The 72,089-nt window shown below is 32.3% G+C and overlaps 9 protein-coding genes across 9 annotated transcripts; 5 read left to right on the top strand and 4 right to left on the bottom strand.

Annotated features, from left to right (window-relative positions):
- Positions 1-14,779: 14,779 nt before the first annotated feature.
- LOC122591878 (leucine-rich repeat extensin-like protein 3) lies at positions 14,780-15,840 on the top strand. The gene is made up of 2 exons (XM_043764107.1): positions 14,780-14,977; positions 15,019-15,840. The coding sequence occupies exons 1-2, from the start codon at positions 14,780-14,782 to the stop codon at positions 15,838-15,840; spliced, it is 1,020 nt and encodes a 339-aa protein (XP_043620042.1).
- A 3,322-nt stretch (positions 15,841-19,162) lies between these two features.
- On the top strand, positions 19,163-19,845 carry LOC122591877 (anther-specific protein SF18-like). The gene is made up of 2 exons (XM_043764106.1): positions 19,163-19,253; positions 19,547-19,845. Exons 1-2 carry the CDS (start codon positions 19,190-19,192, stop codon positions 19,843-19,845), a joined length of 363 nt encoding a protein of 120 aa, XP_043620041.1. The 5' UTR covers positions 19,163-19,189.
- A 1,797-nt stretch (positions 19,846-21,642) lies between these two features.
- On the top strand, positions 21,643-23,902 carry LOC122593005 (protein RER1A-like). Its single transcript, XM_043765339.1, has 4 exons — positions 21,643-21,781; positions 22,580-22,946; positions 23,353-23,533; positions 23,632-23,902. Exons 2-4 carry the CDS (start codon positions 22,600-22,602, stop codon positions 23,692-23,694), a joined length of 591 nt encoding a protein of 196 aa, XP_043621274.1. The 5' UTR covers positions 21,643-21,781; positions 22,580-22,599; the 3' UTR covers positions 23,695-23,902.
- Positions 23,903-27,325: 3,423 nt separating this feature from the next.
- LOC122592840 (transcription factor HBI1-like) lies at positions 27,326-29,975 on the bottom strand. Its single transcript, XM_043765158.1, has 7 exons — positions 29,516-29,975; positions 29,243-29,419; positions 28,857-28,991; positions 28,671-28,742; positions 28,406-28,579; positions 28,203-28,308; positions 27,326-27,525 (listed from the first exon to the last, which is right to left on the bottom strand). The coding sequence occupies exons 1-7, from the start codon at positions 29,867-29,869 to the stop codon at positions 27,488-27,490; spliced, it is 1,056 nt and encodes a 351-aa protein (XP_043621093.1). The 5' UTR covers positions 29,870-29,975; the 3' UTR covers positions 27,326-27,487.
- Positions 29,976-35,173: 5,198 nt separating this feature from the next.
- Positions 35,174-36,370, top strand: LOC122593744. The gene is made up of 3 exons (XM_043766189.1): positions 35,174-35,268; positions 35,839-36,022; positions 36,106-36,370. Exons 2-3 carry the CDS (start codon positions 35,849-35,851, stop codon positions 36,199-36,201), a joined length of 270 nt encoding a protein of 89 aa, XP_043622124.1. The 5' UTR covers positions 35,174-35,268; positions 35,839-35,848; the 3' UTR covers positions 36,202-36,370.
- A 2,056-nt stretch (positions 36,371-38,426) lies between these two features.
- On the top strand, positions 38,427-43,925 carry LOC122593386 (50S ribosomal protein L9-like). The gene is made up of 6 exons (XM_043765785.1): positions 38,427-38,534; positions 38,734-38,955; positions 39,052-39,186; positions 39,291-39,398; positions 39,891-39,962; positions 43,477-43,925. The coding sequence occupies exons 2-6, from the start codon at positions 38,812-38,814 to the stop codon at positions 43,639-43,641; spliced, it is 624 nt and encodes a 207-aa protein (XP_043621720.1). The 5' UTR covers positions 38,427-38,534; positions 38,734-38,811; the 3' UTR covers positions 43,642-43,925.
- A 2,112-nt stretch (positions 43,926-46,037) lies between these two features.
- On the bottom strand, positions 46,038-46,960 carry LOC122593342 (protein RADIALIS-like 1). The gene is made up of 2 exons (XM_043765736.1): positions 46,604-46,960; positions 46,038-46,292 (listed from the first exon to the last, which is right to left on the bottom strand). The coding sequence occupies exon 1, from the start codon at positions 46,860-46,862 to the stop codon at positions 46,611-46,613; it is 252 nt and encodes an 83-aa protein (XP_043621671.1). The 5' UTR covers positions 46,863-46,960; the 3' UTR covers positions 46,038-46,292; positions 46,604-46,610.
- A 13,167-nt stretch (positions 46,961-60,127) lies between these two features.
- Positions 60,128-61,596, bottom strand: LOC122591023 (glycine-rich RNA-binding protein-like). The gene is made up of 2 exons (XM_043763211.1): positions 61,368-61,596; positions 60,128-60,667 (listed from the first exon to the last, which is right to left on the bottom strand). The coding sequence occupies exons 1-2, from the start codon at positions 61,479-61,481 to the stop codon at positions 60,308-60,310; spliced, it is 474 nt and encodes a 157-aa protein (XP_043619146.1). The 5' UTR covers positions 61,482-61,596; the 3' UTR covers positions 60,128-60,307.
- A 7,768-nt stretch (positions 61,597-69,364) lies between these two features.
- LOC122591024 (glycine-rich RNA-binding protein-like) lies at positions 69,365-70,329 on the bottom strand. The gene is made up of 2 exons (XM_043763212.1): positions 70,132-70,329; positions 69,365-69,916 (listed from the first exon to the last, which is right to left on the bottom strand). Exons 1-2 carry the CDS (start codon positions 70,243-70,245, stop codon positions 69,590-69,592), a joined length of 441 nt encoding a protein of 146 aa, XP_043619147.1. The 5' UTR covers positions 70,246-70,329; the 3' UTR covers positions 69,365-69,589.
- Positions 70,330-72,089: the final 1,760 nt, after the last annotated feature.

Here is a 72,089-nt window from a genome sequence, read left to right as displayed (position 1 = left end):
CCTCCTGAATTTCTTCTTCCGGAACATATCTCCTCATCCCAAATGTATTGCTTTGCTTGTGCTAAGAATTGTTGCTTCTTTCTCTTAGGCCAATGTTCCGGTATCTTACCTGCAGACAAGAAATTCACAAAATTTGCATACCAAGGAACAATAGAAACAGTTAGTAAATGTTCATCCGGAAATGTCTCATTGATTTCCTTGGTTGGTTCACCATCCGTCACTTGAATTCTTGACAAGTGGTCCGCCACTACATTCTCACTTCCTTTCTTGTCTCGAATTTCCAAATCAAACTCTTGTAGCAGCAACACCCATCGAATTAGCCTTGGTTTTGCATCGTTCTTTTTCATCAAATGCTTCACCGCGCTATGATCTGTGTAAACTATAACCTTGCTACCACAAATGTAAGAACGAAACTTGTCAAGTGCATAAACAACAGCAAGCAATTCTTTTTCGGTAGTTGTATAATTCAGTTGGGCATCCGATAAAGTTTTGCTTGCATAATAAATCACAACGGGTTTCTTGTCCACCCGTTGTCCCAAAACAGCCGCGATTGCAAAGTCACTTACATCACACATAATTTCAAATGGCATGGACCAATTAGGTGATTGCAAAATGGGGGCTTCAACCAATTTCTCTTTTAAGGTTTCGAAAGCTTTTAAACACTCTTCATAAAAAACAAAAGGTACATCTTTTAGTAACAAATTACACAATGGTTTTGTAATGACACTAAAACCCTTGATGAACCTTCTATAAAACCCGGCATGTCCAAGAAAAGAACGGACACCCTTAACATTGGTTGGAGGGGGTAAAGTAGAAATCACTTTGATTTTGGCCCGGTCAACTTCCATGCCTTTATTCGAAATTACATGACCCAAAATCGTCCCCTCTTGAACCATGAAGTGGCTCTTTTCCCAACTTAAAACCAAATTTGTCTCAACACATCGTTTTAAAACTTTGGTTAGTTCATTAAGACAATTGTCAAAGGTTTGGCCAAAAATTGAAAATTCATCCATGAATATTTCTAGAGAATCACCAACCATATAAGAAAAGATACTCATCATGCACCTTTGAAAGGTGGCAGGAGCATTACATAACCCGAATGGCATTCGCCTAAAGTCAAAAGTCCCATAGGGGCATGTAAATGTGGTCTTGTGTTGGTCATCGGGGTGAATAGCAATCTGATTATAACCCGAATACCCATCTAGAAAGCAATAAAACTTCTGACCTGCAAGTTTCTTGATGATTTGATCAATGAATGGCAATGGGAAATGATCTTTTGAAGTAGCGGTGTTCAACTTTCGATAATCAATGCACACCCTCCATCTGGTGATAGGTCGGGTTGCAATTTGCTCACCACTATCTCCTTTAACCACTTGAATTCCAGCTTTCTTAGGTACCGTTTGTGTTGGACTTACCCATTTACTATCTGAAATTGGGTAAATAATTCCAGCATCCAACCACTTAAGCACCTCATTCTTCACAACTTCACGCATATGAGGATTCAACCTTCTTTGAGCATCACGTGAAGGCTTTGCTTCAGAATCGGTGATTATCTTATGCATCACAATTAATGGACTAATGCCTTTCAAATCGGCAATTGTCCACCCAATAGCCGCCTTATACTCCTTGAGCACTTTTAGCAAAGCCCTTTTGTATCGTTGACTGTTGCTCCCATAATCAACTGGTGAGCGGCTTCTTTTCGAACCGTGGCATATGCAGATTCAACGGTTGGGAGCGGGTCGACCCGAAGGATTTCTCGGATAATCGGCTCAAACTTCCGATCTAAACCATTCAAGAATTGAAACACTTTTTGATCGGATCTTATCTTGGCATATTCTTTGATATCATCAGGACACTTCATCGGGTTTGGGTCGATTCGATCTATTTCGCCCCATACCCCTTGCAATGCGATCCAGAATTCTTCAAGGGTTTTGTTGGCTTGTTTGATTTCATTGGCTTTCACATGAAGATTAAATGCTTGGAGTTTGTCTTTGCCACTACTGTAGGTAATCGCTAATGCGTCCCACAGTTGTTTGGCAGTGGAAAATTCGGTGAGATTTCCGGCTAAGGTTGGTTCAATATTTTGAATGAGCCATGAGAACACTATCAGGTCTTCCTGTTCTCATAACTCACTTTTTTCAGATGTTGATTTTTCTGATTGTGTATCGGTTAAATGTGTTAGTAAATTTTTTGATCTGCCGCCTATAGCAACCCGAATCATTCGGGTCCATAAAGCATAATTTGTGCTATTTAACTTTAGATTAATCTGAAGATTATCGGATAATTTGGGATTTTGAGATTGTTGGTTGGTGTTATTTTGTAGAAGGTTAACTATTTGTAATGCTAGATCAGAATTCGAGTCGCCGGCACTATCTGCCATGATGGCTGTGTTTTCGACTCTAGGTGATACAATGATGATTTTATTCGGTAGATGATGACGCCCCAAATCGAGGCTCTGATACCATGACACGAATTGTTACTGATAATTCTTGTGATTTTCGATATATCAAAATGAATTACAATGAGTTCCTTTTATACTAGAATTGCATACACTAAATATAAAAATTATGTAATGCAGATCTTGAATTGTTGAGCAAGTCGATCCTTGAATTGTTGATAAAGCCAAATCTTCTATTTTGGAAAATGATGATGATTTGTTCTGATCCCGAATCATTTCTTCTTTCTAACAGTATGTGGTTTTGATAAGAAGTTCTTTTGTTATGAAAAAGCTATCACATGAGCATTTCATTAGTTGTCTCAAGACATTGCTACAAATTTATAGCATATATGTTGATAATTTCATCGATTGGCCTAATTCACATATTGGTTAATTTGGTATTTATTGTCTACCTTGTTCGTGAAGAATTCATCCATGATCTATGAATCAATTTTTCTGGCAACCGTGTATATATATGTATATTCTATTTGTATAAGATTTGTGACAATGTTGTCTTTATTTTATTTTTTTCTTTTTAAGAAACTCATGATGAACAACTATCGACTGATATCCAGAATGACGTATATACAATAGGTCGTTATTACTTACAAGATACAATGTACCGTAACAAAAACACATTCATTTGAAAAAGTTTATATTTATCAAGTTTACAAACTAATAACTAAAACAGAATCATTTGAAACAAGTGATATTGAATAATTAGAAATGTCGATGAGATTTATTTAAAATCATATTTCAGGCATATGATGCCCTCTCTAAAAGCAAATCTTAAATTTGGTAATTATAGCCTTAATCAAAAGCTGAAAATGAGGTATTCCTCTGTAGTACTTATGATTCAGAATGATAATTTAAATTTTGTATCCTTGTTAATTAAATTCCTTTCCACCAAATTTCTTTAGAATCTCGGTTATCATTGGATGTACGTTTATCAAAGTATTTTGTTGTCTATGGATGTTGGGTCCTATGTGAGAGCGGCAAAAAGTAAGCTGTTTCATGCAACCTGGAGATACCACATTGGGGGGCAAGGGGTTAATGTCCACAGAAATTTAGATTTTGTTATATATTTTTTTATTTCTCATGAATTTTTAAAATATATCTATATGTTTTTAAAATTTTGCCCCCTTTTAGATTTATTTTTTATAAACTTTTTAATTTGTCCAACTGAAAAAAAAATCTGGTACCGATTCTGCTCCCTAACACCATTACAAAAGAAAATATCACAAGACAAATACAAAACTTTCACAAAGTAAATATAACAAGAGGAAAACAAAAGTTTCATATCTTGTCTGTTTGCATACTTACATAGGCACAACAAAAGAAAAACGAAACGACTATGAAAACATGAGCTGATATCGGGCCATGGACTGGGCTCAGCTTAATAAAAACTAATTTCAGACCCAACATGAACTAAATTCGGGCCAAACATTGTATTGATTCTAGAATGAAGTAGGCTTAGTCAGGTCGGTCTGACCCAGGCTTCATTGGTCTGGGCCAAGGATGAGTTTTGGGTTAGCCTGGTTTGATCATCTCTAGTGGAACACTGAACATATCAATATAACAACATTTTGGTGTTCGTGTAATCACGAAAAATATATGTCCGTGTCCAACCAGAAGGATAATGAATTTGTTGATATCCAAAATAAAATATTAATCTAGTGGTAGTAACAAATTGTGTGTATGGGTAAAGCTAAATTATAGCAAGGGATTTAAGAGTCCTGAAAAATTTAGATATCGGTCATCTAGGCAATAAATCATTTTACGTTGTTTAAGAAGGTTTGGTCCTTAGTTGTACCTAGTGATGTAGGTCACTAATTTAGAATCGTACATATGAATACATGATGCGGCGTGATTGTAAACAATTTTTTTAAAGGGAAAAAAAACCTTTGGTATAAATTAAATTTTAAAAAAAACCCCATAAACTTCACTTAATAAATGCGACAAAAGGTGACGGTGATTGGCACGCCAGATAAGCGGCGTTCTGCGTTTAACGTTTGACTTTGTCGACCGTCGGGTTTGGACTGTCTAAAAGAACAACACACATAACATTGTGTTTAAGTATATAATATGGGGAAAATGAATATGATGTTATAATATACTTAATTTGGGTGAAAACCCCCTCATATACTAATTTTTAACTTTTTGGGAAAATTTCATATATGTCATTATTAATGTCAAAAATATCATATATGTTCAATTAAATTTTGAAATATCACAAATGTCATTATTAAATATGAAGTATATCAAAAATGTCCAAATGACTAAACTTTAGAAAAATAAACAATATACAAGAAAACACCGGATTACCCACAAAATTTACACACAAACAATAGTTAATGAGTATTTTCCCATAAATTATACATGTTTAGAGATTTAAAATGATAAAAACATTTACCCATAAATTTTCCACGTATTTACCCATAGATTTACCCACTAATGTATATTTTGTGTGTAATTCGAGGCAAAAATATTCCAACAAACTTATTTTTTACATATTACCCAGGAGTTTGGATTTCGTGTGTACCAATATGGGTAATATGGTGGGTAAATTTATGTTACCAACGATATACCCACAACATTTATGCTGTGGGTAAAGATTTTGTCTGCTATTTGTGAGTAATCGAATACGTACGGTTTTAACCAAACTAATTTTTTTTATTATTTGTTTTAATGATGATTTTATATGTGTAATTTGTGAGTAAATATGCACCCACAATTTACCCACGCCTGGTTTCGATGTGTATATTATTGAATTTATATTTTTGTGGGTAATTAATGGGTAACTATATAACCACGATTTTTACCATGTTATTATTATTATTTTTATTTGGTATTGATGGGTTTTCGTGAGTAATTTGTGGGTGAATAGGTACCCATGAATTTACACAACATTATATGGGTCTATATTTACCCACAACTTAATAGGAAAATTTGTACTCTTTTGAAAAGTATGAGACAACATTTACCCACAACTTTAAAACAATCGCCCACTAAATATGTCGTGTGTAAAATTACCCACATATTGCTTTATTCGTGGGTAGAAATTAGCCTCGGAGGTATTATCCACGTATACATGCTCGTGGTTAATTTGGTGGGTATTAGTCATTTACCCACGAGTTCTAATGATTTACACACGAATTTTGCCCATGGGTAACTCGGTGTTTTCTTGTAGTGATAAACTGACAAAAAATGATATCTAGCTTCAAATGAATCATTGTTCAGTATCCACATGGGGAATAATAGGTTCTTCATGGATAATGGTTTAGATGTGAGCAAATCTGAAGAATTTCACTAGCTAGCAAGATGATGACCTCGATCCAATGATTAAAATCAAATGCGTTTGCAAACTTTGAGTTCATTATAAGTTTATAACAATGACATTTTTAACAAGTTAATTTTAGTTAGGCACATAAAGAAGGGTATAATTGTAAAATTAAAATGTTATATATAATTTTTAAAAGAGTTTAGTATTTAATTTTATTAAAATTTAGTTATTTGGACATTTTTGATATATTTCATGTTTAATAATGGCATTTGTGATATTTCAAAATTTAATTAGACATATATGATATTTTTGACATTAATAATGACATATATGAAATTTTTTCTAATTTGTTTTTTTGTATAATAAATAAATGATAGACCCCATGTGTTTTATGTATTAAAAATTTAATATATGTTAAGTTTTTCATTCAAATTAGATATGTGACAACACCATATTTACTTTCTCATATAATATTTGAAGGTTAGAATGATTAAGTAGAACATATTAGATATGTAAATTATATTGGTATCCAATTATTATAAAAGCAAAGTGAAAATTGATATGTTAACCAAAACAACACGAACCAACTACTATATTTACCACACAATCTTGTATGCTAAAATATATAACATGTCATTGTATCAAACTTATATCTGAAATTTTAACTAATCATTTGCAGCTCACTTACCTAATTTTTCTCAGCAATAGTTACCACACAAATTTAATTGATCAAAGTCATTACCAAATCTGTCATATCACACTAGTTCTAGTGTTTTTATATATTTAACAACGACTTTATTCATTCTTAAACGAGTCAAAATAATCCTAAATTCATCAATATTAAACTCTGGTTTTGATTTAAAAAAATCTACTACACAGCTAAAGCTCAAATGGCTCAAACTTTATTTTTGGATACTCTTGTAATTACATGTCTCATAGATAATTAAGACATCTAACAACCACCAAATTCCATTTTGACATGTATTATAAACTTCTTATAATACCTTGTCTACTCAGAAATATTTTCCTAAGGGTTTGAAATCAAGACATATAATGAGAAGCTGAGAACATCCAAACTTCTCACCTCAAAAGACAATTATATGCATTGACGGAATTGTGACCATTTTGCTTGGAGGACCAAGTTCAAATAATATGTAGAATATAACTCTTTTGTATTTACACAAACATTCATATTTAATATAAAACGTATAAATAAAGGAAGACCTCAGACATTTAAGACTAAACGATATGAGGCGGAATAGGGGGCGTTTTGGTCCGGAACGTCTATCGAACGCCCGCTACATTGCCCCCAGGCGTTCCAAACTTTTTTTTTCCTCCTAGGCTGGGCAAATTCGTTGACTTAATTATACTCAATTTCTCATGTCAACTCTTTCTCTTTCCCCCCTATTATCCCACTTTTCCATTTTTTCAAACAAGGAAAATAAAATAAGTGTCGGAAAATGCCCCATAATAGTAAGTTGCCTCACCCCCTCATTTTTACAAAACACCTAATTTGCTTATGTAGCGTCATGTGGCGGAAAACCCCCTTCATAGGAAGGCCTCATAACATTTACTCTACCACCCACCAAATTCTGTTTTGACACGTGTTATAAACCTTTCTATAATACCTTCCCGTGTACACTAAAAAATATTTTCCTAAGAGTTTGAAACAAGACATATAATAATGAGATTAGCCGAATTGAATGTCTTAACCCAAGAGACAATCATTGTATTTGCGGAATGTGACCAATTAATTCATTAAGAGAATCAGGTGCAACCCATATGTAAAACATGACTTTTTTTAATCTATATAAACATTCAGATAAATTCGATATAAAACGTAAAAATAAACAAAAACTTTTGGGGCCAGACCCCACTTGATCCATTGATTCCGCCCATAGAAAATGCTTCTACTCATTAAACCTAAAGTAAATGCTAAAAGAATCTTTTAAGGTTCTATTTGATAATGCATTAAAAAATTATACATTTCAATATCAAAGATCTATCTTTGAATTTTATGATAAGAGTATGACTATTTAATGTGTCTTAATGGAAGCCTTTTTAGACTTCGTTTTGCAAAACCATTTTTTAACACATGCATGTTAGCAGTTTCTGCTGATACATTTCTTTCAAATTGACCAAAAGGATACGAAGCATATATATAAGACAAAATGGGGAAAAATTTTGTGGTTAATTTCCTTTGAGATTTTGTTGGTATGAGACACATGAATTCTTATCATTCCTTGTTTCTCCTATATATACTATCTCTGTCTCGGTTTTTTTCTTCTACCAACTCGTAGCATATATTCCTTAGGCTTTCGTAACTAGAAAATGGCCAAAGAATTGGTCATTTGTGTTGCAGTTCTTATGCTCCTCGCTGTTACTATTGCTAGCTCAGGTGCATATATACTCAACTTATTTACGCCCGTTTCAATTTTTTTTAATTAGGTATCCGACCCGTATCCAGCGCTGACTAGATCCCAGGGCAACCACCTGCTTTGTGAGTAGCCTGTTTTAACGGTTTGAAGTACATTGTTACGAGGCGTTTAATTATAAGACTCTAATTACTTTTAAATGTTTAATTTCTCTAGATACATACGAGTAGTACTCTAAGTTACAATACAAACCATGATTACTTAGAAACATTGTTACGTTAAAATCCATGAATTGTTCTACTTTATATGTTATGTATGATAAACTATGTCTCTAATAATTAAGCATGTAAAGAATGCATTTCTTAAGGAAAATGGGAGAATGTAATATTGTCAGTTACTTGTAAAAAACGATTCTAATTGCCAAAAAGTGGTTTATAGCCATTTTCTTTTACATTTTTCGTATAGTTGATAGTAGTTATTTTTCATTAAGTCCATTTTAATGATGTTTACAGAAATCAAAACCAGCAATTTATGCGAAACACAAAGCAAAACATGGACCGGAGACTGCAATAACTCATATATGTGCGACAGACGGTGCAGAAGATGGGAGGGTGAAAAACATGGAGTGTGCCACCTATATGAAGCCAAGAACATCTGCTTTTGCTACTCCGAGTGTAGTAAGCAGCCGTCTCCTCCTAAAACTTTGGCTGCTCCTAAAAAGTTATGCGAAACACAAAGCAAAACTTGGTTTGGAGACTGCAAAGACTCGAATAAGTGTGACAAGCAATGCAGACAATGGGAGAATGAAGATCATGGAGCATGTCACCTACATGAAGCAAAGCACTTATGCTTTTGCTACTCAGATTGTACTTCTAAAGGCAAGAAGCAATCTCCTCCTCAAAAGCCGCCTCCTCCTAAAAAGTCGTCTCCTCCTAAAAAGCCATCTCCTCCTCAAAAGCCGCATCCTCCTCAAAATCCGTCACTTCCTCCTAGAGTTGGGAAACCTCCTCCATCTGGTAGCGGACAACCTACTCCTCCAAAAGGTACCCAACCACCTCCACCAGATGGAGGAGGAGGACAACCTACTCCTCCAGGAGTTGGTGAGCCGTCTCCTCCAGGAGGTGGTGAACCATCTCCACCTGACGGGGGTCAGCCGACTCCACCAGATGGAGATCAGCCGGCTCCACCAGATGGAGGGATTCCAACTCCCCCTCCAGGATGCCAGACAGTGGATGTAGATAGGCTAATAGCTGAAGCTCTCAATAGCTACAAGGCTCAACTCATAGAGAAAGCGCCACACCTTGAGCATTTGATCAAATCGGTTTATCATCCTTAAATTGCATCCCTTACCTGATAGTGATTTAATTGAAATGTTACACACATTTCTCGAACTTATATGGTGTAGTGTGTGTCGCATCAATGATTAAGGATTCTCATGGATGCACAAGAGTTTCGTCAATGTTTCTTTTGTTAAGGAATCTAAGTGATTTAGCAAAACATTTAAGTGAATTACAACTAATCCTCTAATGTTAGGTTTATCATGATGACATATATATATATATATACACTAGAAATTTTACCCCGCGCGATGCGCGGCTAGTTAAAAAGGTTATTTTATGCAATAATAAATAGTTATTCTATAAGCTTATTATGTTGAAATTGATTATGTTGTAGTTAATGGTTAATTCCTGGATTACTCTGGTCATCTTTTGTCTTTTCGGACATGTCGATATCACATTCACTAAACCTACTATAGTGATTACACACCAACATTTAACCTAAGATATTTTGATATCATCAACAAATCAAACGTAAATCAATAATGTAGCATGATATCTATATATTCATCAAACGAAATAATATATACAAAGTAAAAAAAACTAAACATGACAAAAATTTAGTCATATAAAATACATATAAATACAATACGAATAAGTAAAAAACTAATAAGATAAATAAGAGAAAATCATTATAGTTTTTGTTTTCAGTTATGCTGAAAAGATGAAGAAAAAACCTTATGTAGTGACGGGAAAAAATAATCCTAAACACAATTAGGAAATAAAGTATTTTATCTCCAACAATCAAGAAATTCATTCGTAAAACTCAAAATAACTACTATTATCATTACAAAATAGACATTTTTTGTGGCTAGAATAACCAATTTTGGTTAAGGTTTCGGCCAAGAGAACGAAGGATAAACAACAAAATTGTTTGGTTGTGTATAACCTAATAATATTTTTAAATAAATTTTAAAATTTGATATAGTCTTCAAAGTTGTATATATTTTAATAAATAATATCATTTATGTCAAATATCATTGCCAAATTAATAGATATTAATATCATTTATATCAGCTATCATTGCCAAATTAATAGATGTATTGGACGTCTTCTTATATCTTAATATGGGTTTTGAGTTTTTTTTTTTTTAATTTTGTGTATATAGTTTTGATTTAATAATTTATGTTATATTTAATAAAATAAATTACATTGGTTTGAGAATAAATAGAGGTTATAAGATAAATATTGTAAAAAAAAAGTATGGAGATGCCACGTAGGATACAATCCTATGTGGCAATGTTTAAAGCTAGCTTTAGGTTGAAAGAGGGTTTTAAAAGACTAGGATTTTTACTGTTTTAATATATATATATATATATATATATTGGTATACGGCAGAAGAATAACTTTATAAATTAAAAACCAGTTGAAAAATACTTCATGATTATGATAAATTAACAACGAAGAAAACTGTGAAACATAATATATTTATAGATAGATTATTAAGAATAACTTTATAAATTGAAACTAATTGAAAAATACTTCATGATTATGATAAATTAATAACAAAGAAAACTGTGAAACATAATATATGTATAGATAGATTATTATAAAGGGCTATGTAATTTGAGGTGTACGTGTTGAACGTAATATATATAGTTTGATTATGAATTGTATATAGTAAATAGAAAATGAAAAAAAAAAGAAAGAAAAGGTAATAAAATATCATGGATTATGAGTCATGAATTATGAAGTGTTTATAGTTAAAATAAAAAAGTTAAAAAATGTCATGCAATGTTAGTCGTGATTTTTTATATATGTTTGATTTATATAAATATAAAATTATATATATATATATGTTTTTTCTATATGCCATATATAAAATATATGTTAATTATATTATATTATTTAATGAAAATCTATTAGCGTAAAAAAAATATGGAGGTACCACGTAAGATAAATCTTATGTGACATATTTAGAGATAATTTTAATTTGAGGTGGATGACTTTAAAAAGTCAGGATAACTATTGTTTTATTATGTATATAGATATAGATAGATAGATATAGATATTGCTTATATCAAAACAACATAATTAAATAACCAACATGAAAAAATTTTGCCGTTTTCTTGCACTTTTGAGATAAAACTAATACTAAGAATTTACGAAGAACTTGCATAGTCTCTCAACCCACATATCTTTCTTGTTTATTTGTAAAACAGTTGTTGTATAAAACGTACCAAACAGTAAATGCGATAGAAAAATTGCTATGAGAAATCAACACTTATATTATTTGAAAACAAAAATCAAGCACACATTTTCCCCCCTCCTCCTCCTTCTTCTTCTTCCCTTTTTCCAACCCATCGACTACTAGCACCACCACCATCCGACAGTAGTAAGTCCATGGAGGCTAAAGGCGGAGCCTGTCAATCTATGGTGGAGGCATGACGGCTAAGGGCGGAGCTCATCAAGTAAATTACCTCATCGGGATCACCCGTATGACTTATCACCCCATATGAAAGTATGACCTATCCCCCCCCCCCCCCTCTCAGCTACCCTAACGGCGGAGCCCACTTCGAATTATAGTTTCCAGTGCTAGTGGTAGTGGTGACCGTGGGCGAAAAAATAGTTGTTGTTAAAGCCCAGGTTATATCTTTCTGGACATGTTTTACAAAAATATGGGAGGAACCCCTCACAATCAAGCCCAAAAGGTTAAGTTATTGGACAAGTAAAAGCCCAATTTTAAAACTATATTTTGATTAATGCTTCACCCTTTGCTTCCATTTGACCACGCAAAACTAAAGATTGTCAAACTATTGGAATAAATGTGCGAAGGATTTCCATTTGTTTGGACTATGTCAATTTGAAACTATTTTTTAATTTTTATCCAGTGATGATTTAGGATTTTAGCTTGAAGAAGTATAGCTTGATATGAAATTGTTAGAACGTAGTTTATATAATTGGGTTATGGGGTTTAAAAATGTGATTATAATACATGGCATAATCAAATGTAAGATAGAGAAAAAAATCTCATGAAACATACAATCAATATATTAGGTCTATTTTTAAGGGTAGGCTATTGACGGTAAGACTTAAATAAGAGCACACCAAGTTAATAATATGACTTAGCTTTTTGGAAATTGGAACTGGAATTCAAGAAACTAAGAATGGTGGCTACAAGATTATTCACAAGTATTATTACATAGACACAATTAATGTTTATATTGATTGGACTATAGTTTAGTGAAATTCTAATCTTTTTTCAACTTATACTACTCGTATATAAATTTTATTTTTATCTGGAAAATGCAGAAACACTTGAGAAATTAACTATTGCGGCATATAAAATTTGCTAAAAAGCCATCAATGAGGGACTTCTTGGAGTTTGTTTCGTATATTCTTGAATTTATTTAGTTTTGTATGTCATGGAAAGGTTGTTTAGTTTATTATGTCTTCCATTATATGCCATAGAATTATATACATGTGCCAAACTGGATAGAAAGAATAATTACAGAGAAAGACATAAGGTAGTACAATAACTAATCGTATTTACCATTCATACAACTAACTCTAAAATATTTCTTATCATTTTCCTTGCACGAAACCTATTTATATCTATATTCTTTTATTAAAAAAAAATAACACTCTCTTTCCTACATATTGAAAGTTACACATGACAAAATAAATTATACGTATACCCTCCTTATTCTATACTCCTTGAACACACACAACTCGTCTCTTGTTAGTATATGTATAGCATTGCGATTTAAACATACTCCATTCAATTTGGAAAAAAATAGGTGTACATCGGATGATTTTGTGATTTCGCTGCAATGCGCGGGTACCATGTTAGTATATACATGTTGATGGGGTTGTGATCATTTGAAAACTAAAATTTTCATGAAAAATAGAAAACTGACCAAAACACATTGTGATTTTAATTTATATTTTTTTAGAAAACACATTGTGTTAAGTTCATATCACAGTGTGTTTGAACAATTTTCTGATTTCACGCATTATCAAAAACACACTGTGATTTAAAACTTAATACAATGTCCTTTTAGATTACACAATAAAAACATATTATGTTTTAGAAAACACAATTAAAACACATTATGTTAAATTTAAATCATAGTATGCTTTGGGCAATTATCTAGTTTTCACCAAATAGTTTAAAGAATGTATAACAAAATGTGTGAACTTAATTTTAATATTTTATTGGTTGTTTCTACTTCTAAGTTTTCGTTGGTCTTTGACATATTTTTTTTGTTAATTGTATTAACTAATTATATAATAGTGCTATTCAACAAAGAAAAACTAATTACATTATAATAAGATAAAATTAATGTTTATTAGAATATTAACTTAGGATAAAATTAAACATTATGGTTTACTAAATACAAGTTTTTACTTAATCTGTAGTATAAATTTGTATAGAATGAATTAGATGAGTTCCTCCTCTATAAATAGAGAGGGTGATATTGCTTAATTAGTTTGTGGCTTATGCGTAGCCGTGGAGAAAAATGTTACGGGTGTATTAACAGTAGGATCGATCTTTACGAATTCCATATTGTAGCTAAGTTGAAAAACAAATAGCTATACAGTATATATATCATGTCGAGGTTTTTGTAGATCGAGTGTATTATTTTTCGTGCGAGTTAGTTATTGGAACAAATAGTGAATGATCGTGAAGAAAAGGATGATCTAAAAAGGTGTGGTTCCTATAAGTACCATTTCTAACTCAGAAAACTATAAGCTTGTGGTAAAGTAAAAATGGCAAAAGATTCGGTTGTTTGCGTTGCATTTCTTATGATCCTTTGCGTTACCATTGCTAATTCAGGTGCATTTTTAAACTTGTTTAATTAATTAAACTATTTTAATCTAAGATTTAGAAGAATTTGATTAATAATTAATTCTAAACATGCATTTCTACAGAAATGCATTAGTCGATGTAGACTATACTTTTTATTATATATATGAATGATAAACTATATCAGAAAAAAGACCTTGTAAAGCATTATTTTCCCCTCAAAATATGACTACATCAATACTTATATTTAGTCACAAATTTAAATGCAAAGATTGGTTTTATGCAAAAGGTGGATGCTCCTATGTTTACTAGATTGAATGAACTATTTAATTAGTTGTTTTCTTTTCTAGTAAAAAGTGTTTAGTCTTCAAGCTTGTCATCATATACCACTTAATTGCATTAAAGGTAAGCTATGAATATATTTAAAAATACAGAAAAAATTGATTATTAAGCTATGTGGGACTATGGCCAGGAAATGTATAACTAAAATTCGATCTATGTATAGTTAAGAGATAATAACAATCTGTAGAAACTGATTGATTAAATTAAAATTCTTCTTATCATTTGTTTATATTTTTTTTTACTAACTCGATTTTAATGATATATATTCATGCACAAAAGTCACAACCTTGGGGCCAACTTTATGTGAAACACAAAGCAAATCTTGGATTGAAGAAGAAGACTGCACAGACTCAATTAAGTGCAACAAGCACTGCATACAATGGGAAGGTGAAAGCCATGGAGCTTGTCACCTACATGGAGAGAAGAACATATGCTTTTGCTACTCATCCAACTGTAATTCTGAAAACAAGAAGTCGTTTCCTCCTCATAAACAGTCTAATTATACTCAAAGTTCGTCTCCTCCAAAAAAATCTTCTCCTCCCAAAAAGCCGACTCCCCCTAGAAAGTCACCTCCTCCTAAAAAGCCACATCCTCCTCCTCCTAAAAAGCCGCCTCCTCCTAAAAAACCGACCCCTCCTAAAAAACCATCTCCTCCTAAGAAACCATCACCTCCTAAGACACCGACACCGACACCTCCTCTGAAACCTACCCCTCCTAAAAAGTCACCTCCGCCTCCTAAAAAACCTACCCCTCCAAAAAAGTCGCCTCCCCCTCATAAGCCGCCTCCTCCTCCAAAGTTTCCGGGGCTTCCTGGAATTGGAAAACCGTCACCACCTGATAGTGAAACGCCTACTCCTCCAGAAGGTAGCGAACCCTCTCCACCAGATGAAGGACAACCTGCTCCTCCATTGTTTCCTGGAATTGGGAAACCGCCAGCTCCACCAGCTGATAGCGAACAACCTACTCCTCCAGAAGGCACTCCACCAGATGCAGGAGAACCTACTCCTCCACTGTTTCCAGGTCTTCCTGGAACTGGAAAACCATCTCCACCTGAAGGCAGCCAACCCTGTCCATCATATTTCAGCAGACAACCTACTCCTCCATTTTGGCCAAGTCTTATTGGAATTATAAAACCATCACCACCACCTCCGCCTAATTGTGAACAACCACCTCCACCTGATGGAGAGGGGGAACCAACTCCTCCAGAAGGCAGTGATCCCACTCCACCGGCTGAAGGAGAACCTAGTCCTCCAGCTGACGGGGATGAGTCGGCCCCTTCAGATGGTGAAACTCCAACTTCATCCCTAGGAGGTTAATTAGACTAAATTAAGCTCTCAGCCGTAATTAGAAGGTCGGCCCAAATCATAAAAAATGACACATCTTAACCATTTAATTGAACGCATCTGTCATATAAGAAACCTAGCTAATTACAGTATGTATGTGATTATATTTAATTAATTAATTGACAATTAATGTTTCATACATAACGTATTCTACAAGTCTAAATGGTCTAGTACTCGATCTAGTGTATCTTGCATGTATATTAGTTAATTAATCGTATTATTATTATTATTATGATTCTCATGATGCACAAATTAAGTTTCAATAATTGATAATTTCAAATTACATTGTCGCATATAATTAGTGACTAAGCTAATTAAACGGATGACTTGCACTTTGGTAGCAGCTAGGATATATCTCTCTAGCTTGAGTATTATTTCAGATTTTCGATATATATATATATATGTGTGTGTGTGTGTGAGAATTGTTTCAAACGTACGTATAGTTGAATATATAAGAGATAGAGTGATGAGTGATCTTGAAACAAGAATACAAAATTTTCAAACAAATAAAGTCAATTTAGCGGTGGATGAAGTAGCATGCTGCCACGACGTACGTAGGATCGGTAGTCAACAATTGTTTCTATATATAGAAACAGTCGAGTCCAACTTTACTACCTCCGATCCAGAGCTCTATCTATGATCATATGACGAGATTTAATATATTTTATAATCCACGATAAATAGTGATATGAGTTGTTTTGTTTCATGACTCGTTGTGCTTACAAATTTAGAGTAATTAATACTTCGTATATGTTTTGACAAAAACTCATTATGATAGCTAGTGTCGGATCTATATATGTAAAGAGTAAAGACACATGCATTTAATTTGAATGACTAATTATTAATTCTCATTTTTGAGAATTCTATTAATATATGAAAGACTGTACGCATTATTTTGTGGGAGATGAGATTTTATAAGAATTAAATTTTATGTATCTTTGTCATCGCCGTCATATTGAGTGAGAGCCCTTTAGCGGTTGACACGCATGGTACCAGATTTCGTTAATTAAATACCATAATTTTACATCTCGATATATTTTTGTGACTTTAGAAAATTAAATTAAAAAAAAAAAAAAAAAAGTGGTAAAGTTGGACTCGACTGTTTATTTCTAATTCTGAACAAATAAAATTTGACCAGTGATGTTCCTAGCGGTGCACTGCTACATATCCTTAATCAGCTGCTAAATTTGACTTTCTTTTTTTAAAATCTTTTATATTCCTCTTTCGTGAATCAATATCTTACAACAAATTATCCTTTTCCCGGGTAGAAAAAATTGCTAAGAAAACATATTTTGGCCTAGCAATTGCAAATGATTAAGCATAGTGGTTTACCCAAATATTGATACAATTAAACGTTACTATTTCTACTTCTGCTATCTATCTATATTTACAGCTTTAATAAAACTGAAATTTGGATTTTCATATTTTGAAAAACAACATACAAAAATTTATGTGAGAAATAATTAATTGTCCATTTTAATTTATTGATTTAGCAAAATACTATAGCTAGTGACCGCGTAATGCGCGCGTGGTTGTCGATGGTACGTTATTTAAAAGAATTTTAAGTTATGGTGTAAATAAGAAAAAAAGATTCTGCTCAGTATTGTCTTTTGTGAGTTTTGAGTCCCAACATTTCGATGATATATAAGGGAGGTTAAGATGTAGGTAGACCTTACCTATACCAAAGTAGAGAGGTTTGCTTTTATATTTTACCTAAATGGTATAAAAGGTCCTCCAACCTTTGTTTGAGATGAGGATCGAACCCATAACTTCTGTCTCTAATGGCAGGGTGTATCCAAACATGCTGCTAACCATTTACCGACCATTGATTAAGAATTATCCAACTACAAGTATATTTAAGTTGTTTTTTTTTAATTGACAAATTTTAAAGATGAAACTTATTAACAAAAATAATTAAAATTTGTTAAAAGAATGTAGTATACTAAGGTTATTACAATTCTTAAAAACATTCAAAATTTAAAACTTAAGATTTAAGTTTTAAATAATAGCATGGTGCCCGCACAATACGGCGGAGGTGGCGGCAATGTGGTGGTGATAGTCGGCGGCGATTGGTGGTTGTGACGACTAATAGTATAGGTTATTGATGTAAAAGTAATTGGTATAATGATTAGTGTAGTTATTTTAAGAGTTAAAGAAGTTGTGGTGTAAATTATTCTATTAAAGGTATTTTAGTTATATTAGTAGAGATAATTTAATTAGTAGTAAATAATTAATAGGGTGATTTAGAAAATAAGAAAGGGTATTTCTGTTACATCCTATAGAGTAACTTTTAACATTATCAAAAATAAAAGGACTATTTTCTTTATTATATACTAAAGCATTGTACCCGCGCGATGCAGCGGTGGTCGTGACGACGACGGTGTGGTGGTGGAGGCGAGTGTTGGTGGTGGATGCGAGTGTTGGTGGTGGTCATATAAAAGTAATTGATTTAAAAGGTTAATGGAGAAATTTTAGAAAAATAAAGGATTGATAGTGTAATTTAATTATTAATGTTAAGAGAATAGTGTATGTGAAAATATTTTAAAGGGTTGTAGCCTTGTAGGTGTAAATATTACATAGGAGGGCATTTTAGACATTTCCCCCCATGTAACTTTCAACATGGGGGTATTTTCTTTAATATAGAGTATAGATAGATAATGTAGATATGGTAAGTTTTTTAACTTTTAATTGTTTATGTTTATCAACTAATCTTACTTAATATCCTTCTCTTTCATTTTCTGTATATATACTGTTATTGAATTAGTTAAATCAAGTCGATCCATTCATCATATATAGTACTCTCTCGTACAATCAACCATTTTTTTCACTAATCAGATTTCCGTGAACGCAACGAGTATTTTGATATGTTCTATATATAGAACTTGTCTTAATATATATACGATATACAGATTAATTATATGTATTTAATGTTATGTAAAATAGGTAATATTTAAACAATAATGTTGTGTCTTTAAGCAGTTTAACTGAGGTTTTTCCTCCTACAAGGAATTAAAGGTAAGGAGGCTCTTTAGCGTGGACTCAGTTAAAACAACGTAAACTACATTGCGAATAATTGATTCATACCTTAAAAAAGGAAAAGATAAAAGAATAAAATAAAATAACATACCTTGACTTTGTAGGTCTATTAAATTTTGAACAGTATATTTGCTGCTACTTCGTGTTACACCAATAATTTTATTCTTGTAACACATTATCTTGAAGCTCCTTGGTCTCCTATAAATACTCTCCATTGTCTCAACCTTTTCTTCACCAAAATTTCATAGTGTTAAGTTCTTGAGTATCCTCATATATACTTCAAAAAATGATGAAAAGATCAACTGCTTTTTCCGCCTTCTTTCTTATCCTTTTCGTGCTTATTGTCTCAGGTGATCGATTCATGAGAGCATAATCCACCACTTGTTATTAATCATTGGATTTTTTTTTTATCGTAGGCTTTCATTAACATGCATGAATAAATTGTATCTTTCATATTAAAAGCTTAACTTGTGAAATTTATGATAAAATGTACAACTAGTTATGCACGTTAATGACAACAAAATTTAGCATATATATTTGCATTTTATCATTATTTAGATTCCGATACATGAACTACCATATATATATATATATATAAATTGTCTTATGACGAATTAATTTGTAGCTGTTAATTTATTCGCAGAAATTGCAAGTGTACAAGGAGCACTATGTGAGAAAGCGAGCTTGACATGGTCAGGAAATTGTGGCAACACGGGACATTGTGATAACCAGTGCAAGTCTTGGGAGGGTGCGGTTCATGGAGCGTGTCATGTGCGTAATGGAGGGAAACATATGTGCTTTTGCTACTTCAATTGTCCATTAGCCGAAAAGCTTGCCCAAGACAAACGTAAAGCCGAACTGCTCGCCAAGGATAAACTCGAAGCTGAAAATCTTGGCCATAGTGATGCAAAGAAAGTAGTACCTAATGTTGAGAAACCATGAAGAGACATGTTTCCTTGAATGGAAAGTTTCAACTAGTTAGGATATGAATAAGAATAGAAAGTGTTTGCTATATTAGTCGCATTATGAAGTTCTTTGAAGAAGTATGATGTTGCCAATCAAGCATTTTCTTGGTAGTTATATCATGTGTAATAAGGTGCTACTACGTACGTTTATGCTTCCGTGCATAAGAATTTTTATTTTTAATCATATATAATACGTACAAGGTCTTCAATTCCTTTTGTAATTTCATGTGATGTGGAGATGAATTATATATATCCTAATTAACAAGCTAGCTAGTTGAATTTTCTTTTTTCTTAAAAATCATAACATCGCCCACGTACTTATTAATATTGGTTAGTTTGACTAATTAATGCATAGTGATTAATGAGATTTTAATTATTTTAGGGGAAAGGGAGTCATATGGCTCAAAACACTCTCAAATTCTACCAATTATATCTCTCCACCTTATTTTTTCATGGCATTCATCACTTTCTCAACTCTCCAATAAACAAGATTAAAGGCTAGTCAAAGTGGTCCTCTCTCAGTCACAAGCTCCCCCTTTTTCTCTCAACCCAAACCCAACGTAAAAATTAGTCAATTTGGTTGATTAAAAATCTTTAACCTTAACATCGGTTTTTTAGGTCTGTTTCAAAACTAAGTTTTGATTAAATCAAATATTAACCACTCTAACCAAACGTGTTATTAGTTTATTACTCCTACGGTAAATGTGTGTCAAATCGGATGAAATGAATAAGATGTAGAATCTTGCAAAGCATTTCAAATGAGAAGTGATATATCTACAACTAGTTTTAGTCATTCACAACAATAAAAATATTGTATAATTGTACTGTGCAGTAAACTAGATACAATTGTTATATATAACTAAAAAATGATGTAGATATATCACACTCAATTTCAAATAGCGGCTACAATATATTTCTAGTTGAAGTGTTGAACTAGTCATGTACAAATATTTTACATTAATTGTGACGTTGTCCCATCTACCAAAATTATCATGCGGTTGAACCACTTCATAATGGTCACAAATCATCATTCTTCTATCATCTATCATTTTGTACATTCTAATTAACATCTAGTACTCCAGCTAGCTAGATTATATAAAATCAAAGAATATTATTACTCAAAACCATCTTTTCAAATAAAATTGAGAATGAATGGTAAAACATTCAAATTACAAAATGGAAAATCATAATTACGCACACAAAAATATTTAGATCAAGTATTTAGATGGTTCACAAGCATTCCAGAATACTTAACCATGAACCAGTATATAGAGTTTTTCTTTCTTTAGATTTGATCGAGATCGAGATATCTCTTCTGGTTTCCCCACGACAACGCTTTGAGAATCTTTTGAGAATTTTTTTCAAGAATAATTAAAGCCCTAAGCCAGAAATCCTTTTAAAAACAGTCTCACATCTCTACCTTTAGATAGAAATAAGGTTGTCTACATCATATATATTCCTCAAACTTTGTTTTTGTTAGGATTGCGTACCGTTGTGGTTGTGTTGTTGTACATGCATTCTAGAATACCTTGACAATGGTATACTTAACTGTGAACCATTATCCAGTAGACTTATTCGACGTTTAATCCTCATGCTTTGTACGATTGACGGTCTCTTTTTATCTTAGTTATAATTTGCAAGCAACTTCTCTGATTCATGTGCGGGTAAGGTTAGTCTACAATATTCCTCATCACCGTTTTGGACCCCAGTCCCGCATAAATTACATTGGATGTTATTTATTTTTGAAAACTAAATAAATAAATAGAGACAAACAAGCAAAACTAGGAGGGGGTGTAGGTGTAAATTAGTATCTGAGGATTCGGGGTAACAGTCAAATAGAAAGCAAGCAGAAACACAAAGGAGACAATATCAATGCTCCTCCTCACCATCTGAAAAACCCACAAAAATCTTAAGTAAGTTATTTCTCTTTAATTAATTTCACACAAAAAATAATTAAAATGTTTCTTTTACTTTTTCTTAATTGATTAATTTTTATGGTATAATACCCTGATAGTTTTTTGCTATATCCCTTCAGATCTACTTCTTAAAATGCATTTATGTGGTTTTTATATGTAGAATCTTTGTTCCTTAATTTTTGTCTGACTAATATAACCACACTAGAACATGATGTGTTTGTTAGTAACCTGATATAAAGCCCTAAAATATAGGTGAAAAATTATTCACAAAAAAATAATGACTTGTTTTGTGAGACTAACTTTTGAGCTACATTGGTCATGTAAACAAGTGTTTACGGCTAACCCGGGTGTTTGGATGTGCATTTTAATAGTACTTGACTATGTAGTGTTAGGGTCGTCTATGAGGGTATGCAAGATATGCAACTTAAAAGGGCCTCAAGTTATCGTAGGGCGGTATTTAAGGTGACCCGTTAACCAAGAGGTTGTGGGTTTTAGTCCCATGGTCGACAAAATGTAAAGGCGTGTCACGTGTGCGTATTTTTCTTTTAAGAAAAAAACACCAGGGTCTCAAAATTTGGTCTAAATAGGCTTCAGTAGCTGTAATATATCGTAAAATTTGGACTACATAGTTGTAACTTGTGATATATTAAAGTTTTCAATTGTTTGTTGTTTGATTGCAATATAACTACATGAAGAAACGAAGCTGTTTTTTCGGGCTTCTAAATTTTTGTTTGGATCTTAAAAGCATTATTTCATTTCCATAAGAGTATTTGGGTTTGTGTTTGCGAATTGTAGGGCTGTTAGGGTAAATTTCCATGGAGGGTATCGTAGGTGGTAATGCTGCTTCTGCAGCTACTTTGGATCAATGGAGGCAGTATTCACGGCTTTACCAGTTTTACCTTGATAAAGCTACCCCGCATGCAACTTATAGGTGGATTGGGACAGGAACGTTAGTGTTTCTCTTCATATTGCGTGTTTTTTACCTTCAAGGATTCTATATTATTGCCTATGGCCTTGGGATCTACGTGCTTAATTTATTGATCGGGTTCTTGTCGCCATTGGTTGACCCTGAAGCTGACCCGACTGATGGTCCTATGTTACCTACTAAAGGGTCGGATGAGTTCAAACCCTTCATTCGCCGTCTTCCTGAATTTAAGTTCTGGTAATTCTTTTTGACTTCCCTATAATTGTTTTATTTGTTAATATCAAATTAAGATGAGCATTTGTAACATACACAACCTGTGGTAGCCAGAAGATTATGATTTAGATCGCAATCATGTACTGTCTCTCTCAATCCTTGAAGTTCCGAGAATATGATGTAAAGGATGAGTAGTGCTAAATGAGATATTTGATTATCGAGTTAAATGAGATATTTAATTGTTTTTGACAACCGGTTTATGTTTTTAGTGCCAAGTTGTATATGCAGTAGTCCTTCATCTAGCTTGCAACTCCTTGAGAAATAATATAGTGTACAAGTATAGGATTTTATCAAGTATTTTTACAATACTTATGGTTGTATTACTTATCAAGATCCTAATCTCTTTCTGATTTGATGATTGAATAAAAAGGTATGCAATCACAAAGGCTTTCCTTATATCGATTCTGCTTACCTTCTTCTCAATATTCGATATCCCTGTGTTCTGGCCGATACTACTTTTTTACTGGTTGATGTTGTTCACCATGACAATGAAGCGCCAAATCATGCATATGATCAAATACAAATACATCCCATTTAGCATTGGAAAACAGGTCAGTATTGCACTTTTTTAAACTTGATTTCAGTTATTCAGTTTTTCTACTGTAACCAAGTTATTCTGGGAATTAACTTATAATCGTTCTGTTAACAGAAATACGGTGGTAAGAATTCATCTAGAGCAGGCGGCAGTGTTGGAGGATCTCGAGCAGACTGAAGGCTGCTTATGGAAAGTGGAATTGTTAGCTTTAAATTGTTGATACATTATGGATGTAAAACTCATGGAGTGATGATGTATTACTTGTCTCAAATTTCTTCTCTGGTAAGAAATTTCAACCCCATCTCACTAAGCTGTATGACGAGTTCTTTTACCACTAATATTAACTTCAGATACGATGGTTAATGGCAGCGTCCCATTTTAGTTACATACTTTTGTTAATCTCTTATATAGATCATATTGAAAAGGGATGTGCCTGTGTATTGTCATGGCCAATGATATACTCCGTATACTTCTGATCCCACCATTATTGCGACAATAATGATATAAGTATTTGAACAAAGTGATTTAGTAGAGCTTAAGCATTAAAAAGGTATTGTGGGTAACTTTTGACACGTTTGGCATTTGTACTCGCATTGAAATTGCCACCTCTAGGAAATATAGTTTTCACCTACAAAGTCACTGGGTAGCTCCTCCAGGCTCCAGCACCTCAAAGCATTACTTCACATAACCCTGTGAAGATCAATGTCAAACGCTTAAACTAATTATAAAGTGGGACGGGTAGGTTTATTTACACTTGTTAATGTCTTGGCTTTACGTGCACCTTCGCAACAATCTTTACTGTTCTTAATGTCCGATTGATGTATAAAATATGATTTTGAAAAACTATTTTATTATAACTGTAATATTACTATGATTCTAAGGCATTGTAAACGTTGGATGAAAGATTAACCAATTATTGACTCGTTTAGCAACCTATCTGGCCTTTACAGATTTTAGCGAATGTTCTACATTTGATCCTACCCAAATTATCCCATTTCATGATTTTATTTAATGGGCCGAAATCATCCCTTTTAGATAGACTCCAACATGCAGTTTTACTTTTACCTTAATGATTGTTAAGTAGTATACAAGTTTGCATCTCCCTGCACTCAAAAGTAACAGGAGTTGCATACGAAGCTGTTGAAAATCTTGGTCAACGTAACAACACTGGTGTCGAGGTTAATGACTTGTATAATAAACCTGCATAACTTGAAACATGCCAATTTGGCAGTAAAAAGAACTACATCAAGATCTGCCTGCAAAATCCCAATAGGTCCACCTGCCGATACAAGTCCTCATAGATATCTACATTAGGCATCATCTCATCATATTTTTGAACAATTATTATCTTCAGTTTTACAACTTTTGAGAGATGTGCATCAAGACATCAAGTTATTGTCTATATTTGCTCTTTTTGAGTTTTTGCTTCTTCCCTTTGAACATTCTCTACTACTACTCAAAATTACAAAAAAGATTCGTCGATTGTAATAATAAAGATCAACATATGGTATCTGAGTATGAGAAGAATATAAAGAGTTGTTGGCAATTGGGTGGGTCGAGCAGGTTGGGTAACAGTCAACGGGTGATAACGTGCTCCATATATAATAAGCACACTCAACACTTCCTTGCTTTCCAAATTCATCCATCTTTTGGCCGATACCGAGTCAGCATTGCATTTAGAAAATATGCAGGGACAGAATTATGGAGTTAACAAAATATACAATGCTGGTGTCTTACATAAGAGGTAGACATGCTGTTATCTCCATACAGTATTTCTATTTTTGCATATTTTGCAATAATTTATGCTTCCTTTATTTACTTATTTACAATGGAAGTTTAAGGAACAATAATTGCATTGGTCCAACCCAACCCAGCAGTTTTTCACCTGTAAGATTTACCCGATTTAAGTTAGCATTAGTCTTTTACCATTTTGTCACGCACCTTTGGTGGGCTATGATAATATGTCAAAGCACAGACTGATATTTACTAGATAATCAAGATGTTAATATTAGCCATTAGAAATGATCACGTATTTGCATTTCTTTTTTGTAACAACCGGTCCCTCTATGGGAAGACACGAGGAGGGTCACCATGGCGTTCCGTCATGATGTCGGGTACAATACAATTAAGTAACTTTTTGGTTGGGGCCATTGCACTGCTGATACAGTTCAGGCCACCCATGAAGAAACCAGACCCATCCAAAACAAATGAAGACTTGAATTGAACCTGATACAAATGGGTAACTTTCTTTCTTTTTGTTGGATTTTTTGTATTTTACTAAGAATAAGAATATAAAACTATTCATTTGTTTTCATTCCTTTGCGTCAATATTAGTATTACTTTCGTGGCATTTGTCATACCGCTATTTACCTTACTAGTGGTGTCAAAAAAGCCTAGTGGTGTCAAATAAGACCTGAACCCTCAAACACTTGATGGAAAAAAGAAAGTAAGCAGACTAATGTGTGAGCAGAGTGAGGGAACTTTCACATTGTATGTTTTCAATGAGAACTTGAAAGAAAGATGAAAAATCCAACTAATTATATAGTATATTAGATTCCAAGAATTATTGAAGTTGACTGAAACTTAAAGTATCTAAATGCAGACTGGTAACATAGTTTAAGAAGAGGATCTTGATGTTTTTATATAATGTTATATCATAATATCATAACTTTTATCTAAAGTACAATAATCTAAATCTGTTACTATTGAAGTGGGGTTGGGGTCAAAAGGCATTATGGTCAATCACTATCCAGAAAACAAAGGGAATCAATGAAATCTTGTTGTGGATGAGGCGATATCTTTGCGTCTTTTTCAACATATGGCTTGAAAGTGATTGATAGAAGCCTCTTTTTAATATAAGTGTACTTAGCATCGTATAGATCTCAAGTTTATGAAAATGTAAAATGTGTTAATGGCAGTTATAGGGTGAGAAAGAAAAAGATACAAAAACAAGGTGTGATGTTATTATGGCCTATGAGTATGTCGGGCAAAACCAGCTGGTGTCTGTTAGCCGTAAGGTGTAACAAATTAAAACTAGTATGAAAACTAAAAGAGGCTATTTATACTAGTTATGACAATTTACACATAGCCACATTACATCACTGATTTTAATCTTAACAAAGCCGCTCTTAGGTGCCCCGGCCCCTAGATCAAATTGACATCGATAAATACTATTTAGCACACCATTTCGTTCATACAAAGCAATTTTCGTTGCAATTAATCGGCAAAAATGTTGATCTATATCGCGGATTGATAATGGTGGATGAATAAGCTATTCACGCTAGAATGAACGCGATACAATTAAGTTTTAAGATCGTTTGAAGTTATTTGTTTCTTATTTAAGTACTTATTTTAGACACATGGAACAAACAACATCTAATCATTCACTGCTGACTTCAAATAGCCTTATAATTCTTTATGGCTAGACAGCCCCTGTAGCCCCTGTAGCCATACACATACAATACTTAATGAGGAGGGAAAATAGGCCCCAAGTTAAATATATATATGTCTATTTTGATCCCATACGAGTTGTTACTTTCAGGGTTGTCGTTGGGTCCTTGCAAATTTCAATATGTCACGATCAAAATTTACATTACATTTTATGTTATTGCAAGTTGGGCATGTGTATAAATGAACAATACGTAGTTCATTTGTGATTATTCTTGATCAATGACTCGATCGTCTAAGTATAATATAGATTAGTATATACGGTAAGCGGTCCTTATTGTAATCATAGTTTTCATATTATTAATGTGCATGGGTAAAACATTTTAAAATGAGTAGTAGCAAACTTAATAGTAGAGAGATGTTAACTTGAATAACAATTTGTGAATATTGTTGCTAGCTAGAATGCTTACATATGTGACATATATTTATGTATGTACATGGAAAAATGATTAATATTATGAATTGCTAAAGAATTTGAAACTAATCATTTTGCAAAATGACTTCCTTAAATGGATCTTTAAGTTTACATTTCCATCTTCAAGTTGCTTCCTTCATATGAGCCTGAAAAGAGAACAAAAAAATCTTGAATACAAAACATCACATTTATGGAAACTTGCATCATCCATTAATTGATAACCCTACAACTTTTGATCATATATTTGGTGGAGAACACCACTCACATTGATTGTAAATAAGATACCTAACAGCCAACTTTCTTGGTCCAAAAATGTGAGCTTTGACCCATTTACTACTCATTTCTTAGGGCCACTTTACTTAATGCATGAATGGGTAAATGGATCCGGAAATCACAAGTCATATTGATTCAGTCATTCGGATATACTTGGCTTAATTAACACGGTATATATATTTGTAAGTTCTAACTAAATTTCAAACAAGTATTAGAGTAAAAATAAATAAAATAATATGTTTTTATTCACTGAAAATCACCGTGCATTATAAAAATCATCATACATCAATATATATACTTGTGCTTCATGAAACTTCGTGTATCAATTTTATCATGATCTAAAAGTCAAAATTTTATACTATTTAATTTACTTTAATACTTGTTTTACAATAATGAATATTATATTATAAACTGTTTGTGAACTATATATTACTCTTTTCACCCAAAGATGTTTACCTAAAAAGGTAGCTTTGTATATATCTAATTATAATTACCTCTTGTAAAGAAACATGACTCCTGACCACTAATGCATAGTTTACTTATAGATCACCTGTAAATTTATGGGGTTGATATGGTAGTTTTGATGCTCCTTGTTGAAAATCCATTTTGTAGAAATTCTGTAAATCACCATCCCATGTAACACTTGGTTGCATTTGCTACAAAACGAATAAGATCAAATCTACATAAAAAACTCGCACGTTTCGATAATTCAAGAAAGTATATAGTCCAAAGATCAAATGAAAGGAGAATTACATTAACACATGATGAAACCACTAATGTTTCTGGGATTGAAACGGCTTGACCACCCATGTTTCTTCTTAGCATCATCTCAATCGGGTTATTTCCCATTTCTAGTAACGAGTTTAGTTGAAAATACATAGAATTAGCCATCTCTGATGAACAACCTACTGCTGAAACTTCAAACATCTGAAAACACACTAACATAAGTTATTGACACATTCCGAGTATCATATAATTAATGACATTGTTCTAATGAATCTTGTTAATAAATAATTACCTCTTTTGTGAATAAGCTATCGTTGTCAATATCTAATCTTGGATGAAGACTAGCAAGCTTCATGGACAAAAACTGTTGCAATATAATCCATCACACAAAAAAGGCTTAATTAGTTTCTAATATTAGAAATATATTTTGGATTAAATGAAAGTTAATTAATGATATGAATATTTGAGAATTACTTACTTCTACTTGTTTTTGAAGACATTGAACATAATTGATGATCTCATCAAGCATTCCTGCTTTTCCAGTGATCTTGTTGCAGCCAGGTACCAAATCTTGCAAATATTTCATTCTCTCACTAATTTTCTCCCTTCTTACCTATTTATACATCATAAAAAATTTTAGTTAGGCTCAATATTGTAGTATGTTAGGGTTTTGAATTTTCAAAGTGATTATTGTGATTTTCAATAGTTGATGAACTTTGGTTTGGAATAATCAAATTTTCATAATCAAATATATTTAATTATTCCATTTAGCATTTTCTTTTTCAAAACGCAACTCCAAACACCCTCTAAACATAATCACATTAAAAAAAATGTTATTAAACTAATAATTAATGTATTACTTACTCTTTCAGCTAAACTATGACTATCAGTAGCTTGGCCTCGACGAGCTCGAACATGAATAAAATCTTGCTTTTTAGCCTCTATAACTTTTGATTTTTCTTTTGATGAAATTTCTTTAGAATTTTCTTCAATGCTTCCTTTTATTTTCTTACATTTAACTTCATTTTCTTTTGGAACCACCTGAAAAAATGATCACACACCTTAATAAAAGTTAAATTATTTTGTTAAATACTATTTATAAATCTTTTCAACAAAAAGCAAGAACAAATATTCAACCTTAAGGTTCAAAACCTCATCATGGGTTTTATTTCTTTTCTTAGGTGACAATGAGAGTGAGCTTGAGTTTCTTAACAAGATTTTCTGATCAGCCATTAATGGTGGAAATTGATCACCACACCCTTCACTAAAATCTGGCCACCCGTTTTCCATACCCGGGTCGGGTTTAATATTTCCATGCAAACCCGAAAAATGGGATGGTTGCATAGAAGAGAACATGTTGGATATTTGATGATCATTTCCATCATGAAAAATTTGTTGTTGGAGGTGTTGCCACTTCATTCTTTCTTGTTGTCTCTCGAATACACTCATGTCACCGCCACCAGTGATGGTGGTTGTGCCGGGGGTGTTCATGGTGGTATTGTGGTAGTATGTGAAATGTGTATGTATGTGTGTGTGTAAAAGGTGATTTTGAAAGAATATTAATTGGAGGATAAGGAGGGGAGGAGGGAGGTTGGATATATATATATATATATATATATAGAAGGGATATAATTAATCTATTTGTATGTAGTCGAATAATAAGAATTTGAGCTCGTTTCTTTAATGTGATTACTTAATCACTTGGATTATAAGCTCAAAAACTATTATATATATAAATGTAAACGAACCGAAAAATCAAAAAGTTAGTTAAATTATGCACGTTTTGATCACCACTCTTATTAACATCTTCTTCATCGCCTCTCACTGTCACATCAGTTTTTTTCCTCCGAAATGCACTTAAAAACACACCCGCCCTCAATAAAGCGCACATCTTCATCGCCTCTTCCTTGTACACACACATAATAAAAATATATATACACTACACATATGTCTCGTATTCTCGTTCAACCTCTTCCTGAAATGGAAGAGCCACTAAGAAGAGCTCGAGGAAGAGCTTAATTGCTACTTACTACCGGCCTTATTACAACTGAAAAAGAACGTATTTGTATGAGCTATTTTGTTTCGGTGGAAATACATACATAATGCACCATTAATTCTTTCTTCATACACCATCGATCTATTCACATAGTACGTACGTTATCAAAATGTCAAAAAAACTTATGAGATTATTTTTAAAAAAATTTCACACATACATAGTTAATTTAAATTAATGCTATATTATACTTATAATAATCTTCCTACATTTTATTAAAATTTTATGTCATCCAGCTTAGATACACACACACGTACATAACATGAGTCATGACATGTATCTCGATATATACTCATTTTTTCCGCGTCATTTCATTCTTACGTACGTACGTCTTGTCATTTATAAAAAGACATATAAATATATACTCTGGGAGGATACGTAGACATGAATTATAGGTATAAATTCATAAATATCATTTCTTATCATTTTTTAATATCAAATACGGAGTATTTTTTTTAGAAGAATGTGTTAATAAGTTAATTGTTATCATTTGAGATATCACAATTGCATCTAATTGGACACTTATTATTTCTTTCATCTGATCTCTTATAATAGAACTGTTAGAAAAAGAAATAAATTTATCTAGACAGATCGAATGATGGAGAAATTAAGTAGTGGGAAACAATCACCGGATGGATAGACAGAGACTGCCGGAGACTGACACAGGTGGCCGGAATAAATAAAAGGAGTGGTAGGGCATTCTAACCAATGGGAGAGCTATGGGCTATGGGGCCTGTCTGACATGACTGCCACGTGGTGTGTTCCCACTAGTTGTAAAATACTATATATATTTTATTTTTAGCAAGATAAATAATTTATGACTTTATTTTGCACCTATCAACAACCCAAAGATAGCAAGTAATTTAACCAAGAAGGAATGTGCCGTTCTTGTCAATGACATTATTTTTATAAAGTTTATAGCTAGGTTGAAAATGCTGAGGTATCAATATCATGGTAATTAATTATATGACTTCTTGAAAAAAAAAAAAGTTTTGTTTTATTATATATAATATAATGTATGTATATATGTTCGGAAATGTCTTGTCGATAACTAGACCAACCTTTGGTACATTTGCAATAATCGGTCCTTGTCATCCATATAGGTGGCTGGTCATCAACAATGTTGTTCTGGCATTTCAAGGTACATGTCTTTAAGGTTTACTATTCAAGAAACATCATGCATGTGAGGGTAATCCAATAGTTAAAGTGGTTTTGGTTAATTAATTTGTTCGATCAAGTTCTTTTCATAGGAATATTTTTATATATAGTTGTCAAAGTTTTTTCAATCAAGGTTTATTTGATCATCAAAATTCTATACGTAATAAGGTATCACGTACAATTATATTCACAATGAGAAGTAGAAATATATATGCATCTGTGGTATATATGCTTCATCAAAGTTGGCACATAATTCGAGCTATAGATATAAATTTTATCTTGCTATCCGGCCCGTTTAGGATTGTGATTTGATCTTATGTTAATCTAGTGGAAATTTGAAGGAGGGTTTGGGTTTGGGGGGCTTGAGACAATCAACAGACAACGGATAATATTTTTCAATCATGTAGGACACCCTTACATTGTGATGTATCTAGTTTTTCACCCAACTCTTTCCAAGCATAGCACAAACTACTCCACAAACATATATATTTTCAAATTCATACGCATTCAAGCTTTATCCATATATTGTATAGACGAAGACTTTTGTTTTGACGATTTGACATATGTATGATATCTTTTATAACGGCACATATAAATTTTGTTATAATGTATAGGGAAAAATGGAAGATGATCGATATTGTTACAATGTTACACATATAAATTTGGTAAAATACTCTCTTGTATCATAGTTTTTTGATATATTTTAAATAAAATCACATAGTAAAATTTCATTGCGATTATACAAGATTAGTCAAGTTTTTTTGGATTTTTACAAAATAGCCAACACACTACTACAAAACTGGACAATATCGACGGAAATTTCCGTCGGAATAAGTTTTTTGGATTTTGTACAAAATCGCAGTGAGATCTTCAAAATCACAATGAGAACATCAAAATCGTAATAAGATTAACAGAATCACAATGAAATTATGAAAAATCGCAACGAGATTCTGATAATCGCAATGCGTTTCTTCTGCAGGATCTCTACTAGATAACACAAAAGTTAAAATACCTTATAATAAAACTCAAAATTTATTTAGATGTACCATCCGAAAGTGGTAAAAACATACGAGTATATGGAAAGAGCAATAAAAATAAATGTAACTATTCTGGTTTATTCTAACAATCAATCTTTAAGAAATTATGGCTACTTTATATTGAAATATATCAGCACAATAATTTATAGAATTATGTTAATCATGATTTATAAGTGTACAGCTAATTAGTTTATGCACGATATAACTTTTTGTGTGTATTAACTTTAACCTTCAACAATCAACAGTATATATAGCTAACAAAATTCTAATTCCTTTAAATATCAAAACTTTAGTGAGAAATACTTTGAATATGGTGCGCGTACGTGATAATTATTACTTAGGAGATTTGACATTTAGAAACCGGTTATGGCTGATGGGTCGCACCACCATTTGTACTTTTGAGATAGGCCCTGACTAAGGCCCAGTTCTTTCCAGCTGGGTACAGGCCCTCTTATATCGTTCTCAATATTTAGTAGACCCACATGACAGACATTTTAGCTTAGTCAAATCAATTTCCTTCTCTAACCTAAATATACTCCATATTTTTGTTGTAAAACTATGTATGTAGTTGGTACATAATAGCTAATAGCTAAATATATAATAATATAATTGGTATATATGTTATGTGTCTTTTTAGTAGGATGTTACTTTATGTAGGGTTATATATATTTGCTTATATAATACCTGGGGTATGGTAGTGTTTGGTTATATATTTAGGAGATTATGGGTAATAATGTGTTAATCCACGAAATGATGTTTTTTACTTTGTTTATATGTAAGAGGTTATGAAAATATTTAATATGAAACATAGTATTGATTATTGAAGTTATCGAACTCTCTATGGTCTACAAAGTCTTTTTTACATAAAAGTTTTGAAAATGTTGATTAAATAACATCATAGACAAAAGTATTTGAGAAAATAAATAATTTTAAAAAGATTGAGACAGAAGCTCTGTTTGAACTTCCATTTGAGATTAAAAAAAAAAAACACTTCAATCCTTAAAAGCTTATAAAAGCTTCAAAAAGTCTTCTAAAATAGAAGTTGATATAAAAAGAGTTTGAAATAAAAACCTAGTTTCCAGTCTATTTTCAAGTTTCAACTTTAAACCTCTAAATAAATTTCAGTTTAAAACTTTTATGTCAAACATATCCATAATGAAATTCGAATTAATTAAAATTAATTAAAGCTTCTTAGTTGCTTGTGAAGAAAATAATAAACATATTAGATTGCATTCTAGAGTTTATTATGTGAAAAAATACTAAAGATAATGAATTTTGAAGAAAACTAAAAAGTACAAGGGAAAAAAAAAGTCAATACATCTTCACCTAGAGTAATAGTAAAATGAAAACGCAGGAACATGAAATTAATAATTTTGTTTCTACTCTAATAATTTTAATAAATTATAACCCGGTATATACACGCACTAATATTTAACGATGTTAGATTTGATCTTTTGTACATAATAATATCTTAGACATGAAATCTTTAATTTAAAACCTTATTATTACTTTCAAATAAATATGATATATTTAAGTGTTAAATAAAAGTTGGTCATATCCATAAAATATTCAATCTTAATTAAATATAATTTATATAAATTATATGTAATAGTTTTATATTTTTAAGATATAAAAGTTCATTGTTAGTATGTAGGAAGTAAAGCTTTTTTAAATAAAAAGTCTAGCGTTAAATAAATTAATTCAAAATTACAGGGTATGTTTGTCAAAAGTAGCTGTAACTGATAGCTGTAGCTTTTAATTGAAGCTGTAGCTTTTAATTGAAGCTATAAGCTGTAGCTTTTCATCAAAGTTGTTAACAAAAGTTTTTACTTTTTAAATGTGTTTGATATCATAGCTGTAACTGTAATTTAAAAGTACGAAATGACTAAAAAGAAAAAAAAAATTGAACAAATAAAGAAGTAACCACCTATAATTATAAAATATGACCACAAGATGTAAGTGAAAATAAGTTGATTTGTAAAAGAAATGAACAAAAATATAAACAAGGAGTCATATGCACTTACCGTAATTAAGAGAAGGACGTCGAATATAGGAAAAATAATTATATTCTAATTATGGATATTTGTGTAATTTTGGATTGTAAAAGCTCCTAAAATTTTTGAACGTTTCTTTGATTAGCGTTTGATTTGAAGCTTTTTGTTACAAAATAAAAGCTAAAACTAATCTGATCCAAACAAAACTTTTAATATCAGGGGAGCTTTTCGTTTAAATATAAAAGCTAAAGCTTCTCAAAAGTTCTTGCCAAACATGCCCATAAATGAGAGTTTTCAAAAATATAATTTAGTGGTGTATTATCAAAATTTGTAAAAGAAAATAGAAGAATTGGAAGGAGAAAAAAAAAAAAAATCTTGCATAAACTTACTCTTTTGATTGCTATAATAACATGGCCCAAACGTATTGGTCGATAACCCATTAACCCATAACGATACAACCCAAATTCTAATGGGCCGTAACAACATCTGGAGCTATCCAGAATACTTTATAACTTTGAAAAAACAGAGGAGTAAAATAATTCTCAATAGCTTGGAGAAAAAGACAACCAAAATAGGATAAAGAAAGAAACAAAAAACAATATCAAAAAACTTACTCGTATTGTTATCTGGGAGCTCTGTGTTAATTCTGTAAGTTTCAAATCTTTCAGTTCTCACAATAATAGTTTTCTATTTTTAATATATTAATACTAATGTATTAGGATTTTAATTAATATTAACTTAATTAATTGTTAATATATTGATCATCTAGGTTTTGTTCATCTTTTTTTTGTTGTTTTTGTTTATATATGATTGTTTGAAAACTGTAGTTGTTAATTTCATATAATTAAATGCTTGTTAGCTCTTTTAGTTTTATAATATTTGGTTACTAATATGAATTATTTGTAGTAGAAGGATTTTTAAGAGGTAGATATAGAATATGGTTTAATTTCTATCTATTTGACCCATATGACCCGTTTGAAACAAGTAGACTCGTTCATAAGTAAATGGGTCGAAATTATAATCTCGAATTCTGATAATAAATTATATATATTAACCTTGCCCTATTAAACTTTATGGTTGGTATATAATAACCTATGATGAAATTGACTTTCTTGTATATTTAGTGGCGTAGTTTGTTGCCCGTTTGCCTTCTGTTTCTATGTGAGAAAAATTTAATTAATTTCTTATGAAAAAATAAAAATTGTTGCTTATATGCAGTTTTACAAAGATGGCAACGGAAAATATCAAGCTATCTACTGCTAAACCTGCAGCGACCGATTCGTGTAGAAAGAAGAAGTCCGATGATGCAACTTTCCTAGAGGATGTTAAGGATCACATTAACGAGTTCGTTAATGCTTCCATGGAAGAACACAAGAACTGCTTCAAAAAGTCCATTTCAAAGGTTTGTTTCCATCAGTCAAACATACTCCATTCGGGTTTTTGGTTTTGACTGTTTATGAAATACAATTGTTGTGTTTTCTGCAGATGTTTGGAATGTCTAAGATTGTGGCGGAAAGAGAAGCTGCTGAAAAGAAGGAAGTTGAGAGCACATTACCCCTTCGTACAGTTGTTACCGATTAGAATGTTAACCGTAATGGCCTAATTACTCGATGTTTGTTATATTTCTGTTGGTTTACGTAATGCATGATGTGCAGAGTTAATGATAAGGGAAAATTCTAGTATAAAACGTAATTTGCAGTTGTCGTGTGTATGACTGCATTTTTAATTAGCCTATCAGCATATTTTTCAAGTTCTCTTTATCTTTCTGCTCTCAATGGCCCAATAACTTGATGCTTGTTATTTGTTGCTGTTGATTATGTGATAGCTTATGTGCAGAATTTACGTTAAGGGAATTCTAGTATAAAACCGAATGTTCAGTTGTAGTGTGTATGACTGCATTTCGAATTAGTCTATCAAGACATTATGCAATATTTTTTTAGTTGTCTCTATTTTTCTGCTCACTATAGCCCAATAACTTGATACTTGATATATTGCTGTTGTTTCACATAATACGTTATGTGCAGAGTTTACGATAATGGAATTCCATTTGTCGTGTACGTTTATGACTGCATTTTGAATTAGTCTATCAAGATGTTTTGCAAGCTTGTACACGAGATACAATGGCATGCTGTTTTTTGTTGTTTTTTGTAACTGGTGCTTCATACTAGAATCAGGTCAAAAATGGTTATAACTATGGTTACTGAATCTATTCTCTGCTCGAATGTTGCAAGGATTGACTTTTGAAATCAACATGTAAAGTTGACCGATAATAACATTTATAAACGTTTATACATAAATCAAGTATGCTGAATGTTGGAGCAGTGACACACTGACACAGGACATATTTCTCTTCTCTATATAGATCTTTTTTCATAATAATATCGTGCTCTAAGTCTTTGATAGTTAACCAGTGCTCGTCCGTTTCACCTTCGCTGCATATGAAATCAACACGAAATGAGGGGGCTTACGTTGGGTTCAAATCAGTTAACAAACATGCTGGGTTCAGCAATCAGTTTACCTTCCAACCCCATTTCTATTTGGTCAATTTATCCAAAAAAATGAAATCTGTTGGTGATTTATGTGTTATTTTTGAAGTATAATATGATCTCTTATACTTATGCATAAGTAATTAGTATGTGCATAGTTAACCTTTTGATTCCAGTCTTTAGACAGGCATATATAGATAGGTTGACACGGCAAAGATATTTATCATATGGACAAGGCTATAGTTTGATATATTTTACACAAATAACTACTTAAGTTTAGGATGTATTTAGCAATTAGCAACACTCCAAATATGAACATCTTCTAGGCCATAGGTGCACATCATGCTGAAATCGTCCACATAATCAGTTTTCCAAAGCATAAACATTAATCGTTAGATTTTGGCTTCATTGGCAATGGTTAATCGGTTTTTTTTTAATACATTTCAAGTGGATTATATGTTAATCATTAGTCCAAATAGATAATTGACATACTGTTAAAGAACTCGAAAAACAAAAAATTAAAGTAGAAATTGCGAGGATCTGAGTTGTAGCTGTTGGAAAGCTTACATTGCTATGCACAGTTTTAACCAATATAAAATGGTAAGATGGTAAATTTACTACAGAACATGTTTGGTAGTTACAAATCACAATATACACGTTTTTATAACAGACAATAAGTCGGTATGAATCAAAATTTTGTGATAACTTTATCACCTCTTGTATTGAATGCATATTTTTTTCGCTATAAAACTTTTTTATTAACAAATCTGTAATTTTAGGTCGAATCGCTAAACTAGCTCAGCTCTTTTATCATATCAATTCTTCTGTCATATAACAAGACGAGGTTGTACGCGAGACGATTGACATTTCACTTTGCCCCACATCCATATCTTTTTCTTTTCTTTTTTATAGATCTCGAAATCAATTCAAAATGTTTGGTTTAGTTAAGTTAAACTCTTTAATTAATTCAACTATGATATGATCAAATCACTATGTTATCCACACAAAATAATGATTAGTTAAAACTATATTTACATATACTTAGATGGGTTGGCCAGGGGTATCTTCTAAATCCACTATGTGGGTCCCGGAGGTGAGTTTTTCCCAAGGTCTCGGGTTCGAGTCTTGGGTTTCTCATCTCAAGGTATTTTCCATGAGGAAGGGGTTGGAGGTCCAGCGATTTGTTGGTTAAAATTGCCTCCAACACGTCTAAATCGAAACTAACTTTACAAAAAAAAATTATTTACGTATACTTGTCCACAATATAGAACAACCAAAACTTATGTGCTCATTTTCACAAAACCAACAAACTTCAATAAACAAACAACGTTAATACGAGGTTTCACCAACACTTTGCCTCGCTACAAACCCACGACGGCTGCCGCCACACCGTATTCTCATCGCCGGCGACCACGTCATCACTTTCCGGTAATCATTTCTCCAATCTCGTACTTATAATTTCATTATTAAAAGTAAAACCCTAAACCCCTATAAAAATTAAGCTTTATTGGTAAAGTAAATAAAAAACATATAAATTTGTTAAATTACTTGTAAAAAACAAATTTATAAAAAATGTGTGAAATGAATTTTTAATTTTATTTTATTTTTTGATATTTTGATGTTGTAGGTGTATTTACATTAAGGGATTAAAGTGATTGATTATATATATAGATATATAGATATAGATATATAGAATCATAAGAAGATGGTTTACTTACAATATGGTAAAAGCATTATTCGGAAAAGTAAGTTATTGAAAGATACAGCCGAATCGCTTGTGTTTCATCATCCGTTGTTTTACGCGGCTCAAGGCGTTCGATATAGAAAGTTGGAAGTCATACTTACAACTGTAAGTTACTAATACCTTGCTTTTCGTATGTTTCTGTATAAACTGTAAGTATATGTTCTACATACGTATGAATTGAAGTGGGTGTTTTAAATGTAGAATATAGATAAGCTCGGGAAAGCAGGTGAAACGGTGAAAGTTGCGCCTGGCCATTTTCGTAACCATCTGATGCCAAAGTTGCTTGCGGTTCCGAATATTGATAAATTTGCTTATCTTATCAGTGAGCAGAGGAAGGTTGTTAGATTTACGTCTTTCTGAGTTTGTATGATTACTTGTCGGAGATTGTGTTGTTGTTTGGTGTATCGTACTGAACTTTTAGAATGTGTATATTTGATCAGATTTATCAACCTAAGGAAGTTGAAGAGGTCAAGGTAGTTCATAAGACCGAGGAAGACACAATGAAAGAATACCGAACAGCTGCTATACGACTTGAAAATGCTAAGCTGGTTTGTTATTCGACTTTCAAGTTTGTATTTTTATTAATGATAAGTTTATGGTTCCCAAAGATTCTGGGTAATATATATTGACCGACTAACTCAATCCAATCTTTTTTTGCTTTCCTTTAAGTTTTTGGTTTTTCTTTTGTGATATAAATAAAACTTCTCTGCGAGTATAGTTGTATAATAGATGTTACTTGGTAGATGTAGCATAAGTAGGAGGTTTGGGAAGTTTAGTCCAACCTGGTTTCTTATGCTGAGTTGATTTGGGTTATGTTTTTAATTCTTTTAGCTAAAGTCAGTTAACTTAAGGTATTAGTTAAAAAGGAAATTGGTTGAATGAAATGGAACTAGTCCAAACTGTTAGTCATTTTTGTCTTGAATATTGCTATAGTTTTTGACATATTGATCATTTATAAACAAAACATTTTTAAGAAAATGGACAAAAGGTGTTTTTCATGACAGTTATGAGTTATCTGATCTGTTTGAGGTCTCTTGTAGGTTTTGAGAAAATATATAAAGATAGATACTGAAATACGTTCACCCGTGGAAAAAGAAGAAATTGTATCTGAGGTATGCTTTAATCTCTAATACGCTTTTTTTCGTTTAGTTTGTAAACATATGCTACTTGATGGCTTCATTTGTTAAGTGATCTATCTGCCTGCAGTTCCTACATCATTGCAAAAACAATTATATCAGTGAGGTGTATGTTTCATATATGTTGTCATTTTGATTTGGCATGAAAAGTGAAAACCTTAGACGTAATAGGCAACAACCATAACGTATGTCTTTAGCATTTCCCTATGTGCTGTTGTTTTCTTTATATGAAGCAAAATAACATTATCAGAGGTGGTTTTGTTGCTGCTAATACATAACTTTCAAATATCTGGAGACATAAGTGGATATTTGGCCAATTGGCCTCATTAATTATGAAAATGAGAAAAAGAAATGAATGATTTGATGGTGTTTTTGAGTCATCATTTGCCAATTCATTGAGCTTATTAGTCTCTTTCGTAATGCACATGCCTCTATCTGATGTAATGAGAATGAAAGAGGTTAGTTGTGTCTAGTTGTTAATTAAGATTTTTAAGACTATCCTTTGCTCGGAGTCCTGGCTGTTGTGTAAATATCAATTATCTTGGTTATTTCTCTTCTTAACTTCTACTTCTTATAGGCATTTGAGTTTGTTAATACTAGTCTGCTTTGTCAAATTCTTAATAGACCCTGACCATGATACGGTACTAGGTAATGTGTCAAACTGGGTTCTGACCCAAACGGGCTAGGTTGGCCTGGCCTACATTCACTTTTTTTTTTTCTTTTCTTAAAGTTTTCAAATGTGAAGTGTAATTTGAAAAATCGTTATTGCAACGACCCTTAGCATACTAATTAATTGGTGACCAAGTTAATATGCCATCTCATCTACTTAGCTATGTGGTTGTGGCAACCTTTTATTATTGGAGGAATGGTAAAGTCAAGTATAAGTTAAAGACATATCCATTTAGCCAATACATGACAATTGACAAGTATAACCTATACTTCGAATCATGAAAATGCTTTGGGCAATTTAGCATAAAAGGGTTTTAAACCCTCATTTTTTCCTTTCGTGCAAATTAGAAGACAAGAGCCAAACATAACCAACCACACTTTCTTCAACCATAGTAGGTATCATTGAGTTATAAGTTATAACGCTCACTATAGCCTTTTATTTGGTTATATAAGTGATATATGGTAAGAAGTTACAGGTTAGGTAATTTATGAAATGTATTGTCGGACGCAGATTTTTGGATAATATGGTCTACTTGACCAAAATTTTGAGAAAACAACTCAGTCTATACGCAACTCTTTTATTAGAAACGAAAAATCAATAATGAGAAGGATGCCTGACATGCCAAGCTACATCCCTATTTAAGGAACAAAATAAGTCTGTCCTATTCTCAAAGTCCAAACTTACTAATTAATAAAGTAAAATAAAATCCCAAAACAATGAAAAAAAATAGTTTCCTAATTAAATTAAATTTGGGCTTCAAGTTTCTGTGCTCCATCAATAAGCTGTTAGCAAGTAACCAAATAACAGTAGATTATTTTCTGCAGGTCATGTGGCAAGTAACTTAGGATGTTCATATGTATTGACATACTAGTGATGCTTTTAAAGCTTATGCATGGAAACAAAGTTTTGTATGCTTTTAAACATCTGGGTAAAGGCATGAAGTTTAAAGTAGTTGAATTCTTTGCCAGATGAGTGGTTGAACTTAATAGTTGACTTTTGTGGATAGTTAAAATTGTTGAGATACACGGTTGAAGCTGTAGCTTCTTGTTGAAAAGTTTGCTGAACATTCTAAACGAGCTTCTGTTGTTATTTGGTAAATGACTGGATCCATTAATACAGAGACTTAACTGAATTAAAGGAACATTAAAAGAAAATACCATAAAATTAATCTTTTAGGTATTTTGTTAGTATATCTATTTTTAAAGTTTTATATGGCTCCGTAAACTGACTTTATGTGAAATATGTTGAAGTTGGGAACATGTTAAAAAGCAATTTGTGAGATTAGTAGTGGTTTAAATGCTTTAGATACTTATGGTTAAATTGCCAGAATTATGAGTTCTCTTGGGAATACAAAATATTAGTCAAAACACATAACGTTTACCTATTATAAGGCTTAGAATTAGCTATTGCCTATCGGTATCTGTAATTTGCATTAAGTAGCAATTACCTTCGGTGTGCATCACTCTTTTTTTTAAAGCTTGCACAAAAGAAGTGGGATGCATGTTTCATGTGTTACATAATTACTTAAAGATTATGTGCGCTCGTCAAGACTCAAGAGCATGTCATGACTTTCAGTGATTAACACGGGTGGAGTTAAGTTAACCCGTTGTTCTAGTTTTTGGGGTTGGACCCATCAACGAATCTCGATTAGATGGTATTAGTTTAAAGTAACACAAGCATTGAGACAATTGCTTGTGGTATCGTATGTACACAAACACATGAATTCACCAAGCCTTGAGGTTTAGCCGTGTACATAGTATAAATATATCAGATAGACTTTCAATGTTAAAGAACATGTTTTAGAGTGTGATGATGGGACCCGGGACACAAGTGTTATACTTTTCTTTGCGTTTTTTTCAAAACATGAGGTGATTATATATTTATATGCCCAATTAATTACTTTGTATGCCAGAAGTACATTATATAATAAGCATGTGGTACTAGTGTACTACACAGCATCACATATATAATGTTGCACGTAGTATTTATATGGTTTACAAACCACATTGCTTTTTGAAAGTCGGATTTTAGAGTTAAGATTTTCTGCTGTAAGATGTCTTGGCTGCTCTATGTAATTGGTTGGGTGTTACAGATCTGACACAATCCTTTTTGAATAAACAATATAGGACTACGTTAACCTGTTTGACATGTTCCATTATTTACCTCATAGTTGTTAAACTCTTACGAGTCACGAGTTGACTCTTACGAGAGTCAATTTGTACCTAAAATGAGTCAACTCGTTAGGGGACTCGTTTTTGTCCAGACTCTTATGAGTCGCTATGTAAACTTGGACCGAGTCACGAGTCGCAAACTTTTAATTATTTTAATTTGATACTATGGTTATATATTATATATTATACTCTATATTATAATTAATTTGCTACAATATTTTGGGTGTTATCTATGTAGTTTTGATCATTTTATTGCAAATTTGTAGATAAATTATAAGTTTATGCCTCAAAAAACTATTAAATAGGTAATATTTTGGTAAATTTATTAAGATAACGAACTTAATATTTTGGTAATACTTCTACAAACGTCACATATATATAATTATACTATATTATGTAGTACTTAAAAATGTTATGACTCTTACAAGTCGACTCACGTTCCGAGTCAGGAGTCAAAAAATCATGTTTTTCGAGTCGGGTCAAAAGTTACGAGTCAACAACTATGATTTACCTACTTTATTGATCTCATATTGAAGAATAACTCCAGTCGTTCTGATATAACGGGTTATCTTGAAAATTTTCATGACCTTGTCTAATTCTTGATCTGTGTATTGTGCCTTAATGCTGATTCTGTTTACTGACATTACAGGTTGCAAGACAGCTTGGTGTGCATATCGAGCCTGATAACCTGCAACTAACAGCTCCTTTGACCACTTTAGGTGAGTTTGAGGTGCCGCTCCGACTGCCCAAGTCTCTTCCTTTACCAGAGGGCAAGGTTAATTGGACCCTCGATGTCAAAATCCGCAAAAAGTGAACAAATCAGGCCCTTTTGCACTTGGTGCCTCATAACATTATTCTAGTAGAAACTCATGCCATGAATACATGCAAATTTCAGTTAGGTTATCCAGGTTCACAAACACTACTTTCCTTATTCTAGAAACATTTTTGTTGAAGATTTGTAGACACCGGGTTAAGCTTCATTTTCCTTGTTTTTGAAATAAACCAAATGCGAAACATTTGGTTTGACATAACACACCATGATCTCTCATCTAGTTGGCTGACTATATGTCTCAATGCTATTCGTTTCATCTCCGAAAATTATCTTTTTGTTCACCCTGGTCTAAATTTTTGTGTTATTGCCATGTTTGTCGACATGCGATGAGATGTGATCGAATATTTTAATCAATATATTTATAGTTTGATATGAAGTTAGAGGTGCATTGGTGAATTAATTATTGTCAGCTGCATATTAGACATGCAACTATGCAAGTATGTAACTCTAGTTTTTTGTTGATAAAACATATTCTCAGATATATAAGATGGTGCGAGTGTATCCATGTATATATTTCCATCTCAAGAATTAACATTCTTCTTGACGAATTTGTTTGACATTATATATTTATTTAATCCTTCCAAAATAATGCAGTACTACTAAAAAAAAAAGATAAATGAGTGAAAATAGTTTGGTCTCATCTACCGTCTAGATACCCAGAACGCATCATGTCTAGTGATTTGTCATTGTCACAATCTTACGTACGGATTACAAGATATAGTTTCTCCTTTTGTTTATGACAAGGTTTAAACTTATGAGTTTATCTTCATCTGTAGCTCATATTTTCATATAATGATGGTACGGGTTGATTTATTATCAATTGGTAATACTGCAGTACTATTTCAAGACACATATTACGCAAGTTAAGTTTGTTCTTGATAGTTAAGTGTTTGGCTGTTTACTAGTACTTGTATGTATTCTGTATGCTTGTTTTGGTTTATATATGGTGTAAAATATAAGACGGTGTTTAGTTACATTTACAAAAAACTAAAAAAGCTAAAATATTAATCATTAGATCAAAAAGTGTGCTCCCACCCTCCCAGTCTTGAAGACCATTTTCTGCTCCCCATTTTTAAAATCATTCTGTTGGCATTGCAACGAAGCTATTCTTTTACATTTTTTAAACAAATGTGAAAATAGTTCCTGAAAATGTAAATAAAATCTTAACATTTACATCAATTGAAAAAAAAAAATGAATCAACATTAATTTTCTTTACTAGACAAAATGTTCACAATGGGAACATGTATAGAAAGTTTTCATAGTTAGAAGTATAGAGACCTATTTACACTCCATCTTTTGTGAAAAATACCTTGAAATGTCAACATGTTATATATACTTGGGAAAAGTGAGTATGAGATTGTTATGCACCTAACTTGGGTGAAAAACCCCTCACATACTAATATTTTAATATTTTAAATAAATACATGGCCCCCCATGATTTTTACCTTTTAAAAAAGGTATGTGAGGGGTTTTTCACCCAACTTGGGTGCTTAACAGCCTCATATTCTCTTCCCCCTATATATTTACACGGTTGCAGTTTTTTCGCTTTTACTCGGTATATGTGAAAATTGTTTTAATTACTTAAATTCCTCACACTTGTTGATTAAAGATTTTGTATGAATTTTTTTAAGTGTGAACAAATTTGGACTACGGGACTCTGTTTTAGGGTGTGTGATCAGTCAAAATGCTCTTTTTATGAATTATTAACAATTCTATGTTTTTTGTTAAGGTTTTTATTTGACTTTGTTGGTGAGTTTGTGTTTAGCTCATAGAGTAGTTTTTAATGACCCGAATTAAACTTTCCAGTCTTTATTTATGTATGGTGAATGCAATTATGAATTATTATTATTGATCAGTTTAATAGGAATTACTTCAATTCCACTTCAAATTCTGTCTTTTTGGATGATTTTGGGGGTTTGGCAAGACCATCACGGATACAAATTCTAAGAATCAACGTGTTTTTCTAGGTTTATATGCTGCATGCCTGCATCTGTTTTTCTAGAGGTTTCCATATAATATTTCTAGAGCTCATAACACATCTTAGTAACCAATATTTCATAATTGGTTTGAATTACATTGTCTAACAAAATAAAAACTATCACTCAAAAACCACAGAAGTTACATGAGTAGGAGACAGGATCACCACCAATAAAAGGTCAATCTGTATTAAAAAAGATTTCTTTTTGTTTATTAGAATGCATGTGTATAGAATGAATATGGATAAAAACAAGTCAATATATCAAATTATCTATGTTGTTTTGAGGAAGTTATTTCACGTAAGTTCATTATAATTAAGTTGACGAGGAAGTTAAGTTGACGTGGAATAACTTCCTCAGCTCACTCGTATCAGGAAAATTACTAATGAACACGTTGAAAGGATCACAAAGCACATTTTGTTTTTTGATTTCATTTCACATAAAATGTGCATTTTAGCCAAGAAGAACAAAAGAGATTTGCCAACTTACAGAAGTGAAATTACATAGAGCAGGAATCAATTTTATATGATTCCCTAACATACTAGTTACATTGATCGATGAAATTGCTTCGAAGAAAATGGTCTTGGGATCTTCGTTATTGCTACTTAATTATGCATGCCCTGCTTTTTCAATCTTGCAGCAGAGGGTTACTTATCCTGCAAGGTTCAATGAAATGTAGCATAAGCATTAAAACTTCCATAAAAGAATATAATATATATCATGCATGCATTGCTGCATTGTATCTATATAGTTATGATACACAAGGGAATCATCTTATGGATTCAAATCAAGTTTGTTAATAAGCCTAAAAGTGCAAAACTACAAGATTGTTTATATATGATATATAAATATATTTTTGTTATTCTTTGCATGGTGAGAGACATGAAAGTATATATAGTGATTATTAAGGCTCATATATATATATATATATATATATTATAGGATTATGATGATGACATTGACATACCTTAATACTATGCTCCTCCTTTGGCGGATCTATAATTGGGGAAAGGAACGCGACCGCTTTCAATGCTGTTAACATCCTGCACAAGGAGTTCAAAATGCCTCTCCACTTCCTCGGCCGTTTTCCCAGGAACGGCCTTGGCAACATTGTGCCATCGGTCAGGGGTATCCTTATCGAACACCGCAAGGGCCCTTTCAAAGGCCTTGTTTTGCTTGGCAGTCCATGATCCCGAACCACGTGAAGACATTGAGCTAGATGCCATACAAACACTTAATAAAAAACGTTATATAAAAAAAAAAGTTTGTTTATTTTGCGAAGAGCTAGATAGAACTCACTCTAGCTTGTAAGTGTGTATATGCTTATAAGTGCTGATATGTGAAAATAGGTGGCAATGTGTGTCTTATATAGGCTCCAAGAATAGTGGGGTAAGGTGGAGGTCCTGCTAGCTTGCTAGTTGGCTTGTAAAAAAGCTGGCCCGAAATGAGAAGAATTCCGATGATTCGTCTCCTTAAGCACCACAAAATAAGGACAAAACTATACATATCTCAAACATATATGGTGGAAGAATCAGAATCTCCAAGAACCATTAGCTACTACCAAGTCTTCCTACTTACAAGTAATCTATCTTCATATCTTGATCATATGCCTTATCGAATACAACTACACGTAAACGAAATCCCACGTCGATAACTTCATATATAATTGATCTTACCATAAGAAAACCATAAATATTAACATATCTTTATTTTGATATATAAGTACATTACTGATTATTAATTTGTGATCAATAGCTAATTTTCCGTTAGCTAGGTTTGGTTACGATTAATCATTTTTATCTATGTGATAATTTGTTCACTTCAGTCCACCGGTCCATCCATTCGTTAGATTAGGCAAGTTCAATAATTCAGTAACTTAGACAATAAGCATATCCAGCTGGAAGAACCAACAAACAATTCTGTATCTACAAGTGTATAATTCAAAATATTACTTTAGAAAACTATATAGTATCTTGTTTTAGTTCATTTTTCCAAGTTCAAACTTCCATATCTAAAGAAAGTGCTTCTAGAAATACTTGCACATTATGAATCAAGAGTTGAACATTGATTTGGCTTTTAAGAATTCAGTGTTGCAAAAGAGGTCACCAGATCTCAAGTGACCAAACAAAAGCTTTCACGAGGGTGTCAAGAATCAAAGTTTACCGGTTCTAGAGTTCACGAGATAAGAACAAACTTTTTGTATAAAGTTGTGCAGGGAAACTATAGCTAGCTATGTATGTAGGAGGGAGGGTTATCTTGATGATGTACTTTGTCCTGAACAAAATTACAAATTTGTAAGTAGCTGACTAGTCAGCTAGGCTAGGCTAGGCTATGGTTGTCCGGAAGACTCTGATTTTTTTATGCCCATATGCTACGATTACAGCCCAACATGTGTTACCTACTACTATATATATACTCTCTCTTCAAATATTCACAATTAAGGGTATTCGAAGATTAAGTGATTAGCAACATCCAATGACGTCTTTCACCGATTATGCATGGGTCTCAATATCATCTATAGTGGTGTATGAGAAAGTTGAAATGTTGAATTGTACATTTGTACCGTGTGATTTTTCCAGATTGTGGGTTAATGGGATAAGTATCTTGGAATGTAACAAACTTTGGACAGATGTTTATAGTGTGAAATAACTAAGTTGTGTTCATTGTATGTAATAACTTTCAAATCTTGTCTATTGTATGTATTAATCTGGTATATGTATCAACCATATAAGCTGTCATTTGTAAGTTTTTTATTGGCCGAATACATACAATAGACAGGTGTTGCATTATTTAATTCTTTAATTTATTCGTTTTTATTTATTTATATAGTTAGATAGATTGGAAACTAGAATCGTATATGGGAAACCTTAAAACCACCATACCCAAAAAATGGTGGGGACTGAACTGGCCGGCAAGTTGAAGGGTTGCAACATAGAAACCAAAGTCATCATTTTTCAGAGGTAACTTCATGCTAGTATATATAGGCAGTTCTAAACAATAGTGTATGTGGTAAAAATCATATATATACAGTATTGTGTGCGGTAAAATTCATATATACAGTAGTTTTTATTTAGAATGACCAACAAAGTCCAGCTACTATGGGTAACCCATTGAGCTAGGTCCCAATCAGAGTTTGAATTCCAGACTTCATGAGTAAAACCTGAATGACTTACCACTCTATCTGTCGGCCATCATGATTGGCTCTTTTATTTGAGTTAATTAACCACAAATTTCTTATGTACATATATAGTAAATTAGTAACACTAATATATATCATCTATATATAAATGCAATAAACTAATCTTTTTTATCATATGTATTCCTATTATTCGACAAATCTCTTTCTCATTATGCATGATAACAACATATATAAATTAAGTTCATTTGTGGATTCACGTGACATGAAGTTTCCAAAGTAAATATATATAGATAGTAGATGCATCATCTAGCTGATTGCTAGTCAGTCAATTATTTGGTTATAATTGGATAAGTTTTTGAGTTTATAAAATTGTGAGAGTGAGCTATTAATAATACATAGACTTGTAACTTTCATGGTGAGCGAAGCATATATTGCTTTAAGAGTAAACAAGATATCTCTTTTTCTTTTACACAGTCTAATTGATTCTTGGCCCATTCTTCTGCTGATGAGGGGTCCATTATTGTAACATTTTCGATCAAGTACGGTAGAATATATAACATTTTGCTGGTTTTAGTCTGCCTACTAAGTTTTTACATTCCATGTAATTAATATGAAAAAATGATAGCCAGTACCAGCTAGTTGCGTGATGCTGAATTGCTGAAGCCATCTTTATAAACTATAAGACACCCTCAACTTTTTTAAAATATACACAAACAGTCTCTCGTTATAAAAGAAAGAGAAATTATCACAAATGGTCCCTATAGTTTGTCATATTCGCATTTTGCCCCCTATATATGCTTTTTTTTCGTTGCAAATGGTCCCTGAGTTTTTCATTTTCGTTGTCAGCGGTCCCTGACACTAACTTCTGTTAGTTTTGACCGTTTAAACCCTTCACGTGTGAACCACGTGAGGGTATAATCGTCTTTTTGCTAACCACAGGAACCATATGTGATAAAAACCTTTTTAGTTATACATATATGAAAAGAAATCATACATACATAATCATACATACATATACATGAACTATATTTCTATATGCCAAGTGTCAACAACTCCTTTATCGCCACACGCATTATTCTCCATTCCTAAAGATAATTTTCTAGATCTTTTCAAGAATCTCATTTTTCACCAACTCCAAACATATACATATCAGGATACATATATAAATCACTATACATATATAGGGAAAAAAAATCCATCAATCTATACATAAATATCATCTGTTCCACACACATACACATATATATATTACCGGCGAGATGAGGTCCAAAAATTTTTCTTCTCTTACTCCAATTTTTCATCTAACAAAAATCTGATCGATGGAATTTTTTGAATGGGTTCGGGTTTAAAATCTGATGGTGGGTTTGGGTGTTGGATAGGTTTGGGTTCCTGTTAAATGTAGGCTCGGCGGTGTACCAAAGGTGGGATGGTGGTGGCGCGGTGGTTGTGTGGTGGTGGTCGGCCGTACGTTTTAATTTGTGTTATATTTTCATCTTTATATTGTAACAAAATTCTAGTTCTAAATTATGTTATTGTTTGATATCAACCATTGTTTATAGAACCATTATTTACAGTAAAGTTGAGATCTTTATTTGTTAAAGTGTGTATTTGAATTTAGGATTTCTAGATTGTTTGGGGTTTTTTTGTGCTTAGTTTTGTAGATATGAAAATTTGTTGAAAACCAAAATTTTATTATCTTTCAAAATTATTGACTGAGTATGTGTATATTTGTTTTTTATCAAATGTGTTGTTTTATGTTTATGGTGTTGCAGCTCAACATATCACAGGAGAACATGTATTATTATTGGAATCAAGCATTGTTTTTCTTTATATTTAGTGTATATCATAATATTTATTTGTTTGATTTATTTATGAGATATAAGATAGATATTGTAACAACCGTCCCACAAATGTTCTATTTAAGTTCTTAAAAACGTACATATGCCACTGGATCGGCCAGACAGTTTAATTTATATGAGTTCTAGACGTACTTTAGATGTTCATTATGAGCTTATATGAACTTCAAATTGATCTAAATATTAATATTGTACGACGAGTTCGTGTTTACGCTCAATAATATAATATGTTCGGTTCGTAAATGTTAAAAGTTCATAAAAGAGCTCAGCTCAAATTAATTGCAAAATGGTCCTTGTAGTTGTGAAATTTCATTTTTATGGTAAGGTATAAAAAGAAAGTGTAAAACCCTAAAAGTTTACTATTCATCACCTCCTACCTCTCTTCACTCACAACCACACCTTAAAACACACACTAAATTCATCTCCAGATTTTGGTTGGTTTGGGTGAAATCATTGATATCATTAGCTTCCTTGTAATCATCAAAACGTGTTTCTGCAATCGGTTTTGAGGTAACAACAACAAATCTTATGTTTTGATGAAACTAAAAATAAACCTTTTAGACTTGTGTTCTTGATGATTTGGTCGATGATTGATGTCAAAAACGTGTTAAAGATTAATGGGTTTATGTTTAAATGTGTCTAGTAACTGTTTTGTGATCAAATTTGGGTCGTAACATGCCTTAATCTTCAAAACTCGTGATTTTGTTAAGTTCAGTCTTATGTCCGTATGCCTGCAACATCAAACGAAATTATCTTGTTCAAAACGAAATTAGCTTTACGAATTTAACAAAAAACTTCGTTCAGTTCAGTCAAACGAACTTAAGGTCTACATTCGTTCAGTTCAGTCAAACGAACTTAAGGTCTACATTCGTTCAGTTCAGTCAAACGAACTTAAGGTCTACATTCGTTCAGTTCAGTCAAACGAACTTAAGGTCTACATTCGTTCAGTTCAGCCAAACGAATTTAAGGTCTAAATTCGTTCAGTTCAGTCAAACGAACTTAAGGCTCACTTTCGTTCAGTTCATGTACGTAAAGTTCAGTTAAAACTATTTTGAGTCAAAACGTTCAAAGGACCAAATCATCCGTTCATCAAGGTCATTTGTGATTTGAATAATCACTTAGACTAATATATGTACTTCTATATGGTTATTACGTGCATAGGAGTCCGGCAAGGCGTAATTGGATCTCGATAGATATACTTATCTATCTTTATACTCGTTCACTGTACTAGTTCTCTATATTGTACCAGATCACTGTGAGTTCACTTATTCCCCCTTCGTACATTTTTAAAGTTCTTTATCGGGGACTGAAAAGCATGAAAACTATTTTGTACTTATATATATATACAGACTTATATATATATTTTCTTGACTGTACTATGTACTATCTTGAGACAGACAGACTATTTATGTACAGACTATTTTCAGACGGACTATGTACTGACAGACTATTTATGTTATGATACTTATTTTCTAAATGTGTGTTCTAGATCTTGAATGGGCAGGATCTTGAATACATTCTTGTATGTACTTATTGTCTATGTATGAGACCTAAGACTTACTGCTATCAATTCATCTCCCACCTGTTCTGGGTATGGACCGTAGGTATTATGGACAGCGCTGTTAGGGTAGGCCCATCCTCATTCTCCTCAGGACAGGAGGATGCATATTACCTAGACTTATTGATCACCTGTTCTGATCACATGCTCTGGTCACCGGTTCTGACCTAGTTCGTACTTATATACTTTCTGATTACATGAGTTCCCTGAATTTTCATAGCTCGTTATGGCCAAGCGGATTAGCAGTAATAATAGACATACATATTAAGTACATTACGGACTCTAATCTACTGTTATTACAGCAAGGTACTTTCGACAGGCATACAGACTTTTGACTAGACTTTTATACATATCAGACTTATGTATATTTATAAAGTACTTTATGTGAATCTCACCAACTACTTTTGTAGTTGACCTTTGAACTTACATGCTTTTCAGGCTAGGTACTAGGTCTTTAGCATAAGAGTCTTCCGTTCTAAGCTCATCCTTTTGGTGACGGTTCGTGCATACAAGTCCTGGAGCTACGAAGGCCTTATTGCTATTCCAGTTCAAGTACTGTCCTATGAGACAATTGTTCTGTCCCATGAATTTGACTATTCTGATTCAGTTAAATTCTGTAATAACATTTGTACTTCTGATCTAGACTTAATTATGATTTGTAATGACTTTGTTCTCTTGATCTTTGATTAATCTTAATGGCTGTGTTGAACTTGTACTGAGTGCATTTGTACTTGTCTGTGCATCCCGTATATTCCGCTTTAGCGGGGTGTTACAGATATTGTGGAAAGAATTGGTACAAAAAGTTGAAGAAGATGATTAGAATGGATTGACTGAAATGGACGATTATACCCTTACTAACAGGCTAAAACTAACGGAAGTTAGTGTCAGGGACTGCTGGTTACGAAAATGAAAAACTAATGGACCGTTTGCAACGGAAAAAAAAAACATAGGGGCAAAATGCGAATATGACAAACCACATGAACCATTTTCTCTAAAAGAAATTTGAGAGCAACACCTGCTTAGGTAGTTGCAGTATAGATTTAAACCTAAGTCGCCCACCGGTGATAAAACTCCGTGACCATAAACAGGTTTATAGGATTTAAACTTGAAATTTTAGGTTTTATCACTTATACCACTTTTGTGTGTTATGTTTTTTCTTAAAAAAAAAATTAATTGGGTATTAATTAGGACATATTGTGAGGTATAGTACGTGGAATATAATATTTAAAGGTGAAAGGTTAAAGGAAATAGAGAAAACGATGTAACTTGGCATAAAAGTGTATAAGTGAAGAGGGTTAACGGTTACTAGTGGTGTAATTACTAATTAAGGGCTTGGTGAAGAGGATAGGCGAAGTGAAAAAAGGTATAGTTGAATGGCAGGGAGAGACGGTGAAGAAGTGAAGGTGATTGTGTTCACCTAGCTAGATGAAAGAGGTCAAGTCGGATTGGTTTACTTTATATTATTTATTTTATTTTCATTGGGTATATTGGGTATTATAGGGTATAGTAGGGTATTAAATTTTGTAAATTTGAAGGGAGAAAAGAGAAAGTAATGGTGGTGAAAAAGTGATGCTAACATGGCATAAAAGTGTATATGAAAAAAGTGAATGGTTAATAATGACGTTATATTAGTCGATACTTGGGTCGGTTTATGATTGTGCGAGTTGTGTGCCGACCCGGACCCCTCCCAATTTCCTCCATCAACTTGGATGGTACATGGGAATATTATCTTTCTTAGTCAGTTACATGTTTACTTACCCAATATTCTGGATCATGTTTGACTCAATTAGTACTCATATATCACATTAATCAATTAGTGAAGCACTAGATACGTACGAGTAACTTGCTTGAATAACTAGAGTTTGCAGAAATCAGATACCTCTTTTTTCTCTTGAAAATAAAATTTACACAGGTATCGCAATACCTTAGTAATCTAGACCAAAATTGTCTCATATGAGAGTATGTGACTTGAGCTCACGACTTTTATTGATGGACCACAGTCAATACCGTTAATTTAGCCAAATACCCTTTGTTAACCAAAGAACTTTTTAATTCTAAATTCTAGGAATGTAATGAATGGAACCATATTCAGTGGCAGAATGTATATCTACTTTGAATGATCATAAAGTTGATTACCTTTCATGCTTTTGAGGTTCATTGTCCAACATTTCCAATGACACATAAAACAAGTGGCATAAATAACCAAAGATTTTTGCACATTTTATATGGTCAAGAGTAGCCCGGTTACATTTGCAACGTAGCCCTTAGTTACTTTGGTATCGGAAAAACAAGTGGCTCTGATACAAAAAACAAATGGCATATATATAGTTGATGAATCTTTCTATAAATATCTTGAAAACATTGCTATTTTGAAGTTGTATAGAAATAGAAATAATATTTTTAGCCATAAAAGATGAAATTGAACTATATGGATACATGAATGGGCTTCATATAGCTTTTTGGGTTTTGCTAAACGAATCCCTAAGGGTTTTCGTTAAGGTGCTTTAATTAGCTGTACACTTATCATAAAATTCAGGGGTAGACTTTTAATATGGAAATGTACAATCTTTTTATGCACGTTAAGTGAAGCCCTAAAGGCTTTGTTTAGCATCTAGTTGTAATTGTGGAAGAAGATCACTACAGAGCAAAACTAAAGAACCTACTTTGTTTAGTCATTACTTTTATGGTTATTTTCTACAATTTAATTGGATTGATATCTTATTACATTCATATCCACATTTGAGGAGCAATATCTTTTTGATTTGTAACTTGCATTTCTTCAACAATAATGTACATATTCATCTTTTGCCTATGTACGTGGGTGTGTTTGTTCTTAAAATATACAGTAATAAAACGTAAAATCATATTTCCATTCGTAATGATTCACGATGTGGATGTTTGCCTTTCTGAATGAAAGTTTATAATAGCCTCAAAACATCTCTATTGTTGTGATCCTCAAAGGTCGTGGAACATCTCGAAAGAAATAGGTTGGGGTCCTAATATACAAGTTGCATCCTTCGAATATGTTAATGGGGCTGTGGTGATCAAGACACAAAGATAGGTAATGAATAGGAATTCATACATTATATATACTTAAAGCGAGATGCATTCATATATAGATATGTAGGAATATCTATCACTGCTTGAGGCTAATTTGTATTGCCCACATATACTTAAAGGGAGATACATTATACTTAATCAGATGCCTCAGCTTGTGCCTAAATATCATTTCACAAGAAGGAGAAAATAGGTAGAATTAATTACATGTGCAGAAATTAATGTTCATCAAGTAGGTAGGAATTGGGTTTTTAGCTATCAACAATCTATTGTAGAGGTGGCAATTGGACACATTTACTTGTGTATGCATCGATTGGCTTTGTGCATTGTGCTCAATAGGTTAGCTAAAAGAGTAACATGTCAACCGGGCCAAATTAAATAGTTTAGCCAAAAGATAAATGGGTCATATGGATTGAAAATTACCCAAAGTGTATTATTCATGCTTGTAGACTCATAATCTTATTACTATATAAATGGCACTAGTACCAACATATAGTCCGTTTTCATAATCACAATTAGCGTATTAGTTATTTATAAGAATGGAAGAAAAAAAAAATTGTGCGTCAACCCAACTTGACTCTCACAGTAAAAACAACTGGTTTCAACTTGACTCGTTTTGACTCATTGCCCAACCCGGCCACCACTTTGACATCTACTATAACAATTGGGAAATCTATCCCCCAGTTCCAAAGTAACAAATACTCGTAAGTTTATAAGAATCTGTGACTTTATTACTACCGGTCCTCCAGAGAATAAAATCTGCCATTGAATACGGTCATTGGACAGAAAGTGAATAAACGCCATAATCTGGGAAAACATTACATGCTTGCATTGTTAAAATGATCTTAAGATTGATTCTACCTCAAGTTAATTAAGCAACACTTGAAGCCACCTCACTATTTTCTGCACATCCAGACCTTATACAAAAATGATAGAATCAATTTCTTATTATCAGTTGCTAATATAATTTTTTTAGGACTGGAATTATACAGCTACCACTCGGGTACATCCATATGTACATTGTTGATAATCAAAGGTTCAAAATAGTTAAGAAGATTATGTTATGTGCCCAATCTGAAATATATAGTGGAAATCTTGAACTTATACAGCAACATCAACAGTACCCAATCCCATCAAACGCAGGGTATGTGGGCTATCATCAACTTATGAATCATAAATTTTCTTCTTTAAATTTTTTTCTTGAAGTATTGAATCAAATGCTTTCCCCCTTATTGTGCACTTTCTTATCAGAGGAACAATATTCTCATGAATATCATCACTTCTTTTAAATTTGAACTTTTTAGATCTGTATATCTTATCATTAGCTGAATACATTCCTGATGTTGACACAACCATAAGATGATACTATGCTATATATAATGGCAGGAACATGGCTCATCTTAGATTTTTGATATATTAACTACCATTAATTTGTTTAAATTTTCTTTTATTTTTGATGATAAAGAGGTGAAAAGAAACAATAAAATTTCATATTATATGATAATTTATTACAATTACAAAATTGTGGGAAGAACCACAAAAGACTTGGTTAGCAAAAACTAGATACATACACAAGACAGGTCGGCCTTGTGTACGACAGCTTAGATAAATTCTCTAAATATCAACATTCCTACTCTATCCCTTGAATTTTTGAAGCGAGATAAGTGGGCTAACCTCTCCGATTTCTTTTTACTTCTGGTGTAGAATCATACTTCATTCTAGTTCAAGTCCAAGACAGTTAGAGAACAAGAACTTGCTAGTTGCTACAACTTCGTTCAATATGTGTAATAAACGATTAGCAACCAGCCAACCAAAATAATGATTGTACTTTGTTTCATGTAGGTATATGTTTGTATGCTTCCTCTATCCTATGATAAATCTCCATCTTACTAATGTAGTAATGTGCGTCCACTTTCAGGTTTTAACAAATTAATCAAACAATTTTAAAAAAATAAAGGTAAGTTTCATTATTTGTTGACAAAAGGTTTTCTAAAACAGTTTATGAGTCTGGTTCCAGAAGTGCCGGTATTATTCTTAGGGATTTTCTTTTAAGCTTGTAAATTGTAGACCAAAGATCCGTAACTCTATATCCATTGAATACCTCTCGGTAACCCAGTGATTTGTTACCACCCTCAAATATGCCTAGGGTAGGACTCGAACCTGAGACTTTTTGTGAGGATACAAGTCTCCTTGCCACTAAACCACTTGGTGATTGTTATCGGTAATGTGATTATTGATAGATAAAAGGTCCTCGTCTACATGATTACATGGACTTAATTATCTACCGCTTCTAGTTAAGGTAGTCTCCTTATAAAAGAGTAAGTCATCAATAGATCTGGTTAAGTTGATAAGATAAAATTAAATATGAATAGCAAGTTTTCTCTCTTCTAGATCTCTTGTGCCAACTACTACTTTGGACACCTTCACCATCACTGCCACGAGCATAATCGTCGCTTACCACCACCTGCCGCCATACTACCATAGTGTCTCTATGAAGCCATAAGGCCAGTCCCTTTGTGCATTTTTTTTCTATTAGTATACATCTACCTTTATATTTGTTTTCTTTCTATATATTCGATGTCACAATTCTTATATCATTTTCATGATTTCATCATTGTTAGCACTAGTAGATGAAAACTTGTTAGTGTATATCCAAAATAGGATATGGATTTCAATTATCGGAAATCTCTTATGCTCTTTGAATCGTTGTATCACTTTCCCAAAAAATCACTTTCATTTTAGGCGGCATTCAATGGGAGATTGATGAAAAGGCTTTTTTGAACAAAAAAGTCTTTGAATAGTTTATTACCATCGAAGTGAATAGCTTTTTTTTCAAAAGACTGATAATCCTCAACCTATTTGATTAAATACATTTTTCTATACACTCACACTAAATTTTGAATTTCATTTATTAAAATACTTTTTATAGCTTTAACTCACATTCATAATTTAATATCATAAATTAATAGCAGGATATTGGAAAAAAAAATCTTTGATAAGTTAATACTATTGTGGATGCTCCTATATGTGTGGGTTATACAATTTTGTTTAAAAATAATAAAAAGAGTAATGTTTTTTTATTTGACTTAAAACAAAGAACCATATTTGTATAGATTGTATATCGTATTATGTGTATCATCTTATGTATTATGATTTTTGTCTATAGAGATATACCTAATAAAGAAATGAAAGTTTTGGTATTATCTTATGTATTATGATTCTTGTCTATAGAGATATCTTTTATATATATTAAAAGAGATCATTCACTATATATATATATATATATATATATATATATTAAAAGAGATCCTTTAATTAGAAAAATAAAAAATCTTGATCATACATTGAAGTTCATCTAATATTTTCCACCCTTGGATCAAAATGCTTACATCATCTTTGATTTGACTTTTAGTCAAAGACGATTTAAGTCCTCCAGCTTTCAATTTTTTTCAAACGCTCATAAATTTTGACCTTTTGCAACTTTTTCACTATTTTTTCATAATATAAATGTCAAGCAATATGAGGAACACTCTGTTTAGTGCAATCAAATGAGTTATTACAAAAAATCATGTTCAATATTTTAATAACAAAGCAATATGAGAAATGTTATTTTACGATTTTTATTTTTTATAACTTCAATCCATATTTTAATGAAGGTTTTTATTACAAGATGATTAAAATACAAGATAAATAAGGTAATCAAAGAAAATATATTTACTCATTACGGTACATTTTTTCTTCTTTCGGTTTTTTGTACCTTTTAGTTTTTATTTTTATCTTTTGTCAACTTTTTATATATACAAATTTAACTATTTTTAAATGGTTCTTTCGCGTTTCAGGTGGGTTATAAGCTAGTACCTAATAAAAAGATGAAAGTTTTGGTATTAAATAAAGGGTTAAATCCATAAAAAGGTAACCTATTTACATGAATTTCCTATTAAAGGTTACCTATTTTGTTTTCGTCTATTTAAAGAAACCTATTTTTTAAAAATTCCTAATAAAGGGTATCTCGTTAGTTTTTGACAGACGAAACTCGTGAAGTGCCACATCATTGATGTCACGTCATCAGTTTTGCTGACGTGGCACTTGACTTTGACCGGTCAAAGTCAAGTCAAGTCAAGTGTCACGTCAACAAAACTGATGATGTGACATCGATGACGTGGCACTTAACGAGCTCTGTCTGTCAAAAACTAACGAGATACCCTTTATTAGGAATTTTTTGAAAATATGATCCTTTAAATAGATAAAAACAAAATAGGTTACATTTAATAAGAAATTCATGTAAATAGGTTATCTTTTTATGAATTTTTCTCTTAAATAAATGTATAAAGCCACGTTTTAGCTTAAGTCTATGATCAACATATATAGTTGCTAATCATTGATTGTGCTGGCTGAATGCTTTGGAGACTTTGACATTTATATAGCATCTAATTTGTTAGCTTACTACCCCATTTACCTTATCATGGTTGGACAGGGCTGGCCTGCCCATCCCCAGTGAGACGACCAGCCCAAACGACATCCCATCACTATGACTATAATATGACCAATTAAAGTAAGAACTCTATATATCTACCACAAAAAAAAAACATGTGCATTTTTTAATTTAACTAATTAGTTGATTAATTTATCAATCAAACACTACTCTTAAACATAAATAGAAATTTAACTAGGAGTCAAAATCTGAACCTTTCTAAAACTTCACCTTTTGAAGCCACAAAAAGGTAGAGTAGTACACTTATCTTCGGGTCAAACCATCACATGCTACATTTAGCTAAAGTGATATGGGTTTTATTCCTTCGAAAAAATTTAGTTTTAGTCTCCTCATTATAATTAGTGAATTTTGAATATATTAGAGTAGTTAAAAATATGGTCATGAGACTGTTAAGAAAAAAGCATATTTAGCTAATTTTAATTAACAAACTTATAAAGAACAAGCAATCTTATGATTCTAAATTGAATCACAATTGTTTCACACGGTCAAAAACAAGACTTTAACGACTAACATCATCAAACAAGCCATGTATCTATATAGCCAAATCACACCAAACCTCACACACTCTTTCAATTTCTCCAATTACCTTCCGGAGCACCTCCTCCCCTTGAATATCCCCCACCACCACCACCATACCCACTATCACGACCACCACCGCCGTATCCTCCACCGTCACGTCTACCATATCCACCACCACCGCCACCATCACGTCTACCATATCCACCCCCACCGCCACCACCACCACCATATCCACCTCTACCACCACCACCACCTCCACTTCCACGTGATTGTGCCTCATTAACAGTAATGTTACGCCCGTCTAGGCTTGACCCGTTCATCGATTCTATAGCGTCTCTCATTGCTTGTTCTTCTTTAAATGTAACAAATCCAAATCCTCTCGATCTTCCCGTCTCCCGGTCATTAATAATCTGTATAATTATATCAACAAAAATAAAGTTAGATTATTGTGCTATATTATTAGACATAGATATATTTATCCTAACTAAAACCAACTAGATCAAGTGACAGAGGTAAAGATTCGATCCTTATGCCTTTTTTTTATCTTTCATAGAACCTAAAAATAGTCTCTCTAATTTTGATAAAAGTAAGGTGTCTACATATATGACATATTTCATACACCGTTAAAAACTTTATTAAGACCCAAAACCCATAAAAGATATAACATTGGATATTTTTATTCGTAGCCGTAACGGGATAGGCATAACGGCACACCTTCCCTTAAACATAAGTTTCAACCGGCCATAAATTTACAACACTTAATCATGTGCCTTAAAAGTCGTCAAGGCGAATCTTAATTAGTCCCCCAGTCCTCTAATTTCGAACTAGCTAGCTAGTTTTATTTTATCTATAGTTCGGCCAAATGATTATTAATTAAGCTTCATCACTGGCGCCTAATTAATTATATCCATAGCCTGGGACCCTTGGTTATATATAATATACTGTTCCGTATAAACAAAGTAACAAAGTAAGAGTTAGTCGATCTATGAATGAATGAAACAGTAACACAAATTAAATAATAAAACAACGTAAGGCAAGCTAGGAGGATCCGAATTGAACAGGATTTAAAGATGTATGTTGGATTATTGGATGTAGCAATACAAAATAAACCTTGGATTCCAAAACCTCTCCATATTGAGAGAAAGCTTGTTCTAGGGATTGATCAGTTGTGGCCCAAGCAAGCCCACCCACAAAACACCGGTACTCCACTTCTGCTGACGACATATATCTTTTCTTTCTTTCTTAGTTTTTGATAGACTAGACAGTACGTAGTAACTACTAACTAGTGGTTTATTAAAACTATAGGATATATGGATATGGAAACACTAGGAAATCGAGCTATGATTTATATAGGCTAAAAAGCGGCTGGGTATTTGATCGAGTAGTAGTGTTGACTATGGTTACGTTGAGGTTGGTTAACTCATGCATGATGTTAATCATGGTTGAGTTTGACGTGTAGATATTTTCCTTTCATGATCTATCTATATGCATATCCAGATTGGCAAAGCGTGGATTATAATATGATAGATTGCCAATTTTGTTGCTATATATATATATATATTATATAATCGATCGAGCTTTAACTATTTGATTATGTCGAGTCTGGCTCTATTCAACTCCGTTATATTATCAAAATTAAATTTTTTATTATACTAAAACACAATTGTTCTAATAACTTATCGACCAATTACAGCTCTTGATTTCTTAATGTTACTTTTGTTTTCAATTTTGAATTTAATTTACATTTTTTTTATTCCGTCACAAATTTACATTTCTTTATAGACGAAATATCTTTTTGTATAGATTAGTTGATTAAAGTTATATCAATGAAAACTACATTTAAAACTCAATAAATTCATATATGTTATATCTAAGTGTTATATAGCACAAACAAAATTATTTACGGTCAAATTTGGAAAAAAAAAAGACTCAAAAAGTAATAATCAAGCACAAACAAAATTATTTACGGTAAAATTACTACAACAAATTTCGTCTATAAAGAAGTTTTTCAAATGATGAAGCAGGGTATATGCTTCCAATATTCTTTTATTACATTTATTTTCCTTCTATTAGCTTAACGTTTTTGACATTTGAATTGAACACTTAGTATTTACTTATATCTTTAACTTTGAACTTACAAACTTTTATGAGTTACATGTAATAATGTCTAATAGTAATAATATCGTAAGTCTCGTGTTCAATGTTGAACATGGGTCTAAAATCTAATTTAATAGTATAAGCTATATATAAAGTTTTATGTAAGACTCAAAAATTTTTAGCTCGACACAATTTGGTTAGTTTTTTATAAAATTTAAAAGGTTTGAAATATTTGATATTGTAAATTTGCTATATATATTATATCAAAATGCTCACAGAAATAAAGACAAGGGTTTTCCCATAATGGGTTTTCTCTAGAATTGGGGATTGGTTTATAAAGAGGCATATTGTATGCTGATCCCAAAGGGAATATAAGGCTGTCCGGCAGCTATGGATTAAAAAAACAATATGTGAGTATTCCACACCTAAGCTTAGATACCCGACAACCTTATATTCTCATCGCCCATATATACATATATATATATATAGGGAAAAGGGAATATAAAGTTGTCTGGCACCTAAGCTTAGGTGTGGAACCCCTCACATACTAATATTTTATTATTTCTTGTTTAATGAATAAATGCATGGGCCCCCATAATTTTTATGGATTAAAAAAATAATATGTGAGTATTCTACACCTAAGCTTAGATACCCGACAGCCTTATATTCTCATCCTCATATATATATATATATATATATTGTCCCTGAATTTCTCTTAGCCTGTTAATTTCAGTTTTGATGAGGAAACTTGACATTTTCTATATACTAGTTAGGTTACCGTGTACTGTAACTTGTTACTAATTATTGATTACCTAAGCTATGTTAAATGAAGGATTGATAAATCAGTAACTTAGATTACGTATGTAAACATTTTGTTCAATTTACGTTAATCTAAAATTATATGTTTTATTGAACATCTTTTCCTATTGTATTTTTCTAAACACACTAAGAAAACTCTTGTTCCTGATTCATTTTTAAGATCATCGTATGTATATGTAGTCTGTCCTGATAATTTATAAATTAAACTAATGATATAGTCACATTTCCAGAGGGTACGGCCGGGTTTTGTCGCTGATATTACATTGAACTAGCTAGTGTCAAGGGGCGGAAAATGTGATTCTATCTGTAAATATATTTGTGGAAATCATGCGTTTGGTTCCATGTTTTAGTGTCGGCGACACTGACCACTTGTCTCTTTTCAATGATTAAGTCACTTTTGCTATCTTTGGTGTATTGTTTCTTATTCATGATGGTCTTTCTATATTATGTGGAAGAAGTGACAAAGAGGTCCTCCATCGGTCATTTATAAGAAGGTAGACTTGAAAGAGAACTATGATATTATAGTACACGTAATTAACATGATTGGTTTTATATACATACTTATGTTTATTACTCTATGTTTTATGTTACTGTTTAATATGTTCAAATAACTTATTATATATTATTAGATTTTAGACCCGTGTCAAATACACGAGTTTATTTTATTACAAAAAATTTGATTATCAAAACTAAAATAGAAATATATGCAAGCTAATAAGTCATAATAAAACAAAAGAAAAGTAGCCAAAAAACAATGTTGGAAGATGATAAGAACGTAATTAAAAATAAAACAATGCAATAGCTTGAACATTAAAAGCATGTATCTTCCTTCATTTTGTTTAAGGGAAAAGAATCTGTGTTTGTATGTAACTTGTCTTCAGCTACTATTATAAAAAAGAAACTTTGTTTTGGTTCATCGTATTTAAACCAAAACAAAGTTTCTTTCCTACAATAATAGTTGAACACAAGTTACATATACACACAGATTTTTTTTCCTTTTTTCAACACTTATTTGTACACAACATTTTTTGTAGTGTTTTTTTTTTTTTTGTCTTCCCATCCATTATTGCAAATTAATATTACAGGCGCGCCTTCCTTTAATACCAGATAGTGATATGGTATACTTGAAACTTCGACCCATTCAGAATTTCAAGTGCGTATAAGATTGCTCAAACTCGTCAATGAACTCTGACTGACAAACAGACAAACACTGTATGAACCGAAGTAAGTATGGTCGTTGCATTTTATTATTACTATGATAATAATAATAGAATTAACATTATAATCCTGCATATAGTTTTATTAGAATTCTAAACTATTTACAATAATGATAGTCATAATAAAAAATTAAATTTAAATTATTACCTAGAGCAATAGTTGATGATACAGATATGGATATAAGAAGCTTAATCGATGGTAGGTAGGAGTAATTATAAAAAGAGATAACTATAATATAGTATTTTTCATTTATTAATAATTTATTATAAGATTTATGTAGGTGTATATGGATATCCAGTTTGCTAATTTGTGCGGAAGTTGGCCTAGGCAAGCTCGACTTAAATAAATGTATAATTTTAATTGGATTGATACAATGATACGTATAAGCTTTATCTTGATATATATATATATCAATTGTATAGATATCCGTAATTAAAGCTTCATCTAGATATATATCAATTGTATATAGATAGATATCCATAATTAAATTGTATATCAGTAAATCTTAGATTTTAACTTTTATAATTAAAATTATAACATCATCAATTTTCAATTTGATAAAATTAAGAGCTATGATTGATTAATAAGTTATTAGGTCAGTTGTCTTTTAGTATATATATAAAGATATTTATGATGTATATTTTGGTTACTCTAATCTATTAACAATGTGAAAGAACCCGACTCGATAAACCGAAAATACAAGATTTTTTTCTTTTTTTTTTTTACCCCTACTGCGACTCAGTAGGGTAAGGACACCTCCCACTGCGCCTCAGTGGGAAATCTCTGATCTGCGAGCGAAAAACCTCCCACTGCGACTCAGTGGGGTTAGGACACCTCCCACTGCGACTCAGTGGGAAATCTCTGATCTGCGAGCGAAAAACCTCCCACTGCGCCGCAGTGGGAACTTTCTTACCTACACCTGATGCAAAAACCAGCCATTTGACATACCAAACAACTCCAAACTATAATATTCATTTGCCCAACTTCCACAAACTAAATTTCAAATATTCCAACAACTATAAAGACACATTTCAAACACATTTACAACATTAACGAGTACACAAATCAAGATTTCCATCAAACGGGTCATTTACCCACTTTGACACCTTTTTGACCAAAATTATGAATTCACAACTATCCAAAAACTTTACACCTGGAACATTTACAGAAATTTACCCAAAAGCATGACCCCAAACTAAAATGTACCATGAGCCAAGAAATGAGGGACAACTAAGCTTCTATACCAAAAGATCATCATTCGCCCGGGAATGACCTAATTACCTTCAAAATGTCCAAAAATCGCTTCAAACTCTAAATCAACTATCTTTAATCAACACTCACTAGTTCCTTCCTCCGGAACTACCTATATAAGAGGGTAAACATCTAAAATATAAGCAAAGGCTTAGTGAATATACTTGCATATATTTATGAATACGAAGGAGGGCAAAGTACAAGGACTATCACATGTAACCTATGGCATCGTCATGACACAATTACATGCTCACCTTGCACACTATCAACACATATATGGATCCATATAAGCTAAACAATCATAACAAATCATATCTATCAGGATTCTTAGGCCCCGGAGGTTCTTAGGTCTCATATCACATCAACTATCAGGATTCTTAGGCCCGGAGGTTCTTAGGCCTCATAAACAATGCCCCACATGGGCTTAACGCCGAACCAATTACCATGCTTGGAACATTCACATCTCATGGTAATTGGCCCAACGTATACATAAAAGTATGCAAGAATACTCACCTCCTCCGCTACAAGGACAATAATGTTAAACGAACAAGTACAAGCAAGCTTCAACCTATGATCATGCCATAAAAATGCATTAAGCTTACATTCACACTTGACTAGCTCAACCTAGTCATACTAAATCACTAGCCTTTCTATACCCAAAACTCAACCCATTTGTCATTGAGCTTCATTTTCTTTAACAAACACACTAGGTAGTTCAATCTACCATTTTCATCAACAATTCCATAATTAGTCAAAACTCATCTTTTCTCAAAAACTCAAATTTATCACATGCACTCATTATTTTCATAATCAAACATATCATATAACTCAATGACAACTAGGTTAACTAAGGAATTGGGGAAAAATTAACCATAAATCATTTTTCTAGTAAAACCCCCAAATTGGTTCACTCATGAACCCTAATTTTCAAGAGAATTGACAAAGCTAGATTGGGGAAATTCATTACCTCACAATGGAAGACAATTACTTGAGATTTTAAATTCACGAATCCTTCCTTTTTTTCTTCTCAATTTTCGGCCACCCCCACCAAAATCACCAAACCCTAGCTTTTAAATTCTTGAATGAAGACTAAAGTTGGTAATGATTGTTATTGTGATTTCTATTCTTGAATTAAAGAGGATTACTTTGATTTTTGAAGAAACAAGATTAGTCTTGCATGAAGAAAATAGAAGAGAATGGAAAAGAGTGAGTGGAAGGAGGTTTCTAACAACAAAAGGGATGTCTGGCACATCCAGAAGGTGCCACAACCCATTCCAAATTTTGAGGGTATTTTCCCCGCTATCCGCTAAAGTTCCAACTAAATTAACCCCATATTCAAAAATAAAATACTAGGAAATTACTTTAATGTCAAAACTATAAAAATGGGTTAATTTCTTTTACCTTTAAAATCTTTGGGGTGTTACACAATGTAGCCAAGCGATATTCGTATGTTTGTATGGTTACTAATCTTTTACACTCTATTATTCTATTCCCGTTTAATCGGAGGTCTCTATGCAAGCGGTCTCTTTATCTTTGGATAGAAACAAAACTCTCTAAATCTTACCTCCTCATACCCTGTTAATTTGATAGGGATTTAGTATTGTTGTTGATCATTATAGTAGCCATGCACTATTCTTCAGTAATCTTAAATACATACGCTTTATTCTTCAATAATCAAAAGTACAAAATAATTTTTCATACAGTTTTCTTTGCGATGACAAAACCTTTTTTTGTAGTTATACCAGTCCTAATACCCGTACGATATACGGTAGCTATATATATCTACAATAAAGAAATTCGAATATGTCTCATACATGATTCGTAAATATGAAATAAATTGTGGTTGAAGTAAATCGATAAACGAAACTAAATTATAATACATACTAATGATAAATATAATATATGTTTAGTTAAAAATTTTGGATTTACCTTAAATTTTTAAAAGCACATCAAAATCGGAACTTGTAAGTACAGTGGATGATGACAAACTTATAAAAACCGGCCATAGTTGTTATTGTGTTTTTTTCGTTGTTATATTTAGTGTCTATATATGTTTGGTGTTATTATGTCTTTTTACTAATTCGATTTGTGTTTGGTGGTGTTTTTTTTTTTAAGTTAGTTCCGATTCGGACGTGTTGAAGACAATTTTAACCAACAAATTGCTGGACCTCCAACCAACTCCTCATAGAAAATACCTTGATATAAGAAACCCTAGACCTTGGGAAAAACTCACCGCCGAGGCCCATATAGTGGATTTAGAAGAAACTCTCAGCTAACCCACATAGTGTTTGGTGTTGTCATGTCTTTTTACTAATTCGATTTGATCAATAGTATAGATTAGCTATATATCTACAAATATTTAAGATCAGTCATGGCATTAAAATTGGGTTGTTAGCCATTTATTTGTTACTAGTCCTAATACCCGTACGATGTACGGTGATTATATAAATTGTATCATAAAGAAATCCGAATTTGCTTCATATATGATTCGTAAGTACAAAATAGATTATAGTTAAACTAAACCGATGATCGAAGTTAATTTATAATATACAGTAATAATAAATATAATATATGTTTAGTTAAGGTTTTTTGGATTTATCTTAAATTTTTACAATTATCATGAAAATTGAAACTTGTAAGCACAATGGATGACGGCAAATATCCTTGTGATTTTGGATCGTAAACTCAAAATTTTGAACTATGTTAATAACTTATTATAAGTAATATGAGTTGAATAAAAAAAAAGACAATTTTATTAATGAGAAAACGATTAATCAAATAAGGTCGTTATAATGTGTTTTGTATCTATATATAAGCCAAAAGTTAGAATTTCATTATAATGGCTTTTTATTTATAAGATACATATTAAACATAATACATAATAATGATAGTAAATAAATTATTGCCGTATAGATATATTCCTAGTCCGATTCAAATTTATAATAGTAAAATAGTAATAGTAATATGATAAATAATAAAATAAAATATACTAACTAAAAAAAGACATGTGTCGTATAAAGGATATGACACATGTCGTGTTAAGAGTTCAATAATCCTGTTTTAATGTATTGGTAGATGTAGGATGGATGTGTCGTGTTAAGGGTCCATCCATTCTTCTTCTTTTCGGCTAAAGACTTACCGTCTTTGGCACAACAATTGAGAGGAGATGTAGGATGGAAGCAAGCAGTTCATCTGGTAATATTGACTTCGATTTGGTGTATATGGAAGAACATGAATAATCTCGTTTTTAATTCAACCGGACGTTCTGTGAGTATAATTACTGAGGAAATTCGGGCTTTATCTTACATATGGATTAAAAGTCAATCAAGATATAAAACTTTGACAGGGGAAGCTTGGAGTAATTTTAATGTTTTCGAGTTTGATTAGATAATATTTTGGTTGGTTTTGTTAATGGTGTATTAATTTACTCTTGGTGAATTCACCTGGTGTATGTATTGTAAACTTGTTTGTGGCTTAACGTTTTATTGAGTCACCTAATAATAGTAATTGATTTTGTTAGTCGTTAAAAAAAAAAAAAAGTGTACTGGTAGATGTTTTTTATTATTAAAAAAAAATAAAAATTTAAGATCAGTCATGTTTGTGGTCCTGATTTCCTATTTAAAAGCAACCTTAATTTAGGATTTCAATCCCCAATTTTGTATAACACTAAACGAATAGCACAAAATTAATAACCAGACGATTACAAAATAGGAGATCCAAAATTCCAAACAAGAGTTTCCGTTGACCATTCATCACCTGAATCATATCAATACAATCACATGTCAAAAACGAAACCATCACCACCACTTCTTAACCCAACATTTAACATAGAAATCAAACATCAAAACACAAATTAAGGTCCCATCATCAATTTAAAATCTAAATCTAACCCACATTATTCATTCCTTAATTTCTTAACAATAATAATTTAAATCTAATTTAATAATCTAATCTCTCCAGTTTCCTCCTGACCCACCATTTCCCCTTGAATACCCACCATCACCACCACCACCATATCCACGGTCCCTACCACCACCACCATAACCACCACCTCCTCCTTCACGACGACCACCATACCCACCACCACCACCCTCACGACGACCACCACCACCGCCACCACCACCGCTGCGAGACTGAGCTTCATTGACAGTAATGTTACGCCCATCAAGACTTTTTCCATTCATTCCTTCAATTGCATCATTCAATGACTGCGCGTCTTTGAATGTCACAAACCCAAATCCTCTCGATCTCCCTGTTTCCCTATCATTTATAATCTGCACATTTACATAGGTAAAATAAAACAAGTATTAAATTAAAACAAATAAAACAGTTATTTTCATGCATCAATTTAACCATGATTTAAGGTTCCATCTTATCCTGTTTGTTTTACTTTAATATTTATTTTACAACATACATTATATTCAAACATTTCTAAAATTTAAAAAAAAAACACATTAATTATATCAAAAAGAAAAGAAAAAAAAAAGACCTTAGAATCAATGATTTCACCATATTGGGAAAAAGCTTCTTCAAGGGACCGATCAGATGTGGCCCAAGCAAGCCCACCAACAAAACATCTGTACTCAACATCTGCTGCTGCCATTTTTTATTATATATATATTTAACAAAATGATATTAGTTGATGAATAAGAAAGAAAAAACACTTTTTTTTTTTGAAAAGAAGTGATATAATGTGGTTGTATATATAGACGGAATTATTTTAGGGTTAATTAGTTTGTTGAAGGTGTTCCGAGTGCGCAGTGCGCTCCTTGCCCCAGTTACTGTGGTTGGTTAGGTCAACTATGGTTATGGTGAAAAACTAATCATGGTTAAATTAGATATTTTGATTTTGGGATTGGATGGTAGTAGATATTTTTTTTTTTGTCACCACGTGTTTTACACCTCGTGATACTACTGTCCTTATTTACCGGCTTGTTTTTTCGTCATTTTAACTTTTTGTGACTCGTGATTAAAAGTTTAAAAAAAAAGTTAAATGAAGCCATAAGGGTTTTACTTAACGTGTATAAAAATTTCTTTTGCTATTAAAAAAAAAACTTAACGTGCATAGAATAGTTGTATATTTTCATATAAAAAGTGCACCCTTGAATTTTTTTGGAAAATGTACAACTAATTAATGCACCTTAATGAAAGCCTTTAGTGTTTCGTTTAACAAAACCCAAAGTTAAATTAACATTTCATTTTTTTTTAGAAAGACATTTAAAAATTTGTTATAAAAAATTCTAGTAATAAACTAGCAAGTACAAAACACGATCCAACAAAAAAACGATGGAAAAAAATATTAGCTTTTATGCATATAATAAGTCACTAACGACATAGGAGGGGTTATTTGAGAACTCCTAAAAAAAGAACCCAAACACTCCTCTACACCTTGGATCAAAGAAAAATGGATGGACAATATTAAAAATAAAAAACCCCTCTCAACACTAAAGGGGTATTTTCGTCAGCTCTTTTTTTTTTCTCTCTGTTACTTTAATAGAATTCTATCTAATTTACTAAAAAACTTTTATCTCACAAACCGTAAATCGTTAGACGAAAAGAAAAGCGTGGGTAGTCTTAGAATTTCGTCCTCTTTCATTAGAGATGCGATTCGATATACTTTTGACGACTTTTTTAATTTGGTATTTTTTTATCACGTTCATCTTACACATGTGTAAGTTGTACTTACCCATGGGCAAGTTGTACTTACCCCTAATACATCTCGCTCTAGGGTTTAGGGTTTGAAGGTCGAGGGTTAGCCGACGCGCTTCAAACCCTAAACCCTGGAGTGGGAACCCTCATCCTTTTTAGGTTTTTAGGGTTTAGCATTTAGGGTTTAAATTTTCCAGAGTTTTTAGAATGTAGCTTCCCCCTCGGATTAGAAATTAAACTTTAGGGTTTAGGGTTTGAAGGTCGAGGGTTAGCCGATAGGCTAACACTCGGACTTCAAACCCTAAACCCTAGAGTGGGAACCCTCATCCGTTTTAGGTTTTTAGGGTTTAGATTTTCTTAGGTTTTTAGAAAGTAGCCTCCCCCTTAGATTAGAAATTAAGCTTTAGGGTTTAGTATCTAGGGTTTTACAATGCGTCCTCATCATTTTTGAACTTTATAAGTAACTTACCCATGTGTAGTTTGTACTTACCCATGGGCAGGTTATACAACTCACCAGTTCCAGGTCTTTCCCACACATGTTTAGGGTGTACTTACACATGTGTAGCATGAATGTGATGGGAAAAAAAACAAATTTAAAAAGTCGTCAAAAGTATATTGAATCGCATCTCTAATGAAAGATGACGAAATTTCAAGACTACCCATGTTTATTTTTCCGTCTAACGATGTACGGTTTGTGAAATAAAAGTTTTATAATAATTTAGATATTCTTTTATTTAATAAGAAGAGAGAGAAAAAGAGTGTTGGACAATTTTTTTTAATAATGACAAACATGCCCTT

This window comes from Erigeron canadensis, chromosome 3, assembly GCF_010389155.1.
Source record: "Erigeron canadensis isolate Cc75 chromosome 3, C_canadensis_v1, whole genome shotgun sequence".
In the NCBI taxonomy this organism is placed as follows: Eukaryota; Viridiplantae; Streptophyta; class Magnoliopsida; order Asterales; family Asteraceae; genus Erigeron; species Erigeron canadensis.
Note: the sequence above shows the minus strand (reverse complement) of the source record. Positions and strands in the feature narration are given on the sequence as shown.

Bases quoted from the DNA above. Each gene is read 5' to 3' on its own strand.
- LOC122592840 (XM_043765158.1), bottom strand. From the start codon at position 29,869: ATGAACACCCCCGGCACAACCACCATCACTGGTGGCGGTGACATGAGT. The intron at 29,420-29,515 runs GTTGAATATTTG...TCATTTTTTCAG, and splicing joins ATGAGGTTTTGAACCTTAAG to GTGGTTCCAAAAGAAAATGA. The intron at 28,580-28,670 runs GTAATTATTTAT...GTGTGTTTTCAG, and splicing joins ATAGCTTATTCACAAAAGAG to ATGTTTGAAGTTTCAGCAGT.
- LOC122591877 (XM_043764106.1), top strand. From the start codon at position 19,190: ATGATGAAAAGATCAACTGCTTTTTCCGCCTTCTTTCTTATCCTTTTC. The intron at 19,254-19,546 runs GTGATCGATTCA...ATTTATTCGCAG, and splicing joins TTTCGTGCTTATTGTCTCAG to AAATTGCAAGTGTACAAGGA.
- LOC122591878 (XM_043764107.1), top strand. From the start codon at position 14,780: ATGATATATATTCATGCACAAAAGTCACAACCTTGGGGCCAACTTTAT. The intron at 14,978-15,018 runs GTAATTCTGAAA...CCTCATAAACAG, and splicing joins CTTTTGCTACTCATCCAACT to TCTAATTATACTCAAAGTTC.
- LOC122593744 (XM_043766189.1), top strand. From the start codon at position 35,849: ATGGCAACGGAAAATATCAAGCTATCTACTGCTAAACCTGCAGCGACC. The intron at 36,023-36,105 runs GTTTGTTTCCAT...TGTTTTCTGCAG, and splicing joins TCAAAAAGTCCATTTCAAAG to ATGTTTGGAATGTCTAAGAT.
- LOC122591024 (XM_043763212.1), bottom strand. From the start codon at position 70,245: ATGGCAGCAGCAGATGTTGAGTACAGATGTTTTGTTGGTGGGCTTGCT. The intron at 69,917-70,131 runs GTCTTTTTTTTT...GTAAATGTGCAG, and splicing joins GTGAAATCATTGATTCTAAG to ATTATAAATGATAGGGAAAC.
- LOC122593005 (XM_043765339.1), top strand. From the start codon at position 22,600: ATGGAGGGTATCGTAGGTGGTAATGCTGCTTCTGCAGCTACTTTGGAT. The intron at 22,947-23,352 runs GTAATTCTTTTT...TTGAATAAAAAG, and splicing joins CTTCCTGAATTTAAGTTCTG to GTATGCAATCACAAAGGCTT. The intron at 23,534-23,631 runs GTCAGTATTGCA...TTCTGTTAACAG, and splicing joins CATTTAGCATTGGAAAACAG to AAATACGGTGGTAAGAATTC.
- LOC122591023 (XM_043763211.1), bottom strand. From the start codon at position 61,481: ATGTCGTCAGCAGAAGTGGAGTACCGGTGTTTTGTGGGTGGGCTTGCT. The intron at 60,668-61,367 runs GTTTATTTTGTA...ATAATTATACAG, and splicing joins GAGAGGTTTTGGAATCCAAG to ATTATTAATGACCGGGAGAC.
- LOC122593342 (XM_043765736.1), bottom strand. From the start codon at position 46,862: ATGGCATCTAGCTCAATGTCTTCACGTGGTTCGGGATCATGGACTGCC.
- LOC122593386 (XM_043765785.1), top strand. From the start codon at position 38,812: ATGGTTTACTTACAATATGGTAAAAGCATTATTCGGAAAAGTAAGTTA. The intron at 39,399-39,890 runs GTTTGTTATTCG...GGTCTCTTGTAG, and splicing joins GACTTGAAAATGCTAAGCTG to GTTTTGAGAAAATATATAAA. The intron at 39,963-43,476 runs GTATGCTTTAAT...CTGACATTACAG, and splicing joins AAGAAGAAATTGTATCTGAG to GTTGCAAGACAGCTTGGTGT.